The sequence below is a fragment of the Mya arenaria genome, chromosome 3 (genome assembly GCF_026914265.1).
Source record: "Mya arenaria isolate MELC-2E11 chromosome 3, ASM2691426v1".
NCBI lineage: Eukaryota > Metazoa > Mollusca > Bivalvia > Myida > Myidae > Mya > Mya arenaria.
Window position 1 is genome coordinate 6,709,488 of NC_069124.1, and position 72,089 is coordinate 6,781,576.

The 72,089-nt window shown below is 33.8% G+C and overlaps 2 protein-coding genes across 6 annotated transcripts; one reads left to right on the forward strand and one right to left on the reverse strand.

Moving 5' to 3' along the window:
• Positions 1 to 3,830: 3,830 nt before the first annotated feature.
• LOC128227917 (uncharacterized) lies at positions 3,831 to 22,651 on the reverse strand. Of its 4 annotated transcripts, none has more exons than XM_052938855.1 (18): positions 22,546 to 22,651; positions 17,940 to 18,035; positions 17,507 to 17,659; positions 16,760 to 16,996; positions 16,484 to 16,591; positions 14,632 to 15,712; positions 14,267 to 14,412; positions 13,887 to 14,028; positions 13,117 to 13,288; positions 12,235 to 12,308; positions 10,923 to 11,082; positions 10,119 to 10,217; positions 9,702 to 9,809; positions 9,349 to 9,522; positions 8,901 to 9,111; positions 7,979 to 8,236; positions 5,813 to 6,556; positions 3,831 to 5,603 (listed from the first exon to the last, which is right to left on the reverse strand). In XM_052938855.1, the coding sequence occupies exons 2-18, from the start codon at positions 17,974 to 17,976 to the stop codon at positions 5,332 to 5,334; spliced, it is 4,176 nt and encodes a 1,391-aa protein (XP_052794815.1). In that variant the 5' UTR covers positions 17,977 to 18,035; positions 22,546 to 22,651; the 3' UTR covers positions 3,831 to 5,331. The 4 variants fall into 4 exon arrangements, with proteins under 4 accessions (XP_052794815.1, XP_052794818.1, XP_052794817.1 ...); XM_052938858.1 differs by having other exon boundaries at positions 14,632 to 15,700; positions 22,546 to 22,650; XM_052938857.1 differs by lacking the exon at positions 22,546 to 22,651 and adding an exon at positions 22,424 to 22,471.
• Positions 22,652 to 32,246: 9,595 nt separating this feature from the next.
• LOC128228997 (uncharacterized) lies at positions 32,247 to 50,969 on the forward strand. 2 transcript variants are annotated; one of them, XM_052940615.1, is made up of 17 exons: positions 32,247 to 32,331; positions 32,499 to 32,651; positions 41,030 to 41,086; positions 41,839 to 41,958; positions 42,150 to 42,176; positions 42,383 to 42,409; positions 42,862 to 43,053; positions 43,217 to 43,375; positions 44,192 to 44,464; positions 45,158 to 45,439; positions 46,593 to 46,811; positions 46,924 to 47,103; positions 47,302 to 47,391; positions 48,953 to 49,157; positions 49,563 to 49,667; positions 49,795 to 49,887; positions 50,085 to 50,969. In XM_052940615.1, the coding sequence occupies exons 2-17, from the start codon at positions 32,509 to 32,511 to the stop codon at positions 50,421 to 50,423; spliced, it is 2,511 nt and encodes an 836-aa protein (XP_052796575.1). In that variant the 5' UTR covers positions 32,247 to 32,331; positions 32,499 to 32,508; the 3' UTR covers positions 50,424 to 50,969. The 2 variants fall into 2 exon arrangements, with proteins under 2 accessions (XP_052796575.1, XP_052796576.1); XM_052940616.1 differs by lacking the exon at positions 42,150 to 42,176.
• The last annotated feature ends 21,120 nt before the right edge of the window (positions 50,970 to 72,089 follow it).

Below are 72,089 nucleotides of genomic sequence, written 5' to 3' on the forward strand. Positions count from 1 at the left end.
AAACGCCCTGGCAAACACACACGCACATGTACACCCAAACACATTCACGTTCACACACGTGTTCATACAAATCCCTGTCACCCGCGCATACACAAACGTACTGGCACACTCACACGCACACATACACTCACACGCTCACACATACTCATGCATGCACACATAAACGCACTGGCACAAATGCACTTGCACACGCACGCACACACGGATACGCACCCACACACGCATGTACGCAGCCCCCCCCCCCCCCCCCCACACACACAGAGACACTTGCTGCACCAATTCCATTTTTTCTTATGTAATAAATGTTTGTGTATATAACTTCATTTGCAATGTTTTATGGAATACACGGTGTTAAACTTGAGATTGACTTGAAATACTAATGATTTTAGATTTAGCCATAATTAGGTAGAGCTGATCTATAGGGGGAGCGTTAGTTGATAAAGTACTGAAACATCAAATCATCTCTGATAAACTTACTACTTTTACATATTATATATCCGTGTCTTTTTGTTGAAGTCTATAATTGATCGTTTATGAAGACATTTAATTGGGGCCATTTCCACACCTTTATTTTAACAGTTTGGTATTTTTTTGTAATAGCAGTGTAACACAAAATTGGGTGTGAAATTTCGGATAGGAACAGCTAAAATGAAATATTAACTGCAGTTGCTATCATTTAGTACCGGTCTTTAACGATACAAGTCGAGTGTCATTAATGGTGCAATATATCATCACATTAGGAGAAAACGAAATTTTAAACTATCCCTGTTCTCATGTGCAAATGCTAAGTGTCAGCACCTGTGTGTTAACTTTTTTTATTCTTTCTACATTGATACTTTTAAGCAAGCAATTAAGATAAACGAATAATCCACAATAGAATAACTTATAAATGCAGTCGTTTTATTTCTACATTGGGCTATTGAGTAAAGCACATCAAACAAAATTTATATAAATAAGTTCCCAGTGAAAAGACGATTTATCTCACAAAAACATAAGCTAGTGATAAAGAAATTGTGAGAACATCAACACAATTTTGAACCTATCATTCAAATTTGTTCCCAACGGCCATTAAATAATACCAAACCCCACATGTTTAAATTCTAAAGGTCATTCATTGGACATATAAGTACACTTTAACAACTCCTTTTCAACACCTATTCTGAGGTACCGTCTGGTGATCTCGGCATATATCAGTTAATTGGTACCGACCCAGGTTACTGATAATGAGGTCCCGGCTGTGATTGTCCCGGCATATAGCAGTTATAAGTCCCGGCTTTTCCGATAATCGGTCCCAGGTCCCGGCAAATACAACTACCCATATTGACACGTCAATTTTCTGAAAATGAAAAACGCAATATAGAAAATAGCTTTCAGGGGATCTACCCGAAAATTAATGCATCATCTCTATTTGAAGCTCATATTGAAGTGTAACGTTTAAGTTAACATTCATATAAATCGATCAGCCAGTATGTTTGTTTGCGGTTTCCCGACCATCCCTAAAATTTAGCGTCCGACTCTATGTGAGTTTGCGTACATGTCTTAGATTTATAGCAGGGGCAGTACCAGAATTTGATGTTAGAGGGGGCGTAATTTAGGGGCATTACCTTTTGACTTGCACCCGTCCCTCAGAGCCGAAATAAATTTGGTAAAAAAGTATCATGAAGGGAGTTTGTGGGTGCTCCCCTAAGAAAATTTTAACAATTTGCAGTCCGAAATGGTACTTTTCTAAGGGGCGCCTCACCCCTGGATCCGCCAGTGTATAGGTTTTTTTACAAAAGCTCTTTATATTATGTTTTAATCAACACACCTTATTATTCATTTAAGCACGTACGAATCCATAAAAATGCATCAAATGAATGACCAATAAGGCACATCCATTTCCAATACAAAGGACAGTCTTGTTCATTTAACTATTGCATTTTGATAAGGCACATTCATTTCCAATACAAAACATCAGTCTTGTTCATGTAACTATTGAATTTTAATAAGACACTTCAATTTCCAATACAAAAAAACATTATTACATTATTATGTAACTATTGAATTTTCCATTCCCTCTTTATTTCATTTGCCACAGTACTTCACGCATAATTAATATTAAGGTTTTGTTCGAATGGATTGGAACATGGAAAATTCAATAGTTACATTAACAAGAATGTTGTTCGTATTGGAAATTTATGTGCCTTATTGGCCAGCTATCTGAGACAAAACTGAAATACTTATAACCGTATAATTTAATACCGTTTGTACAATATGATATCACTATAATATGTTTATGTATTCACAATTATTTAAATTTACGAAACGCGAAAGAAGAGCTTCGCGAAAAAGGCCAGCTGTAAATCTTCGGGTATCCATGAGTCTAAATCGAGCATCGTCCTCGAGAACTCCGAGCACTGGGTGGCAGAAAAAAAACACCAGTTTATAACGATGTCAAATGTAAAAACACGAATATCGCTCTCGATACAGCAAACAAGGAGTTGCTCCAGAACGTTCTCCTCCCACTCCAACGGAGGGAATCCACGACCAGGCAGTAAGAATACCCAGAGGAAAAGACTAGATTATTAAAACATTGTTTTTAACAAATGTGATGTTCATCATGTACAACAATTTATGTGTTGTGCAGTTGTCTCTTTGCGTATAAAAACAGCCACAGATAATATTAAAGACCCCATGTAAAGTAATATGCAGTGAAAAGCATATATACATATATGTAAATTTTAAAAAGAGTATGAAACAATGATGTCATTAAAACACTGCACAGTACATACACTCTCGCTGTATACAGAAAACATGTACGAGGAAGACATTCAGACTTAAACATCATAAAGTAAATCAATTAAATTAAACGCGCAATGTTAAGTAATGCACCCAGTTTGTGTTCATCTTTTTATAGATGTAAAAGGCATTTGCGTTAATTTGGCTATAATTGTTTATTAACAATAGTTTCTATATACACAGTAGGAACTATTTTTTTCATAAAACTGTATCAATGTTTAAGTCCGACAAACATATATAGCTTGTTTGCCGTTTCGTTTTTCCAATATCTGTACCGATTGTTGGTCAAGTAATATATTGAACCAAATTCATCCGACTGTGTTTTCTGACACCAAACTTGACATTAGGCGTAGACAACTTTAGGACAGCATGCAAAGTATATTGCTATTTATATTCAGTATTGCAATTCATACATATCAAAATTTGTTTTGTACTAACAACTATTATACATGTTTTAATTGTTGCGTCTATCATATTGTTAGACCAATTTGTTTAACTTTTGATAGAAATCTAGATACATAACGATACTCTAATGTAATGTTTATATCAAATTTGTCTATCTTGCTGCTGTTGAAGCGCCATTTGTGAATCGTTTGATATAACTCTAGATACACAATTCTTTATACACTTAGTTTACTTCATTCGAAGTTTATTTTTCCACTGTATACTAGGATTTAATAGAATGGTCCCTTAAGCAATTCTCACCTTCGCTTTTTTGTATTAATGCTACTCTATAGGTCCTAACCAAGTACATGTATATGGTTTAGAAATCTATCAAAGTACTTATTAACACGTCAGATAAGTAATGACGAAATGATTTGCATCATTTTTCATCGATCATTGATTTTAATACTACAACAATACAAAAAAAGGACACAAAGTAAAATAATATTTTACGTGTCCAAGGATTAAGAGATAGAAATAAAAGAGATAGATTTGTTCAATGACTCAATAATCAACGAGCCGACGTAGCATTTATTCAGGCGGCTCGTTTAATGAAAATATAACTAATACCATTGACAACGAGTTAAGGAGTTTGAATACTTGGTGACTTGCTTCTTATAGTTTATTCAAACAGAAATCGTATACGATCACCCAAGAGTGATTTAAAATGGAAAGAGAGAGATTCTTTATTCAAACAAACATGACAAATGATAAACTAAACATACAAATACAAATATAAAATAAAATGTTAAATGGACTTTGTTTAACAAACATATAGTCGGTAAGTAGAACAACTATAAATGATACATAAACTTAAACCGCGTGAATGAAACATACATGTGTAGTTTTATTATCTTATTTACCTTTCTTCTTCCTACGGGTACATATATGTTTTATACCTCTTTATTTTTTTGTTGACTCAATTCTTGTTTATATTTTGACATAATAAATATTGGTATGTCGTGACATTAAAACAAATACAACAGCAATAATAATCCTAATGCCTGACAACCATGGTTACGTGTAACGTTATTGAAATGTGCATATGCCGTTTGTAGAAGAAAGTAAAGGAAAAACAGTTCAAATACTTAAGGCACGTATACTTGTTATATACAAGCACGTTAATGTTTCAGTAAAGATTTCCCGTATCTGCATTTTATCAATAGTTTTTGACTATCTTAGGTGTTTGGCAACATGGTCAAATCATCATAGTTTCACATCTTTATTCCGGAACATCGACAGCACAATGCTGAAGTTTTTCCAGAGTACAACATGTTTTATTTCACACACATTGCAATTTGGATCAGTTATTGTAAAAATTGTGTACGGCTGTAGTTACCTACAGAATGATCGAACGTTGTAAAAACGATTTAAATAAAAAAAAATCGTAGTCTAAGCTTGGTTTTAAACAAAATGAAACATATATTTTTTTTAAAAAAAAGAAATGCTTTCTTCATAACATACTTTGTCAACTATGTTGTATAACACGAACACCATCTGCAAGATAGTGTTGAATATAATAAACAATATTTATGCAAAAAGCTACAGAAACAAGCTCAGTAGCAAAAAGTTAAAACATAAACCCGGTTTAGTGGCACTGGGCAGACGCCAAAATCAAAAAGGTAAATCTTATCAAAGTATGCATTAACTTGAGGAAACATATCAATAAAACAAACAATAAAAAACGTATAGGTAAACCCCAAGTACTTCTATGATAAGGGATCCCAACTCTATATATATTGCAAAATTACATTTGTTCTTATCCGAGCTGGACTTACTATTATATTTCATGCTTCGTTCAATTGATCAAATATTGACACAGTCTGATATTTTGGGTCAAACGGATCTTCGGTTTCCAGAAAAACAGCTTCAAACATGCCGTTATAAAATCATGAAAAAATATCCAGTTATAAGTGAAATACTTATGTTTACAGACATAATGACAGGTGGATTTTGTTTTATCAGTGATAAAAGACATCAAAACATGAAAACATGAACTACTTAATACATAATTTTAAGTCACATGTGAAAAACTCATGAAAATATTTACAAATTATTTCCATCTGAATTACAAATGTCAATTGATCACAAGAAACCGACCGCGAATGTTTATCTGCGTTCATACGTGATCAGATATTCAGGATAGCACTGCACACCTTCATACACCACGAATTCCCGGAATAATTTATTGTTGTCACCCACAACGGAATGAAAATTTGAGTCATGGATCTTGCAGTCATCTTTGTAGCACTGGGTGCACGGAGGCCGTTTGTACTTGTGCGGGTTTGGATCAGTGCATAGATAACTTTTTCCAAGAATTACCCGCATCAAAAACATTTTCTTTTCGTTTCCGGCTCCACCTGTCCGAGTCGATATATCATCTGAAAACAACAACAATCATGCTCAGATGTTCACCAAAAAGTATACTCCTACAGAGAGTCGATTCCTTGTTTTAATAAAACAATGGAAACAACAGAGACAACCACAGAAGCCCTAAATTAGTTTTAATTTGGAACTTTCATTCAAAGCAAATGCAAATTAAACTTGATGCATATTTAAATAAGGCAATAATATGCTAGATATTTCGTACCAGTGTATTGATCTGCTTTTGAGGACTTTTCGGCACCGTATATTCCCGAACCGAACATGGCTTTTCCACTGCCAAGACGAGGATCTAGGCCGGTGATGCAAATGGTTTGTATCGTGTCTGGTTTTGTTCCGTGAAACAAATACACTTCGTTTATCTCGGAATATGGTTCTTTTTCCATTGTTTGTGATAGGTAACTGCGCGTCGTTATTTCACCGGAACTCCTTGGTAGTTGTCCTACGGTCGGCCAGCAACCACGCTTCTCATTCAACAAGTTAAGAAATATTTCCTGCCTTTTATGAACATACTTGCGAAAAAGCTGAGGATTTTCTATTCTTTGTATGTTGGTTATCCACAGCTTGCTGTAACTTAAGCGTTCTAGTCCTTTGGCGTCTTGACCATGCCCAATCTTTGTTGAATCAAACGTTTTATTGACCATTTTCACAATTCTACTATATGTCGGGTCATGTGCATCGATTGCAATCTTATTGTAGTCTTTTCCGGTTGCACTAAAAATGCTTAAAATTTCCGAAAAAGGTGTGTTGCCTTTGTACAGTTTCCAGTAAATTGGTATGTTAACTTCCTCGTGTGCCATGGACTCTGCAAATTCAACAGTGCCTCTTTTCATATCTTTTCGAAGCGGGCGTTTTTTTGACTTTTCGGGATCATTTATTAACAGTTTCAGTACTTCTTTGAGAGCCTCAGAAACATGTTGCCTTTTCCCTTTAAGGATGTAGTGTTTGTTGCCTAGAAAACAAAAATGTAAACAAGAGATGTTTGTCAATGAATATGTCCTATTTATCGCAATGTTATCAGGGATACTTGGACAATTGAATTACATATGCATAAACCGAAATGCCAAATGATTTGACCTGATGACTTCAAATGAAAAAGGTATCAGCTAGTGGCCTCGCCCAATCTCCAATTTAAATTGAGGACCGTCGGTGCAGGCGTTGTGAGGTTACTACTCGGAATATATATTCACGGTCAAGATTATTATACCTTAACCTTTAGACATAATAGCGCCCAACATAAATAGGGGAAATCTTCTGGTCACACCCAACCCCTACGCCAAGCTCGAGCTCGGCCAGTGTAGGCATTGTAAAGTTAGCATTCGAATAAGATTTTTGCGGAAAATGTCACATGACCTTGACATGTGTATCAAATGATCCAAAATCAGTAGGGTTCATCGACTGGTCACATCCAACAACCATGTTAAGTTGAGGTCTATGCATTGTTTAATTATCTTTTGGAAAAGCTTTTCGCATTCAGAGTCACTATGTCTTTGACCTGATGACCTCAAGATCAATAAGGGTCATCTACTGGTCACACTCACAACATTCATGCTAAATTTGAGAGTCTTGTGTGAGAGCATTGATCTGTTATCACCCTGACAAGGTTTTCGCATTTAAGTTCACTGTGACTTTGACCTGATTACCGCAAAATAAAGAGGGTCATCTAATGTTCACGCTCAACCTTCATGTCGAGTTTGAAGACAATAAGTATGTGCATAGTCAAGTTATCGCTCGGACGAGCTTTTTGCGTTCAATACCACTGTGACCTTGAGCTTTGATAAGATTACCTCAAAATAACTAGGGTTCATCTACTGGTCCGGTCACGTCTCCATGTGAAGTTCGAGGAGGTCGAGGCATTGTTGAGTTATCAATAGTGAAAGCTTCAATGTATCAGTGACCTCGATCTTTGAGCCGATGATCTCAAAATCAATATCACGTCTTCATGTCAAGTTTTGGTAGGTCAAGGCACTGTTGAGTTATTACGAGGGCAAGTTCAAAGGTATCAGTGACCTTGTCATTTGAGTCGATGACCTCAAAATCAAAAGGGGTCATTGACTGGTCACGCCCAACTTCCAAGTCAGGTTATAGGACCAAAGGTCCAGGCATTGTTTGGTTATCACTGGGACAAGCTTTGGTCTACCAACCGACCGACATACCGACCGACATGTACAAAGCAGATTAGCTCCTCTTCCCCAAAGGGGAGGGGGCATAAAATAGCTTGAACCTATATGTATATCAACAGAAACTTGTTCATATATTTAAACTTGCGTTTAGCATATTTTGATAACTGCTTACAGCAGTGATCTTGAATTATGGCTTAAAACATTATACTACTGTTTTTTGGTGTTAATTTTAAATTTTGCAATTATACTACCTTTGATAGACCGGATGCTGTACTTGCTGATTATCTTCACGATGGAATCCTTCGTCTCTTTCGATATGTGTTCCACCGTGTCAAATTTCTCTTCAAACAGAAGTTCAGCCCTCATGGTTTTACTGATTTGTTGAATAGCCTTTATACATTCGTCCTTACTTTCCGCAAACACCGTGATGGTGATTCTATCTGTCTTGCTATAGTCTGGGATCCTTTTTGGTTTCGTCGGCTTTATCGAGTATTGCCTTCTGCGCCGTTCTAAAATTCAAGTAAAGTGTATATAAAATAGGGATATAATAAAGTAGGCTATTATTTGCTCGCAGTTGGTACTATGATGAAATTATATTGTTCTCGTTTGTCAAAAGAAACAGCTTTGCAACGGTTGTTGTACATTTCCTCTTTGAATAAATCTGGAAACCATCAAATATGATAACAACACAAAATAATAGAATAGTTTTTTTTTGCTATGCCACGACCTTTGACAAGTGTATCGTGTCGAATGACTGTATAGAACATACAAGCAAATAAGTTACACAAAAATACAACAACATTAAATATCACTTTTGATGGAAACTGGGATGTTATTTGCAGTCTTTAATACGAAATTGTTAACGTAGGTTATATGCAACTTTGTAACCTGCACCATTAGGCTATCATGAGCGCGAAACTTTAATTATGTGTCTGTTAAGGGCTCTTTCTAGTTTAAGATGACTTAAATTGATTTTTTAATTATTGTTTAAATAATACAATTAAAATAGTACATCTTCAAAGCATTTACCATTTCTTTTTTTATGAAAACCCGAATTATAAAGTGTTAAATCTGGAACTGACTTAGGTACTGTTAAACTGATATTTTTGTTAACTTGCTGAACCGTTTGAAATAAAATTCAATAGAGGAACTTATACGTGTACATTAACCAACCTGACTCGTGAGATCTTGCACGCGTACGTTCCTTCTGATCATTTGTAACTGTAGGTTGCCTAGATTTTAGAATAGGTTTACTCGGCTGTGGCGTCGAAATGGTTGGACTACTGATATGTCTTCTAGAACTTGGTGCCGATGACTGTATTTGCACAAGGGCGACTATCAATTCATCAAATGTACTTTTGTCGTATGCCATAACGATGACATTCTAGAATTAAATGAAATAAAACAGTTGACAAATTCCGTTACACATTCTTTTTAATGAATGAAGGTGTTTAACTGACATTAAGTTACAAAAAATGCATACAAGCTGAAGTATTTCAAACGTTAATTATGTTAAATATCGACAAAAAAACCCATTGACTTTATTTTATTTAAATTATATGAATTGCGCAAAAAAATGTTCAAAATATTCTGCAATTAGCCTCATGTTCGTTTAAATCACCTTTAGCGTGGTTCCTTGTTGAAAATGGTCACTCATAACTTGAAACATCTGTGAAGCAATAGATTGCATTGGATAGTTGTATAACCGACCGACGCCAAGTGGTGGCATAGCAAGCGATTGGTATTGTAAATGTTCACTTGAGTCCAAAATCAGCTGCATAACCTCGGAAACACACTGTCAATACAATACACATGATATAATAACGTTTCTAAACGAAGAACTAGGATAATTGAAAATCACGACAAAAATGATTTATCTTGCTTTCCGTTAATTCATTGAAAATCCGATTAATAATTGAACATCAAAACAATAGTATTAGCTTATTATAAGTTACGAAATATTAAATCAGTTACATTTTCACCACCGTTTCCTTTCTTTAGACCCACATGTAAAATAGTTTTACAAGCGAGGCCACAGCCTGATGTAGTTATCACTGATGTCTTCGTTGCTGAACTGAATTCCTTTTTAAAACAAAGAAAATAGGTAAAAATGATTAAGTAGAAAAAATACAGGACAAGGTTTTAAACATGCGCCACGAGATATATTGGGTGAATCAGCTTTTATCGAATACTCTTTATCCTCATCATCTTAATTTCTTAGAGTTATCATGGCGCAAAAGGTCACCCTTTACTAAAACTATTTAGCAAAAATCGTATTATCATATCTAGTTACAGCTACCTTGGCCTTGAAAAACCAAAACATTTCACCATATTAAGGTCACTGGATTCATAATTTCAAAACTACAAATCAAACACTACAAACAAACATACTAGTAGCAGCGATTGTCCGCATGCGTTTAGGAAAGCTTTGGACACAATACTCTCTGCGAGTTGCATACCTGGGGACAGAATGTTGACTAGCACATCAGCCTGTGGACAGAGTAAATAAGTTACTACATGCACCAGAAATATGAAGATTGCAATAAATTTAAGCCATCCTTTGGGATCGTAGATATAGTGATAAATGATAAAATAACGCTTAACCCAATTAATTCAATTATACTATTGGATTAACAAGTACAGTCTTAAACATAGATTACCCGTGCTCGGTCTAATATTTTGATCCAGAATAATCACTGGATACCAAGATACATAAGTAAGCTCTGCCTTTTTGAGTAGTGTGGTATATTTTGCCAGGAATATTACTTAACGAGGTAGTTTCATTGGTGACTAATGAATAACATAGGCTAAAGAAGTAACAGTGTGTTCTTGTTGGTTTTTAATAACAAAATCCCTGTATGACCCAATTCTTATTCTTCTTATTTAATTATAGAAGAATGTTTTCCCCTATCTCATTTATATGCATTTGATCGAGATTTAGTTAATTTCATCACTGTTTTAATGTTGAGTTAAGGGATTGATATACCGTGGTTTCCGACGATGATCCAGAATATACATGTAATAAAAGTACTACCTGCCATATTGGTCACACTCGTGTTTTGATATTCCGTTTTTAATGAACAACAAAGAATAAAATTATTTATATATAATATATATTCGATACTGTAGAATGCTTATTCCTTGTCAGTTTCTTTCAGAGTATATACGTTTATCCAACCAGAAATATGTACTTACATTTTCCTTAACGATTTCACCTTTTTTGATAACTACTTTTACGCCTGACAAGTTGACACTGTAAGGTCGAACGGTCGCTGATGTTTGAAAACTTTGCTGCAGGTTTCTTGGTCCAATGTCGAACTGTGTTAAATCTTCTAGGGCATTGGATCCGTATAACCTAATCAGTATAAAATATAGTTTAATAACGACAGCAAACCAACTGTTGACCCGAGAATGATCTAAATACAAGATAAAATCTTTGTTGATGTGCAATGTGTACAGATTTAAAAAAAAATCTCATATTTAACTAGAATTCAGCGATTCGGGAGCGCCCATCATTGTCGAACAATATTTTGAGATAATTTTTGACGTGTTTTAACAAATGCAACTCTTTCTTACAAGGGCTCAAAATGTAAAAGTAAATTACTTTAAGTGAATGATTGAATCCTTTTTTCGCATATTTGAGAAAAGCATGTATAAAGGAAAAAAATGTTTTTAGCTGTTATGCATTTTTCTAGTTCATTTGCGCAAACCAACCATTGCTTGGTTAAGGAATGTAATCGAATTACGGTTCTGACGGTGTGGCGTTGCTTACGAAAATAAACAAAGTGAATTTCGTGATTTTATTTCATTTGCCGAAACTCTGGAATAAATAACGCGATCATCTGGTTAATAAAAAACAAAAATTGAGCTATTATCCCCATAACCATTGTTATTCCATTTGCTAAGGATGTAGAAGAAAAACTGTGTATGATAGAGTAGCCACAGTTAATTGGATACATGTTTGTTAAACTTGTACCGCTATAAGAGCCAAAATTCCAGGCTGAGAAGTGTGATTTTGCTGTTAGTAAAACTTGTTTAAAAACGTCCTTAAATATTTTAACGCATTGTAGTGAAGAAGAAAAGTTAAAAAAATGAAAATATTAAGGACCAAGACTAATAGTTCATACTGCGACATGGCCGTTCATCAAACACAATCTAGCAAGTACGCCTACTCACTTTGAAATTAAGTAAAAAATCAAAATTAGCAAATTGAAAATCTTGACAAATGAAGGACAATTACTCATTAGACAAGAACTAATATCGAAGTAGAATTGTTGACCGAGCTAAGTCGAGATATGACGCCAATAAGTTGTAGCCATGTTTAGAAAAGATTGAAAAACAAAAGCAAAATTTTGAGACTGGAAATGAAAGTGTGACATAACGAAAGCCGACACGGCCGGTTTGCTTTCGACGACAACGCTTGCAACGCCTGACAATACTTTCTCTTTACCCAGGCAACATAAACATGTTTAATCACAGGTTTTCAAATTGGTCGTATTGTAGTTACCCATCTCCCGGAAGTAATTCACCCGAGGCCTCGAGAGACAGCTGCAAAGCTGCTTGCAATGCGACTTCTTCAGACTGGAACAAAGGCATTTAAAGCTAGAATAAAAGTGCAATACATGAAACAAAAGTTTTACGATTTCAAATACACAGCAAACAGTGATTAACGTGGTTTAGAATCAATTCATTCGTCCTATGAAAAAAATCAAGAGCTGTCAATGTAACGTGACAACTTCTACTAATTGAGCCATGTTAGACAGACAGCCATTATTAGAGCACTTTATATGTCTTTAAACATCCATCCCCCTCATGGTAACCAATCTATGATTCCAAATTAAGTGTCTGTGAGGTAATTCTTACCAACATTCATATAGGATTAATGACCGTCATGGGGTCATCTTCTGTTCATGACCAACCACCTAGTCAAGTTTTAGGACCCTTAGACCAAGCATATTCTAGTAACATATCCGACAAGCTTTTGAGCCACGTCTATGAGCTTTAACTATTAATAAAGAGGGGCAATGCTGGTCATGACCAACCTGTCAAGTTTGAGTTCCATGTTTACTGTAGCTATCTATTGGACGAGCGTCTTGTGTCCAAGATCACCGTGACTATGACCGTTGATTTACTTTACTCAAAATCAAGAGGATCATTTGCTACTCATGACTTACCTACCTGCAAACTTTGGCGACCGAGGGACCAAGAATATTCTTGTCATCACTCAATCAGCTGTTTGTGTTAAAGATCTCCAAGACTCAAAGAGTAATTAACCGGGCGGGGTTTTGGTCTACCAACCGACGGATCGACATGTGCAAAGCAATATACTACAACTATTCGAGAGGGAGGGGGGATAATTCTAACTTTTAATATAACGAAAGATAACTACCATATTCGGGGGTTGGAGTCTAGTCATGTTTTTTATGCCGATCCCTGGTCTTGCACAAGCAGCGGACAATTGTTCAATTTCTTGCAGATTCTCGGAATGATCGTCTATGCACCCAGAATCGCTGGAACTACTTTGATGCGACGAGAGAACAACCTCGGAATCTACTGACAACCTGTCAATGAAAAAGTCGAGCTTTGGGAGTATTTTTTCTAGAACATTTATAAAATTGCCCATACCTTATTCAGGTAAATATATTGATGACTGTTTACTATACATGTAATAAATGAATTATGTCCTGTCATTAAAAATTAACATTGTAACATTTATTTGTGGGTCTAGCAATATTCTTAGTTGATCAAATTAATCAAGAAGCAAGGCATGAAGTCAGGACGGTCCTTTGCGAATTCATTTCGACGTAAATGTTTGCCAGTTTAAACGACAAACCGATTATAGAAATTCTTAAATGTGCACAGTGATGCAATTCACAGACATATATATCATAACAATTTTTTACTTCAAACACAAATATATAAATGTTTTCTAGATGATTCTTAGGTAATGCATGCACTTGAAGTTAAATATACTTCTGGTTTTACGGTTACGCATGCGATAGAGGTTAATTTGACTTCGTGTATTACAGGAACGCATACACCAGAGGTTTAGTAGACTTATCATATAACGGAAACGGATACATCAGAAGTTAAGTAGCCTTTTCATATAACCTAATAGTAATACTCTTAAGGGTTTTGTCCTGAAACCTCGACACAAACCTTGATCGACCTTTTGTAGGCGGGATTACATCCCCGTCTTTCGAGACATCGAGCCAACAGTTGAATCTTTCTTCACAACTTTTAAGAAAATCGTGACCCGATCGTCCATTAAGACCCGCCATCAACAGCCAATTGTCGGCATCTGAAACAGTTTTCAACATTACGTTAACTGGTTCACAGTCCATGCATGAGTTCGTTATATGAACATCGTTAACTTTTATACCCGTATGTTAAAATGAAAGTGTAGAGTGCAATGTATGAAAACTAAAAGCACCTCTTTAATTCTATTTAAATAATTTCACTGCAATATTCCTTTCTAACAGACACAATCATACAGTTCTCACACTTTGTCTGTACGAAAACATTGCGAAAAAACTTACCGTCTGTGCAAACTCTCTTGAAATTAAATATTTCGCTCCCGATTTTATTGATCATTGATTTGACAAATTTCAAGTCATCATCTTCTCCCTCAATATGCACTACAAGCTTATAATCTGTACCATGCCCTTCTTCTGTCCACCTAATACTACTCTTCCAAAAATATAATATATAATATTGAGATATCTTATTTTCAATGACATTGGCAATATATCTTTAAAGAGAACTAATGATGACGATTTCTCTTCTGACTGTAATCTAAATGTTCTTCATGTGATAATAAATATTGCGCGGATAATGTGTTATTAATTTCACAGTTATTCGTCAATGGCTTACTTAAAAATATAAGAGTACATGCTTCACTTACCTAAATGCAGCCTCTATATTTTGCAAATAACATTTTTTGAAGCACCTTGCCTTTGCTCTTGAAAGTTCCACACGGCCGACTTTTTTCGGTTCAATGTTCTTGATTTCCTTTAATAGTGTCTTTGCTAAATGTTCTGCTTGTTTTTCACAGAAACTGCAAACGAAGATATTGGACGAAGTTAGATAAACTTTGGTTGTGTCGTTTACAGGAGTTAATTCAGTGACAGTCATTTGGAGAACATTCTTTTTAATGCCTTTCGGTAATGCAAGTTCTTTAACTTTTACGCAGTCATCAATAAAATCAAGCCCTATTTCTAGTTGATTTGCAATAAAGGCATGCATGACTATCTTATTTACGTTAATGTCCGTCTGTATTTCAAATGCAGCTGGTATCTTTGCACTCCGAAGCTTATTGTTCATTTCAACTTCGCATTCGACCGTGTTTAAAAACTGCGCTAATTCTGCTTGAATGATCTTTTCTTTGCAACTAACTCGACTGAGACATTCATACAGTTTTATTTCTACGGATTTTAGCTCTTCATCTGAAGTAGCGCAGAGTGTTACTTTTCCTGCCTTTTCTGTCATGGAACAATTGACAGTTTCACTGTTCATTTTATACCCGAAACGATTGATTATAAGTAATTTGATTTTATGCGGAGGAAGCGATATTTCAGAACGACAGTATTTCTTCTGACCCCATAAATCTCTTCTTTCACGTTGTTGTTCTTGGCTAAACTGTCGGCCTCTTGAACTTGCTTTAACTCGTCCGAGGTTCTCATTGCCCCTGCGACTTTCTGGGTCACTTGATGTCGGTTTGAACGTATTGATGTGTCTTTCCTGTCCGATATCAGTGTCGGTAAAGATCTGATTCCCTTCGTATGACTGCGAATGCTTCATCGGAAGAACCCGATCGACGTTTCTTGACTCTCGACTGCCAAACATGAATGGATGAACCCGCACAGGTATATCCGTTTCTCGACACGGCGGAGTTGAAATCACTGGTTTCCTTGTAACACGATCTGAAACAGGATCCGTTTCTCGACACGGCGGAGTTGAAATCACTTGTTTCACTGCAACACGATCTGATACAGGATTAATTACAAGAGCTGCCTTTTGAAAGAAACTTATCTTGTCTTTCATAGGCGATTGGCTTGTGCCACTAAAACTAGATGGTTTACTTAAGCTCGTTGGTCTCTTCTGTATAAGCGGGGGCAACGTTGGGTAGTCTGCTAAAAACGAGAGATGTTTGAATAACATGCATTCCCCCAGCCCTAATGGCAGCCAATGAGTCATTTTGCATTAAATGTCTGTGGAGTATGGTTTTGACAATTACCCCTTCCATATTTAAGGTTTGCTCAAAGGTCAATTGAAATGGTAGTCAATGCATTTATAATAACACGACGATGGTCAGTTTTATGGACTTTTCAAATATTTTAGTTATTAATCTTTTGTTTTTAAATACTTGATTACAAAGTTGACTACCACTGTTTAATAAAGTTTTCTTTTAGTGTTGATACATGGTCAAGCTCCCCACCAAGTTTGGAACAGTAGGTCAAAGCGTTCTCTTTACATTTATGGACAAGCTTGTTAAACTTGAGGTTTACTGTGACTTTATTTTTGAGAACCTTATGTTCAAGAGCTTTCCCAGCATTAATCGGTTAAAAACTGGTATACAAGCCGACCCACATAAAGCAATATACATTTGCTACTATAAAAGGGGTTGATAATAATTCTCACTGTTACAATTTTAAATGTAATGTAACAAATACCATTTGGAAAAGCAATCAGTATATGAAGTAAGGAAACACAACCATAATTTATTAAAAAGCTTCGTAAACGATTCTAAATCTTACCATTCTCAGTTCTGAGTAATTGGCGATTCAACGTTTCAAACCACGGCTCAACTGTAACTTTCACCCCTTTAATATTATGGCCACCATTTGACAATATAGATTTAATAGCTGAAATTAATACATCAAAATTACGTACATCGATGACATTTTATACGAGTCGACATCTAAATCCTTAATTCGGTCTTTAATTAATGCGTCCAGGGCATGAAACAATTAAAAAATAAAGCTTTTTTTACGATTGGGACGAAAACTAAAAGGTTCAATAAAAGCACTGACCCGATTGAATATTGATCTTAACAACGTAAATTCCTTTCGCTTTGTTTACAACATCAATAACACAGCCATCAAGTCCCCCAGATCGTTTGTTCTCGAAGTACAATTCTAAAAGCTCGTCTGTAACATCATGCGGAACATTATACACAATCACTCCGTTTGGCTGTCCCAAAGCTTGAATCGTAACCCGATTTTCACACAGTCGTTTTTCCTCTAGGCGCTTTTCCCAAGCGATTATATCTAAAACCAAAGTTCACAGGAAAATATTTAGCTTTTTATCAACATTTTCATAATTCAGGATCTATATAAAAATGCACGTGGTTTTGTGTTTCTTTTGTTATCGAGTGTTGTTAAATGATCAGTAATCTATTGACAGCGGTAATGACATGTTCAAAATGAGTAGAATATCGTTGTATGTAGTTTTGAGCAAACACAAACGTTTACTCAGTTGTATTTCACTAGCTACTTATACATAGTAATACACCTATTACAAGAACGTACACGTTTACACGTATAATTGGTAAATAAGAATTACGCATCATTCTTCATCATAACATATCTCATAGTCACAAGCTTACCAGTTTTTCTATGTTGCACAAAATCCAATAGAGGTACAGTTCGATAAATTCTTAGCAATATGGCTACGACATCACCACAATCATTCCTGAAGGAGCCCGGATAGATACCGTACAATATGTGATCCAAACCTTACACTTTATCAATTGTTGAAACCTCAGAAGCGTTGCAAACCTTGATCTGTGATATTTGTTTCAAACTGCACCACGGCTACGGATGGACAGTTTCGTTGCCGGTGTAATGACGTCACGTCCAGACCACATATCACCTCTACATAGTTCTTGATGTTGTCGTCTCCAGTGTCAAATGGAATATTCTGCAGGAAGACTGAAACAGTGTTTGTAGAGTAAGGTTTACCTTGACTTTCTCCCTTAAGGTTTGTATGTTTAATTTTCCTATTATTTATTATACTCATTGTCTAGTTCAATCCCCATTTAACATATATTACCTATCATAAAATATAATTGTTTAAAAGCAATCTCTATCAAAAACATAGATAGTGCATGCATTGTGATAAGCTTATATTTTAAAACAAAATTATAAATGAATACATAAGACGAATTAGAATGATGAAACTGTTGATAATAAATAAAATGTATTGACAAACCGTAAGGACTAGGCACTTTTGTCAATGAGGCTGACATTTGTAGATAATCCCTCAGGGCATATGGAGACACATCTGGAAACCTATGTACCAACGAAACTGAAACCAATAATTGGAATGTAATTGGAATGTAAATTTTAAATTGTTTCGTTAAAAATAATGTTTTTCTATCATTTTTTTATAAAGTAAGTGAGCTAGAATGCAATGAACTCTTAATGTTAATATTTTAGATAGACATAGTAAAGATTTATCATTGATGGTAAATCGATGAACATCACAAAAACTGATGAACATGAAATGTTCAAGCTGATAAAGATGGTAACTGAATTCTGCGAATACTTATTCCATCAATAAAGAATTCAATACAAACAAATAATTGACAACATAAATGCATTTACATAAACACCATTTTGTTACTTATTCATTATTTACTTCAACATCTTTAACGATAAATTGCAATCAACAGAACATTGCTTCAAATATATGACTTAACAAAGCAATGGCTAACAGTAACATGCATTTGGATTACCAATTAACCCCGAGCATTTTCCTGTTGATACTTTAAGGTGTGTTCCCACTTTCCCAACCGCTAATACTGTGCTAAAAAGTTACGTGTCGGATTTTGAGAAAGTTGTTCTTAAATGTCATAAAATAACACAAATATAGAACTGACTTTTATTTGTAATTCATAAAATGTCATATAATTAAAAATGCAAGAATATATGATATTCATAATAATTGATATTAAATTGTAAGTATATAATTACACAGCACACTATAGATATAATTATATTCTTTAATAACTCATTATAATAGTTTAAATAAATAGCACATGTTGAAATATTTATGAACTTAAAACATATATTAACTCATAATACAAAACTCGTATGCTACCTATTCACACACATTTACTTCAGCTTTACTAAATGGGAAGCAGCATCAATATATGTCACTATATCATATGGCCATTTTGCAGCTGGTGCTTAAGCCTGATGAGCCTTTACTCCAGCTTGCTCTTTCTGGACAATATATATCAGAGTATATACATAAGGGTGGCCGTGGTTATTTATTTTATGGTGCCAACTAATGACTAATCATGCATATTAAGTGTATATTGGTAAATTCGACAAGTGACCAAATCAATTTCTAAATGTTAGAATTTCATGAAATAATCAAACAATGTATTGATTTTTTTTCAAAAAACAAAAACAATTTATTCAATTCCAATATTAATACCAACTTTAAACATAGATAACCTTGAGGTTTTGCCAAATGAACATCATCGGTTGTTTTCAGAACAAGTATCAGAAGCGCATAGCTATATTTCAACATAAATGCTTAACTCACATGAGTTACAACATATTTTGTCTATTGTGTCTAATTTGGAACTCGCTTTCTACAGGCCCCAGTTTCGCGAAATATGTTTTATAATCTCAGATTCTGACTAAACTCATTTTATCGCTTTACAACCAAGAACGGTTGACAAAAGTATGTTTTCATGGGCCTACCATGGCTGATTTAAAGCATTTGGTCGTGCTCTAGAGGGCTGGTGGACATTGCAGTCACTAAAAAGTGCCTTCCAGGCCAAACATCAACAAAAATAAGCTTGGACGGCATTCAAAAAGACTAGCGGGCATGGATCCCCTTCAAATATTTTGGTTCAGCTAGATTGTCTGAGATAAAGTTTAGTGTGTCCGTGATTTTAGCAAGAACAGTACATACTTCATTAAACACACGTATATTGCACTAAATTAGTTTATGGTTAAATATCTTTCAAAAGGAAAGTTAACAAAGAAATCAGAATTGAGATATCAAAACCAGAAATAAACCAATGATTATTTGTATTCAATTCATAAATCAATTTGGTGCATTCTCATACTATTTCAGGCTTTAGAATACAAACACTTTTTATTGAGAGAGATCCAGCTTAAAATGTATTTGTTTTTATGATTTCTTTAAACATGAAGTAAGAGCACTTTTTTGAAAAACATTTCCCTATCTAAAAAAACGTAAAATTCATATAAGTGGTTACACACACTAAAACAGTACCAAAGTGTACATAGTGTACTTTCTAAATAAAAATTGCACCTAACCAATATCAAGAATCATCATTTATGAAGATATATTAACAAGAAGCATTTTATTTTATGTTTTGAATGCTAAGAACTTTACGGAAATACTATAAAATGCCTGAATCTGTAGTGAGTAACAGGGAGCTTAACCTTACCATAGATTACTTGGAAGTCAAAAAGACAATTTAGCTTTAATTATTAATTTTAATTAACACTGTTGTCAATAAAGTGCTGTCACAGGGCAAGACCAAAACCTACTGGAATGGGCAAAATATATTCTTGTGTATTTCTGTACAAGTATGACTTTTGCATAATAAACACTAAGAACATTCAACTGGTCAGATATACAAAGCTGAGACATGATAGTTATGGAAATCCACAGGACTTTGTATGACCTTTTCAATGTGACCTTGACCTTTCAGTTTGACCTTGACCTTATTGACATTGACCATTGGGGTGAAATACTGAATGCATGATTTAAAATTGATTTACCAGAACTACAGGAAAGTCAACTGGGGCATAGGCGGGGAGGGGGGACTACTGCGAGCTCGTTAATGACGTCACAACGTCTGAAATCAGAACATCTAAAAACATTTAATGGATCAGACGTATATTGGCATATATCAGAATTTGAACAAAATTAATAAAGAAGGATATAATTATGAATTAAAGATAATAATATATTGCTTTTTGTCATGTAGTATTTAGAGGACATATAAGAACTACACCCTCCCCCTCCAAAAAGTATTACCACCTTATCAAATAATGTATGACAAAATATTATTGCATAATTATAAAAGATAGACATTTTGACAGCTTTAACTCTAATAAAATGATTGTCATCCGCCCGCTTTTCAGATTGTGTCTGTTAAGGAATTACAATCACATTTGGTGCTAGCCGTGGTGGTGGAGGCTTGGTAATGCTGTCCAAAAACAGATCTGATGACGTAACTTTAGTTGTAAAAAATAATATCATAATTATGATATCGGAGACCTAAAAAATAATCAATAGTTCTAAATGATAAAAAATAATTGAACGAAGATCATGTTCTGAAACAGACTGTAGTCTTACGTATTTGTTATCATTTTTATGATTGACAATATAATTCGTGCAGATTCAACAACAAATTATACTGTTACAGAAATAAATCATAAATGATATTATAAACGATCTAAATATACGTTTCATTGTATTACAAAGAAGCTTTTATTTGCAAAATTCCATATATTCACACATTTTAAATAGTCTTTTTTGTCGTGTAAACTTTCAATTTCGTGTCTGGAAGCAGTCGGCTATTTCCGTAAACACTCGGAAAGTCGGACCATGCTTCCATTTGTCACACATTTTCATACATAACACGCGTAAATATATTATAAAATGCAACTGATATTAAGAAACAAACTACTCACGTTTTTGGGATGGAACATCATCTATAAGCCTTCATTAATAATATCTGTCATGTGTTCCCGTTCCGGATAGAAAAATCCGACCAGAGGGCACCTGCGTTGCCAGCTTCGGAGCGTGCCCGAGGTTCGGATTTTTCTATACGGAACGGACACACATGATAGATATTTATTCTAGCATACATTAAATTACATTTTTTTTGTGAACAAAATACATAAAAAAGCGCATTTTTGTACATATCACCAAAAAGCGCTTGCGATGATGTTTACTGACGTCATGACGCGCAGTAATTTGTATTCACTGCATACGTCAATAAGTTCCTTCGACATCACGTCTTTTAAAGGTTATTTTGTTTTTTAAATTTTATTTTAGTAAAGTTAATGTTAATGGAGCTCATATATTTAAATCTCAAAATTATGATTACATAAAGTGAATTATAAAAGAAATTGAAATTATTACGTCACAGCGCGTGACTCATCTGGCATGGGGGGATGCCAGACGGAGATTTCCAGCACGGCTGAATTCACCGGAAATGCCTATCCGATGTGCTAAAGTACTGCATCTCAATGTTTCATGGGTACGCATAATCTCGAGGAAGTATGGAAAACGCCAAAAGAGCCGATGTTCTTCCGATTGAATGTATCAACTATCCTTATTCGTGGGTTTTATTCACTCATGGCCAAACAAAGATTAGTTAAGACGCGAAGAAAATAGCAGGGAAACAACAAGATTTTCGTACATGATCTTCTGCATGAGCGAAATAAGTAAAAACGAATTGCTTCCCCTGTTGGTCCAGGATTTATCATCTGCGTAAGTGTACTTACTACCTCTAGTTTAAAACGTGAGATATGAGCGAGATAAATGGAACCATGTTTTTTCTATTTGTCAAAAAATGTACCAAACTACAGAAATTAAGATATCTACATCTGTTTTCATTTTATGGATCTGTCATATAATTACCGTCCGATATCTAATTTAACCAACTGAACAAGTAACAAATGCATACATACTTTATATGTTAGGCATTCCAGGTTTATATTGAGTTAGTTAATATTTATTTCAATTTGATATTATGATTGATATGGATATAAACTAATAAAACTCATATATATGATATAAGAATTCGACTTACTGTGTATTTCCCTACTTCCGATTTTCCGATTTATGCCGAGGGTACTTTCGTTTTCCAATGGCTATATGGAAGTATTCTTTTTTCAACTCCAAGAAAAAACTATTTATAGATATCACAATCAATTTTCAAAAAATGCTAATGCAAGATTTTCAAAAAATTGTTTTGGTAAAGTGCAAAACAGGTGAAGCTATAAAATCCCCAGACTTGGCCCATTTTCAAATTAAAATTACATACGCATGATACTATATATGTCTCTAGCCGGTTGTAGGCCAGGAACATGGGTGTGATCCCCCTCCTACTCCAAGCCTACCCCTAAAATGTCGAAGTAAACATTAAATATTTTTATTGGATAAAATGCACCAGAATGCACCATTTTAGATTCCAAACCTCCTGGTACATATAAGCAGTGTACTTTTTGCGGGATAGGTTACACGTTAAAAGTTGCAACCTATGGCGTGTTCCGTCCTAAGCAACCTATGTTTGTTAAAGATACAATCTTACTCCCAAATAAGATTTAACACAATTCATAATATTGTTTAAATATTCCAAAAAAGATGTCGAAAACAATGGTTCGTATGAAGGATACCAAGTCTATTTTGACAGAAATGAGCAAAACACGGTATTTCTACCTAATGAAAGTATAGTAGACCCAAGTAAAACTTTTAGCATTCACCAATCATTTAACATTTTTGCGCTTTCTGCTATTAAATACACGGTTACAAACTTGTTATCAGTAATTGATATTTTCCATAAATGCAATATTTAGTATGTAGTGAAAGGTTCATCAGTCAAAATATATGATTGTTGTACATGTATATGTATTGATTTTGAATAGGAGTGTCACTTTAAGTGGTTTATAATTCCTACATTGACAAAAGAAGTGGCTTGTAAATGTTTTTTGTTAAGAGTTTGATTCATGTATTGTCCAAGTGTCACAAGCCAGGCAGGACTCGTGTGTATAAAAGGGGAAACAATCACATAGCGTTGAATAAAAAGTGGGCATTGGTTATTCTAAATATAATTCATGTTACGGTAGAACAAATACTTGATTGAAATACAAATTCCGCAAAACGGATAAATTTCTGCCACTAACGTGCAATGGCAAAAATGTAACAATAAAACACATTTCAGAGATTATACTTTGATATGTCTTTTAATGAAAAGTGGCTCGTTTTTCCTTTAACACATACAATTGTTCATGACATAATTATTGGGCGGTTTAGAGAGCAGCTTCCAACTTGAAACAAAAGCATTATGATAAGACCTAAAAAATATGTCTGTTTCCTGTAACCCCACCGACCGCCGACCGCATTTTTTTATGCCCCAAAATTCAAAAAGTCAGATTTTTAGCGATCTCTGGCCTGTGATGACAACGAAAATTTAAATAATTTAGTAGTGTCCGAACTCGTCGCATAGTTACAAACGTTTCCGGTTTGACAAGTTAAAACAATGGCAAAAAGATTAATGGTTGTGACAATAAACTGCAGGGCTTTCAATTGACCCGAGCTCCCGGGTTTTGATGCATAAAAATCGTAAATGACCCGAAATTGACGCATCATACATTTGTAATATGCGCCAGTTTTGACCCGGGATATTTCGGTGTGAGAGTCGGTATCATCTGAAAGGAGCCCCAATGCATGATCTGAATGTTTGTTTAACCCGCAAGAGCAATCAACACCCAAAGTGACAAGTGATTATCGATCTGGAATCGGATCGGTAACCGTGTCAATTAGCAGCACTCAAACTCAATGACGTAATATTAACTCCGTCCATTATGCAAATTAACGGATACCTTACGCTTTTCTGCTAAGTGCGATGGTTTTGAAAAACAACAATGCTAAGATATATTGTGTTCATTTATTTTAAGTTGTTTTATTATATCTCTGGTTAATTAAAAAACAATCTTATAAGTTTTTAATGAGTTAACAGAAAAATAATCATTTTTCGTACCACATGGTCTAAAAAGCGCGGGAAACAGGTGCACGCTTACTTCCTGTCAATTTTAATGAAAGTGAAAGGAGAACTGCGTAGATTGTTGTCAGTGTTATAGTTAAGTTCTATAACAAAACAGTATTGTATGGTTATGGTTATGCCATTTATGAAAAATACAATGTTGCAATATTGGCAATAGGAACGTTGAATGTTTTTGTTTACTTTCGGAAAAAAAGATTAACGTGAAAGTGAAACTGAAAGTTAACGTAAGAAAGATGTCGTTGCAACTAAACAATCGCTGGTGCATATTGGAATTTGACTAGGATGCATTGGGTTACATAACGAAGATGCATTAACTATATAATATGTTCGTCAGAGTCAGAACATATTTTTCCAAGTTTTGACTCTGGGAATTTTTTAACCACCGAAGTCCAGTCAAGTCCAAAAAAGGAAATAAGACAAGGTATTCTATTAAAAGTTATATTGATTATTTTTCATCGTGCTTAAAATGTATTTGTTTTTATGATTTCTTTAAAAAATGAGGTAAGGGATTTTTTTTCTCTGTCTTAAAAAACGTTAAATCAACATAAGTTGTTACACACACTAAAACAGTACCAAAGTATACCTAGTGTACTTTCTAAATAATAATTGCCCGTAACCATTACAAAGAATCATCATTTATGAAGATTTATTAACAAGAAACATTTTGTGTTATTTATTTAATGCTAAGAACTTTACGGAAATACTATAAAATGCCTGAATTTGTAGTGAGTAACAGGGGGCTTAAACATAACCATAGATGCCTTGGAAGTCAAAAAAGAAAATTTAGCTTGAATAAATAATTTAAATTGACGCTGTTGTCAACAAAGTGCTGTCACATGTCTTTGCTCAACCTGAGAGACTTTCACAGGGCAAGACCAAAAAACTACTGGAATGGGCAAAATATATTCTTGAGCATTTCTGTACAAGCATGTCTTTTGCACAACACGATGAACATTCAACTGTTAAGATATATAAAGCTGAGACATGATAGTTATGAAAATCCACAGGAATTTATATGGCCTTTTCTATGTGACCTTGACCTTTCAGTTTGACCTTGACTTTATTGACACTGACCATTGGGGTGAAATACTGAATGCATATTAACTGATGATGTTTTTAATGAATTTCATTTTGTTACAGCTGAGACAAGAGAAATGAACTGTTTAACAGATAAACAATGATATAAATATGCCACTCTGTGGTGGCAAAACAATTATAAAACATTATCTAAACTGATTAAAAAATTATTTACAATACAGATAATACAGAAAAGTCAACAGGGGCATATGCGGGGAGGGGGGGGGGGGGGTGACTACTGCGTGTTCGTTGATGACGTCTGAAATCAGAACATCTAAAAGCATTTAATGAATCAGACATATATCGGCATTTATCAAACTTTGAACAGAATTAATAAAGAAGGATATTATTATGAATTAAAGAAAATAATAAATTGCTTTTTGTCATGTAGTATTTAGAGGAAATATTAAAACTACACCCTCCCCCTTATCAAATAATGTATGACAAAATATTATTGTAAGTATAAATGATAGACATTTTGACAGCTTTTACTCTAATAAAACCGATTGTCATCTGCCCGCTTTTTTCAGATTGTGTCTGTTAAGGATTACAATCTCATTTGGTGCTAGTCTTGGTGGTGGAGCCTTGGTAATGCTGTCCAAAAACAGATCTGATGACGTAACTTAAGCTGTAAAAATAATATCATAATTATGATATCGGATACCTAAAAAATAATCAATAGTTCTAAATGATAAAAAATAATTTAACGAAGGTCATGTTCTGAAACAGACTGTAGTCTTACGTATTTGTTATCATTTTTATGATTGACAATATAATTCGTGCAGATTCAACAACAAATTATACTGTGACAGAAATAAATCATCGATGATATCATAAGTGATCTATACGTTTCATTGTATAACAAAGAAGCTTTTATTTGCAAAATTCCATGTATTCACACTTTTTAAATAGTCTTTTTTGTCGTGTAAACTTTCAATTTCGTGTCTGGAAGCAGTTGGCTATTCCGTAAACACTCGGAAAGTCGGACCATGCTTCCATTTGTCACACATTTTCATACATAACACGTGTAAATATATTATAAAATGCAACTGATATTGATAGAACTGATGTTAAGAAACAAACTTCTCACATTTTTGGGATGGAACATCATCTATAAGCCTTCATTACTGCATCTCAATGTTTCATGGGTACACAGGAAGTATGGAAAACGCCAAAAGAGCCGATGTTCTTCCGATTGAATGTATCAACTATCCTTATTCGTGGGTTTTATTCACTCATGGCCAAACAAAGATTAGTTAAGACGCGAAGAAAATAGCAGGGAAACAACAAGATTTTCGTACATGATCTTCTGCATGAGCGAAATAAGTAAAAACGAATTGCTTCCCCTGTTGGTCCAGGATTTATCATCTGCGTAAGTGTACTTACTACCTCTAGTTTAAAACGTGAGATATGAGCGAGATAAATGGAACCATGTTTTTTCTATTTGTCAAAAAATGTACCAAACTACAGAAATTAAGATATCTACATCTGTTTTCATTTTATGGATCTGTCATATAATTACCGTCCGATATCTAATTTAACCAACTGAACAAGTAACAAATGCATACATACTTTATATGTTAGGCATTCCAGGTTTATATTGAGTTAGTTAATATTTATTTCAATTTGATATTATGATTGATATGGATATAAACTAATAAAACTCATATATATGAGATAAGAATTCGACTTACTGTGTATTTCCCTACTTCCGATTTTCCGATTTATGCCGAGGGTACTTTCGTTTTCCAATGGCTATACGGCAGTATTCTTTTTTTTCAACTCCAAGAAAAAGACTATTTATAGATATCACAATCAATTTTCAAAAAATGCTAATGCAAGATTTTCAAAAAATTGTTTTGGTAAAGTGCAAAACAGGTGAAGCTATAAAATCCCCAGACTTGGCCCATTTTCAAATTAAAATTATATACGCATGATACTGTACATGTTTCTAGCGGGTTGTAGGCCAGGAACATGGGTGTGATCCCCCTCCTACTCCAAGCCTACCCCTAAAATGTCGAAGTAAACACTAAATATTTTTATTAGATAGAATGCACCAGAATGCACCATTTTAGATTCCAAACCTCCTTGTACACATAAGCAGTGTACTTTTTGCGGGATAGGTTACACGTTAAAAGTTGCAACCTATGGCGTGTTCCGTCCTAAGCAACTTATGTGTGTTAAAGATACCATCTTACTCCCAAATAAGATTGAACACAATTCATAATATTGTTTAAATATTCCAAAAAAGATGTCGAAAACAATGGTTCGCATGAAGGATACCAAGTCTATTTTGACAGAAATGGGCAAAACACGGTATTTCTACCTAATGAAAGTATAGTAGACCCAAGTAAAACTTTTAGCATTCACCAATCATTTAACATTTTTGCGCTTTCTGCTATTAAATACACGGTTACAAACTTGTTATCAGTAATTGATATTTTCCATAAATGCAATATTTAGTATGTAGTGAAAGGTTCATCAGTCAAAATATATGATTGTTGTACATGTATATGTATTGATTTTGAATAGGAGTGTCACTTTAAGTGGTTTATAATTCCTACATTGACAAAAGAAGTGGCTTATAAATGTTTTTTGTTAAGAGTTTGATTCATGTATTGTCCAAGTGTCACAAGCCAGGCAGGACTCGTGTGTATAAAAGGGGAAACAATCACATAGCGTTGAATAAAAAGTGGGCATTGGTTATTCTAAATATAATTCATGTTACGGTAGAACAAATACTTGATTGAAATACAAATTCCGCAAAACGGATAAATTTCTGCCACTAACGTGCAATGGCAAAAATGTAACAATAAAACACATTTCAGAGATTATACTTTGATATGTCTTTTAATGAAAAGTGGCTCGTTTTTCCTTTAACACATACAATTGTTCATGACATAATTATTGGGCGGTTTAGAGAGCAGCTTCCAACTTGAAACAAAAGCATTATGATAAGACCTAAAACATATGTCTGTTTCCTGTAACCCCACCGACCGCCGACCGCATTTTTTTATGCCCCAAAATTCAAAAAGTCAGATTTTTAGCGATCTCTGGCCTGTGATGACAACGAAAATTTAAATAATTTAGTAGTGTCCGAACTCGTTGCATAGTTACAAACGTTTCCGGTTTGACAAGTTAAAATAATGGCAAAAAGATTAATGGTTGTGACAATAAACTGCAGGGCTTTCAATTGACCCGAGCTCCCGGGTTTTGACGCATAACAATCGTAAATGACCCGAAATTGACGAATCATACATTTGTAATATGCGCCAGTTTTGACCCGGGATATTTCGGTGTGAGAGTCGGTATCATCTGAAAGGAGCCGCAATGCATGATCTGAATGTTTGTTTAACCCGCAAGAGCAATTAACACCCAAAGTGACAAGTGATTATCGATCTGGAATCGGATCGGTAACCGTGTCAATTAGCAGCACTCAAACTCAATGACGTAATATTAACTCCGTCCATTATGCAAATTAACGGATACCTTACGCTTTTCTGCTAAGTGCGATGGTTTTGAAAAACAACAATGCTAAGATATATTGTGTTCATTTATTTTAAGTTGTTTTATTATACCTCTGGTTAATTAAAAAAAACAATCTTATTAGTTTTTAATGAGTTAACAGAAAAATAATCATTTTTCGTACTACATGGTCTAAAAAGCGCGGGAAACAGGTGCACGCTTACTTCCTGTCAATTTTAATGAAAGTGAAAGGAGAACTGCGTACATCGTTGTCAGTGTTATAGTTAGGTTCTATAACAAAACAGTTTTGTATGGTTATGGTTATGCCATTTATGAAAAATACAATGTTGCAATATTGGCAATAGGAACGTTGAATGTTTTTGTTTACTTTCGGAAAAAAAGATTAACGTGAAAGTGAAACTGAAAGTTAACGTAAGAAAGATGTCGTTGCAACTAAACAATCGCTGGTGCATATTGGAATTTGACGAGGATGCATTGGGTTACCTAACGAAGATGCATTAACTATATAATATGTTCGTCAGAGTCAGAACATATTTTTCCAAGTTTTGACTCTGGGAATTTTTTAACCACCGAAGTCCAGTCAAGTCCAGAAAAGGAAATAAGACAAGGTATTTTATTAAAAGTTATATTGATTATTTTTCATCGTGCTTAAAATGTATTTGTTTTTATGATTTCTTTAAAAAATGAGGTTAGGGATTTTTTTCTCTGTCTTAAAAAACGTTAAATCAACATAAGTTGTTACACACACTAAAACAGTACCAAAGTGTACCTAGTGTACTTTCTAAATAATAATTGCCCGTAACCATTACAAAGAATCATCATTTATGAAGATTTATTAACAAGAAACATTTTGTGTTATTTATTTAATGCTAAGAACTTTACGGAAATACTAAAAAATGCCTGAATTTGTAGTGGGTAACAGGGGGCTATAACTATATGTTATATGTATATATAACTAAGCAACTTATGTTTGTTAAAGATGCAATCTTACTCCCAAATAAGATTTAACTCAATTCATAATATTGTTTAAATATTCCAAAAAAAGATGTCGAAAACAATGGTTCGTATGAAGGATACCAAGTCTATTTTGACAGAAATGAGCAAAACACGGTATTTCTACCTAATGAAAGTATAGTAGACCCCAGTAACACTTTTAGCATTCACCAATCATTTAACATTTTTGCGCTTTCTGCTATTAAATACACGGTTACAAACTTGTTATCAGTAATTGATATTTTCCATAAATGCAATATTTAGTATGTAGTGAAAGGTTCATCAGTCAAAATATATGATTGTTGTACATGTATATGTATTGATTTTGAATAGGAGTGTCACTTTAAGTGGTTTATAATTCCTACATTGACAAAAGAAGTGGCTTATAAATGTTTTTTGTTAAGAGTTTGATTCATGTATTGTCCAAGTGTCACAAGCCAGGCAGAACTCGTGTGTATAAATGGGGAAACAATCACATAGCGTTGAATAAAAAGTGGGCATTTGTTATGCTAAATATAATTCATGTTACGGTAGAACAAATACTTGATTGAAATACAAATTCCGCATAAAAGGATAAATTGCTGCCACTAACGTGCAATGGCAAAAATGTAACAACAAAACTCATTTAAGAGATTATACTTTGATATGTTTTTTTTAATGAAAAGTTGCTCGTTTTTCCTTTAACACAATTGTTCATGACATAATTATTGGGCGGTTTAGAGAGCAGCTTCCAACTTGAAACAAATGCATTATGATATAAAGCATGGTAATTGCAGAATTTAAATAAAAAAGAAAGAAGGGATTGTCAAAAAGAATCCAGTAATGATAATCACACCAAGTGTGGCTCTATAATGTTCTGAACTGTGAATGATTAGTTGAATACTAACATCTACGTCTTGCGCCCTAAAAGTATTTACGTCCAAACAACATTTTATAATTTAATTTATGTAGAACGAAACATTAGTTGTCAAAATTATATTTTGTCAACTCAGAAGGCAGCATTTCTCAAATTTTCCAATACATTTATTTCAGTAAATCAGCAGTGAGCCGTTTTTGATTTTAATCAGGTGAAGCGGTAGATATAAACTGTCGCTTTCCCAGTAAATGGAAAGTTTACATAATATATTCTGTAGACCACTAAAATACCTAAACAAAATTGATAATGCTACCCTGTCGAATCAAACCATTTATTTTTTAAGTACATACTAACGATCTTTAGCCACAATAAAGGTATATTTTACACTGATATATGATACATTTGCAGTTTTTTGTTCCACAATCATTATTCAATACATCGACACATTTACTATAAGTACTTAACCATTAGAGCAACCAGCGTTAATTAAGCGTTATCTCGTTTTATTGCTGATCATGTTTAAAGCTGCACTCTCACAGATTGAAAGTTTTGACTTTTTTTTTTTGTCTTAGAGCGGGCCAATCTTGCAAAAATCCATGGAAAGCAGTTATATAAGACTGCTGACAAAAATCAGATCGCAGATTTTTATATTTAAGTTAAAAAAATATGTTTAATGCATTTTTCTTAAACGGTCAGTAAACGGTTTAAGCCATAAAACATTTATTTCCGAACGGAAATATGAATATCTGCGATCTGATATTTTGTCAGCAATCTTATATCACTGGTTTGCAGATATTTACTCAAATATTTGCTCTTTCCAAGACAAAAAATAAAAAAAGTTGTAAAAATGGTGTATCTGTGAGAGTGCAGCTTTAAAAGACATTTCAAAAGTCGGGTGCATTCAGTTTATAAATAACAAAAGTAATGTACGTTTATCAAAATTAAACTAGAACATGAACTGTTTGCCTTTATAAATTTGGTTTAAGGTATGGTACTTGAATATATCGGTCGTATCTTAAACATATGTATTGATCCAATATTAAACATTAAAGTGTGGGTTACAAGTTTTTAATAATGTGCGATTCGAGGCTCTTAAGCATAGCGGCGATTTTACAAACTATATAACGATGAAGGCAATAAATAAACTATTGATAGGTTATTAGAAGCCCACCATTAATTGATTAAAACAGATGATGATGATTAAATAAATAAATGTTGATGTATATCTCTTTGAAGTAAACCTTAATGAACTATTTTAAAGAAGGAAACCAACCTTTAATGTGATATTTGAAATTAACTTCCTGTTTGTAGATTAATAAGAATGAACTCGTATGCCTTTAAAGAAAAAAAGGAAAAGGCTTAGGCGGAAGCGAATTATTCTGGTTGACATTTCAGAACAGGTAAACTATTTTCTATATTGAATATATTACTAGCTATTTTATTAAGGCACAGCAGAGAAATGTATGTATCAATATATAAATTGTTGTCGTTGAGTTGTTACAGTTTGAATTATGTATGCTAGCTATAGTGTGTTCAACTTTAAAACTAAGACCAATGTCATATCCAGGAGGAGGATAATGAGTACTCCTAGAGGGTCTGGTGGTAGGAACACCACAAACAGAGGGCGCGGTGGTGGCGTTAACACTACTGGCGGGCATGGTGGCGGCGCAAACACTCATGGAGGGCGTGGTGTTGGTGTTCAAAGTGGCGGCCAACAACGGTAAGGGTTTAATAGGTTTAGTTTATGTTTTCTTATGGTTTATGATTTGAAATGCAGTGGAAACTACGTCGTAAGCCCGACAGCGAGGTTAAACGTTGTATTTATTTAAATGTACAATAAAAAAGGAAAAAGTGGCATATTATTAGAAAATTAAAATATCAAAAAACTAACAAGTTTCGACAAAAAATATGTACGGAATGCCGTTAGGGCCATCGCCTGTGAATGTGTTAATCTGAAACGCGTTACTCGATAGAACGATTATATAAACGCGAAATCACGAAACTACGATAACGAACTGGCGACAGTACGATGATGAAAACACGACAGTACGATAACGAAAACGCGATAATACTATGAACCATCATCATCATCATCATGTTCATTATCATTATAAACAACAACAACTACTACGCGTCATGATCTCGTTATCAGCTTTGACGTCATCGTCTCATCGTATTGAGTATTATTGTCGTCGTTGCATTATTGTTATTAAAGTTGTCATCATCTTAGTCGTGGTTGCCGCATTATCATTATTAGAATAATCAACATTGTCGTCGTAATCGCATCATCGTCATTAGCATCATCACCCTCTTCATCATTATCAGCAGCAACAGCAGCAGCAGAAGCAGCAGCAGCAGCAGCAGAAGCAGCAGCAGCAGCAGCATTATAATCTCATTAGCATCATCATCAGCAGCAGCAACAGTAGCAGCAGCATCAGCAGCATCATCATCATCATTATCTTACACGTTTGCACTTAATTTACAGAGCATTTATGGTACCCGTACTATAAATGTTCCTGAATATAAACTGTATAAGCTCGGTATCTTATTTGATGTCATTGAGAGCATGTTTCTAAAGGTGAAATCTAGAGTAAAGTTACTAAATGATACTGCTGGCAGTTACTGGTAAAATATTTGAACGTTTACTTGGTGTACGACAGAGGAAATGTCATAGCCCGTTTTTTTAGTCTCCTTATACCTTAATGATTTAGAAGTTATTTCTTCATTGTTGAAATTATGTTTGTTAATGTATGCAGATGACATTGTAATGTTTGTAAAGATATGTAGCTTAACTTGAATATTTTACATGAATATTGTATGAAAATAAGTAAGCCACCGTAGAAAAAGGTAAGACTTAAATTGTTATTTTCAGAAAAGGTGGTCGAGTACCTGAAAATTTACATTTTTCTATTGCAACTCTGAAATTGATATTGTATCAAAATATTGTTATCCTGGAGTAGTCATGAGGTCAGGTGGTTCATGGATAGAATGTCAAAAAACTATCGGGGAAAGCTCTAAAAGCTGTTTACAAGCTTAAAAGATATTTGTTTAAATGTACGAATATATCTGTTGATCATGATCTTGAATTATTTGACAAGTTGGTTAAATCTGTATTGTCCTATAGTTGTGAAGTGTCGGGCTTTTCGCAAGCCAGCGCTATTAAACGGATTCAGTTAACGGTTTTGTAAAATCCTGATGTGCATGCAAATAACGACGCAGAATTACTTTATATCTGGATAGTTAGGTAGAACTGATATGTACTCGCATCGACTTACTTCCGTAGTTAAATACTGGCTAAAAATATTACAATGTGCAGATAGAAAATATACGAGAGTTATGTACAATGTATTACAGCAAGATTTTGAAAACAATCGTTGATGTATCAACTGTGTATCTATGTTACGAAATATGCTATATAATTTCGGTTTTAATGATGGATGGTTAGCACAAGGAGTTGCTAACATTAATAAATGTGTAAGTGTTTTCAAACAATGTGTTAAATACACCCTTATTCAAAGCTGGTACAGTAGAATAGAAAGTTCAACTAGGACCTCCTTTTACAAGATGTTTACAAACTTAGTAATTACCTGAACTTTAACACAAGTTTCAAGTTTATTCAGTAAACTCATGTCATACATGCATGACAAAATGAGAATTGCAATGAACATATTGTACAGTTACACATAAAGAGGCTTTGAAAAATGAACTTCAATCATAATATAATAATTAACATCATGGTATAAAGAGGAGTACATTATATTCTATAATTAACTTTATTTAATGATACATTTCATAAATTTACACAACTTTGAAAACATAATACATTATGGGTTTAATTTCATAACACGTTTAAATGACAATATATTCGGAGTTCTAAAATTACAGTTCTCAATGAAACGTCGCCTTTCGTTAGTGAAATAATTACACTCTAACAAATAATGAAAATCATCACCAATACGATTTGAATCACAAAGGTGGCAATTTCTGTCATTTATATTTATATTCCTCCAACTACCTACTTCAATAGGAAAATGATTGTTTCTTGTTCTAAATCATAGTTCAATTATTTTGGCGGTGTTTTAACAAGATAGTTTTCAAATTCAAAACGTTCTTTAAACAATCTATAATTTACACATTTACTTGAAGAGTTTACAGTAGTGTACCATTCGTTTAAAAACAAATCAGACAATTTCTGCTTAACACTCTTTTGTAACCATTTTTTTGGGGGGAAATTCGTGACTTTGCCAAACATTAATAAGACCACATTTGATGAAGATATTCTTAACATGTTTAATCCATTTAAAGTCATTAGCTCTAACATTGGCAGAATACAGGAATTTACTCAATGTGACGTTGTATACTGAGATTGAGAGTTTATGACATGATGGAACGATCAAGTTGGACCAGTAATTGACCATACGTGAATCTATATCTATTTGTAAAGGCTTAACATCCGTTTCACCATATATCATACATGTTGGCGTACTACTTTAAACATTTAATATTTATTTTAGAAATTTCAATTGAACCTTTTCGAGTATGTAATTGTTGCCAAAACCCCAACATTCAAAACCGTATAGTGATATAGTTTTAATAATTGTGTTGTACAAATCTATTTGTAAATCAATAGATAAGAAGTTATTTCTTCATTGTTGAAATTATGTTTGTTAATGTATGCAGATGACATTGTAATGTTTGTAAAGATATGTAGCTTAACTTGAATATTTTACATGAATATTGTATGAAAATAAGTAAGCCACCGTAGAAAAAGGTAAGACTTAAATTGTTATTTTCAGAAAAGGTGGTCGAGTACCTGAAAATTTACATTTTTCTATTGCAACTCTGAAATTGATATTGTATCAAAATATTGTTATCCTGGAGTAGTCATGAGGTCAGGTGGTTCATGGGTAGAATGTCAAAAAACTATCGGGGAAAGCTCTAAAAGCTGTTTACAAGCTTAAAAGATATTTGTTTAAATGTACGAATTTATCTGTTGATCATGATCTTGAATTATTTGACAAGTTGGTTAAATCTGTATTGTCCTATAGTTGTGAAGTGTCGGGCTTTTCGCAAGCCAGCGCTATTAAACGGATTCAGTTTACGGTTTTGTAAAATCCTGATGTGCATGCAAATAACGACGCAGAATTACTTTATATCTGGATAGTTAGGTAGAACTGATATGTACTCGCATCGACTTACTTCCGTAGTTAAATACTGGCTAAAAATATTACAATGTGCAGATAGAAAATATACGAGAGTTATGTACAATGTATTACAGCAAGATTTTGAAAACAATCGTTGATGTATCAACTGTGTATCTATGTTACGAAATATGCTATATAATTTCGGTTATAATGATGGATGGTTAGCACAAGGAGTTGCTAACATTAATAAATGTGTAAGTGTTTTCAAACAATGTGTTAAATACACCCTTATTCAAAGCTGGTACAGTAGAATAGAAAGTTCAACTAGGACCTCCTTTTACAAGATGTTTACAAACTTAGTAATTACCTGAACTTTAACACAAGTTTCAAGTTTATTCAGTAAACTCATGTCATACATGCATGACAAAATGAGAATTGCAATGAACATATTGTACAGTTACACATAAAGAGGCTTTGAAAAATGAACTTCAATCATAATATAATAATTAACATCATGGTATAAAGAGGAGTACATTATATTCTATAATTAACTTTATTTAATGATACATTTCATAAATTTACACAACTTTGAAAACATAATACATTATGGGTTTAATTTCATAACACGTTTAAATGACAATATATTCGGAGTTCTAAAATTACAGTTATCAATGAAACGTCGCCTTTCGTTAGTGAAATAATTACACTCTAACAAATAATGAAAATCATCACCAATACGATTTGAATCACAAAGGTGGCAATTTCTGTCATTTATATTTATATTCCTCCAACTACCTACTTCAATAGGAAAATGATTGTTTCTTGTTCTAAATCATAGTTCAATAATTTTGGCGGTGTTTTAACAAGATAGTTTTCAAATTCAAAACGTTCTTTAAACAATCTATAATTTACACATTTACTTGAAGAGTTTACAGTAGTGTACCATTCGTTTAAAAACAAATCAGACAATTTCTGCTTAACACTCTTTTGTAACCATTTTTTTGGGGGGAAATTCGTGACTTTGCCAAACATTAATAAGACCACATTTGATGAAGATATTCTTAACATGTTTAATCCATTTAAAGTCATTAGCTCTAACATTGGCAGAATACAGGAATTTACTCAATGTGACGTTGTATACTGAGATTGAGAGTTTATGACATGATGGAACGATCAAGTTGGACCAGTAATTGACCATACGTGAATCTATATCTATTTGTAAAGGCTTAACATCCGTTTCACCATATATCATACATGTTGGCGTACTACTTTAAACATTTAATATTTATTTTAGAAATTTCAATTGAACCTTTTCGAGTATGTAATTGTTGCCAAAACCCCAACATTCAAAACCGTATAGTGATATAGTTTTAATAATTGTGTTGTACAAATCTATTTGTAAATCAATAGATAAACATAAATATTTTGACTTTTTAAGCAAACAGAACATTGCCGTTGTTGCCTGTTTTGAAATATAGTCCTTTGTTTTACAAAACGAGCCACTTTTAGTAAAAATAACTCCTAAATATTTATATTCCGTAACAACATCTATTGTATCATTACATAAAGAAAACGTATGGTGGTTTAGTCTACCTCTAGAGAAAATGGCAACCTTAGTTTTTGAGGTATTAACAGTTAAATTCCACTGTAAACAATAGTTCTCATACAGGTTTAGTGCATTCTGTAAATCTATAGCAGATTCAGACAATAGAACAGTATCGTCCGCATAAAGCAGTACAAATAACTTTAAAACATCAATTAATCTGTAATCATGTTCATGTTTGTTAATAACAATTCCATTTACAACCAAGCTACTTAGAAAATATTGATGCAAATCATTTACAAAGAATGAAAACAGTAAAGGAGATACACTTTCTCCTTGCCGGACCCCAACACAACAAGGGAAATAGTCCGACTTTGTTCCATTCACCTTAACACAGCTTTTTGCTTGTTCGTACATGTTTCTAACAACATTTAAAAAGTTTCCTTGTATCTTATGTCCATGTAGTTTAAACCATAGCATGTTTCTATTAATGGAATCAAAGGCAGCTTTTAAGTCAATAAAGGCACAGAACAATTTCTTGCGAGATGTGTACATGTGTTCTATAAGCATATTCAAAACAAACATGTTATCGACTGTTGAATGTGCTGGTCTAAAACCAGTTTGAAATTCGCTTAACATATCGTACTTTTCAATGAATTTTAATAGTCTATTATTTAAAACTGTAGTAAATAGCTTACCAAAGCAACTAAGCAGTGTAATTGGGCGATAATTAGCGGGATCACACATATCACCCTTATTTTTATACACTGGGTTAATAACACCAATTGTCCAATTTTCGGGTATAGTTGCAGTTTTAAAGACAATATTAAATAGCTTAAGATACACAATCTTCATAATATCAAAGGAATATTTCAGGTATTCATTTATTATTTTATCATCGCCAGATGCCTTGTTATGTTTTAAATTTTTAACATCACTTTCAATTTCTTCAAGCGTTATTTCGCTATCAAGCATGTGTATATCTACATCTGCTTTAATATCAAACGTATTTGTATCCGTAGTGATATCAGCATGATTTTCAGTTATATCGCGTTGGCGTTTTTAAAATGATCAAACATTACATTTAGTGAAAAATGTTAATGTGAAGACATATAGAATTGCCCTCACACGATTGTTAGTGTCATCGCATAGACTAAATATTAAAATAGGAAGGTGGTCTAACATTCCGCGAAATGAAAGACTATGTAGTATATGTAATAAATTAGAAGATGAATATCATTTTTTTTTTGAATGCAAAATATATGATGAATTACGGGTAAAATATAAAAGAAGTATTATAGATTAAGACCGAGCATGTTTAAATGTACTGATATGTTACAGTCTAATAATGTCTCTATGCTTAGAAATATTGCTGTTTATCATATAGCGCCTTTGAATGACGGCGGCAAACTACTACTGTTACAATTAGAAAACTGTAAACTATTTATTATATATATATATATATATATATATATATATATATATATATATATATATATATATATATATATATATATATATATATATATATATATATATATGCATAAGTACATGAGACAGCAGACACAGCGACTGGAACTGAAATTAAAAAGAGTCACAAATATTTGCATTCAAACAAAACTTTGTAAAAGATTTTGTTTTATACCAAAATGATAATATTTACAATATAATTTCTTCTGTTACTGGTTAATAACATTTAATCAAAACTGGTAATTTAATGATTAATAATATCATAAACTTTTAAAAATATTCATTAAATATAAAGTCATTTATTTTTGACTACCATATCCTTAAATTCCTTTAATCCGATAATCAGTTAATAACTTATCTAATTATCCATCGTGTACTTGTATCTACTGTCTCTATTATTTACACATGACACTTATTGTTTGTTGTGGTTTGAATAATTTTTTCTTTTTTCTTTTTTTTATGTAAATATCCTGAATGTAAGCACACAATGTAACACAAAGAAATACTTACGAAAAGAAGGTCGAAGATAACTGATTGTTAACCAGAAATTTATATGAGTATATAAAGAATTTATATAGTAGTAGTAGTAGTAGTAGTAGTAGTAGTAGTAGTAGTAGTAGTAGAAGTTGTTGTAGAAGTAGTAGTAGTAGTAGTAGTAGTAGTGGTAGTGGTAGTGGTAGTGGTAGTGGTAGTAGTGGTAGTAGTAGTAGTAGTAGTAGTAGTAGTAGTAGTAGTAGTAGTAGTAGTAGTAGTAGTAGTAGTAGTAGTAGTAGTAGTAGTAGTAGTAGTAATAGTAGTAGTTTTTCCACCTGAAGAATTTTCAAATCGTTTCTTAAACGCATTTATGTTTATCATTATCATTACGTTTGTCGCATAATTGTATGCGCATGCGCAACGGATGGCGATACTACGATGGTGAAAACACGACAGTACGCTGATGAAAACACGACAGTACGATGATGAACACGCAATAGTACGATGATAAAAACTCAATAGTACGATGATGAAAACGCGACAGTACGATGACGAACACGCGACAGTACGATGATGAAAACACGACAGTACGATGATGATAATAAAACAGTACATGATGAAAACTCGACAGTACGATGATGAAAACACGACAGTACGATGATGAAAAATAATACAGTACATGGTGAAAATGCGACAGTACGATTTTACGATAACGAAAACGCGAGATCACGATAAAACGATGGTGTAAACGCGACAATACAATGGTGAAAACACGATAGTAAATCGCATTTTCATCATCGTACTGTCGTATTATCGCGTTTTCGTTAGCGTACTCTCTCGTTTTCATAATCGTACTGTCGTGATTTCGCATTTCGCGTTTCAGATCAACAAATTTACAGGCGATGGCCCTAACGGCATTCCGTTATAAAGCGCATATGGTTTTTTGTAATGTTGAGTGATTATCAAAGCGGTAATTGCCGTATCGGAAACTGCTTATCCCCTACCCAACGTCATTTCGGGTAAGGGGCACAACTCTTCTGCGCCAAGTTATCGATTAACTGAACGGTTGTTTTTAATAACTTGACTAGCTGGAACCATGCCCTATATGTTCCTACATTTTAAGACAACTGAACACTACTGCAAAGTAATACTTTGTATTGAAGACATTGTATATTCTATTCCGCACGTAAACAATTAAATAGCTTGTGGAAAATACATATTGGAACCATCTTATGAACGACCGTACGACAGAAATAGTTAGCTCGAATGTCACATACTAAATTGGAAAGTTAACATGCACATTTAACTATAATATGTCTAGACTGCTTTTTAAAGGTTTTAGTTTCGGAAAAGGTACTTTTACAATTCGAAAAAAAATATAATTAACCATAGACTAGACAAGAGCACAGCAGAATGCTTTTATGGTTATTTATGAAAGGAAATTAGTTGTTCGCATTTATGCTCCAGAAAGTCTCCAGTAGACGTTCGAGTAAAACCCGCGGAAAGTACAGATAAGAAGAAAAGGTAATTGTTTTTCAACTTTTCACAGTACACATATAAATTACAAGTTGTTAATAAGAACCCATGCGAAAATGGAGGCATATAGTTTTGCAAATCCCGTGTCTGTTGGGCGTTCAGCCCTTGTAACTTTATGACGGTTTAACATAGCACAATGGAACTTCAGTGATAGGTAGATTTTGGCGTAAACATGACGCATATCCTTTTGAGGTTCAATAGTTCAAAGTTCAAAATCAACAATGTCATTAATGTTTTGTCTTAGCAATGATTGGATAAAAGCATTAAACGTTATTGGAAGGTTGCCGTGACCAAATATGACCTCTATATATCTGAAGCCAGAAGCTAAAGGCCATGGTCGCATTCCACACAGTGCCAAGGCTGGAGCAATAACTAGCTGACCATTTGACCATGAAACGTTACTAATAGGTTGAACTTGACAATTAACCGTAATTGTTTTCTATATCAGTAGACCGAAGAATTGACCACAGCAAATGCTGTTTTGACAATATTGTCCGTCCAATAGCCACTTGCCCTAGGACTATGGAACATCCCTGGTAGGTTGTTATTTAATGGCTAGGTTTAACGCCAACATCACGTTCATTTCAAATAAGTTTCAAATGCACTTTAGCCAATGTTTTTGACAAAGTGGTGTTCAGGAGGCATATTGCTATATGTTTTGTAAACTAACACGGTGAAATGTTAATAGTTATTGTCTTGCTATTATTACCGTAGCTGTAGTTAGTCCCCTTGTATTTCAGTGAGGGTTTGAACTTAACAAATCTGTACACGTTTCTGAAAGGAAGACTCGAACACTATAAGCTATCGAGCAAGGCACAATGCACAAGCATCATGAATGTCATCGAGATCATGGCCGAACAGTAAGTTTGGTTATGCATATCATGATGTGCATGATCTTAATTATATGGATATTTCAGATACAATAAAGATAAAATAATCCAACTGCTCTTTTAATTTTCATTTCCATATTAATAATTTAAGAGAAATAATGATAAAGGATACTGTTAAAGCATTTATCAATTTAAGTGCTATAAAGATTTTATATTTTCAGGTTAGTATCATTTTTGGAAGAAAAGCTGTAAGTTTGGAATTATGACGGCCTTTATAATAAGTAATGTTTAATAAATTTCCATGGTATAAAAACACGATGTAATAGTATCGTTAAGATTAGTTATTAACACCTTTTAACAGTGCTGATTAAAACTTGCCATCAGCATATATGTATACGTTTGCTGTTGGCTAGAGAGTTGAGTTAACTTGTCAAATTTATAATTTAATTCACAGAAAAACAGAAAGATCAGCAGAAGAAAGGTAATTATGTTAATTCAACAGGTGAAATATTTTATAAGTTATCAAAAGCAAAAACGGGCAATGCCTTTTCTTAGTCACTTTCAATGCGATATATTCACAGGAGGTTTTGGGTCAATACGGTTGTTATTTTTAGTACTTGATAAACCAGCTTTAAATATGTGAAATTTAATTGACTATACTATTCAACTTTTTTCATTTCAAAGATTTAAGTGTTTACTATATTTCACATTCCAGACACTGTCGCCTTTATATTATATATATTAATTAAAATTGAGTAACAAAACCACTCCTTTTTCATACTGTATCCAATGATATGCTTACACATGTAAGACATGCTTTCGGTAAATAAATGATAAAAAACACACAAAAATCATTCCCGACCTCTATCCGACGGATTGTCAATTGAATGTCAATCTTTTAAATTACAAATTCTGATGTATGAAACATTTAAGAAACGTCATTTACGAGACATGGATGAAGCAAATCGAACAGTTTGCAAAAGACGAGAAGGCGAAAGATTGCACTCTTACTCTGGGGGAAAAAACGGCAACCCTTGACCAACGAGCCAAAAAACATGAAAAGATACTAAAGCTTTGTGCAACAAAGATAAAGTTTGAAAGGGAAATATATGCCAGAATGGACAGGTGCGTGAAATATTCTATTTACATACTTAGTGTATTGCACATATTGAATACAATACGAATATTCACGTTGAATGTAATGTTCGTCACTAACATAACTTTTATATATAATTCATAACGATATGATGACTTATTTAATGATCTATTTTAAATAATTCCTTAACAGTGTTCAACAAGAGTTATTAAAACTGCAACACATCTTGAATCCATCCTATTCTTGTGAAAAATCGGAAGGAGAAACAGCGCAAAAGTCTATTAGCGATAACTCACAAGGGAATAAGATTGAAGAAACAATACAAGATTTGAAGAATGAAATGTCAAACCAGTATGTATACGTTTATGTTTTTATGTATCAAATTCCTCCAGCTGCAGTGCACAAGTTGTTAGAATGACCACATCATAAATTGTTTAAAAACTTTTTTTTTTTTTCTTTTCTTTTTTTTTTGGGGGGGGGGGGTATGGTTCAATAATTAGCAAGCATATTTTGGTTGCAACATGTTTGATTGTTATAAGAAGTTAGAGAAATGTTACGAATTAGGATATTATCATATTTATAATCAAAAGGCATTTGCATTTTTTGCGAAATCTCTTTATACAAATGAATATGGTTTTTTGTGTCAACACTACCAAATTAACAATGACTTGTAGCTTTGTGGTATTGCAGCTATTTTTCTGAAAGAAATTTGATTTTTTTTGTTATCAGAAAACAGATTTAATCCACATTTTCATTATTTTATTGAATAAATTTAAATTATATTATCAGAAAAAATCACAGTAGATTGTTAATTAGGAAGTCTGAGGCATTTTGATACATAATCATATTTATAATGTCACCAGACTTTTCCGGAAAAAATACAAATACGTTTTATCCAAAATCTGACAAAATCGTCTTTCATTGAATTTGGTCAACACCTTATTACCCCAAAACATGTTGCAAAGGATGTATGTTTTGCTGCTAAAAACGGTTTCCAAAAACAGATTTCATAAAAAGAATTGAATTTGATTTTTTATATAAAATATGTTTTATTTCCCTTAGTTATTGTCATAAAAGGTTAATACAATACCGTTTTGAATAAAGAGTTAGTCTCGTTGTCAACTTCATTTCAAAATTAAATTGTATTTTAATGAATGCCCTTTTCAGTCAGCAACTGTACCAGCGCAAGTGTAAAGACCTGTGTCAAACACTGGAAGGTATATTGAATTCAAATAAGGATCCTGTAAAGGCAAATGGAGATCAACCCAAAGACCCCCCACAAAACGTAGGTCCCAAAGGTACTGAACGTCGAGGAACTACTGGAAAAGGAAACGCGCCAACTGATATTGCAAAACCCATTGAGAAGCCAACGGAAACAATGGAAGATGTTGAAAAGCTCGTAAAGAACGTGCAGCAACAGATGGAAAAAAGAGAACGAGAGTAAGTAAATACAGGTCGCTGTTTTTGATTACATAATTCCTTTTATATCATTTCTTCAGTTCAAAATAAACTTTAGTGATACATCTGTCATGGTTGTACGTTTATTACGAAGTGGAAAGTTTTAAATATTTCCCTTTTATGCTCTTTATCGTTGTGCAACTTGTAAATGTTATATACATCCATTGTTTATGTACGATATAAGGGCCCTTGCTTTTGTGAAAACGGTGGATAGTGGAGGCATCTGTGTCCTATGAACACATTTCCCTTCATTTCATTATATTAAAGATCAAAAATGTTTATTGAACGCATAGAAGAAATAAAGAAGGGCATTTTAGAGATGCATCAAATGCATATCTTTTTGAATATCTATCTTATTTAAAAATATGTCATTAGGAAACCACAAGACATTGTTGACCGGGAAGTATGGGGCATGTTGACACATTGTCAGTTTTATTTTGTCAACATACTTTTCCAAAAAGAAGGAAGCAAATGCTTGATGATCCAAAATCTGATTGACTCATATTTCAGTTTTGATAATTATTTTTAATTAAAACAGTTACTTTTTTATGAAATATGTTATATTGCTTTAAATGTTAACACAGGTAAATACAGTAAAGTTTAGAATTAAAGGGTAAGGCTCGTTGTCAACATCATTTTAAATTTATTTTGTATTCTAATGAATTCCTTTCTTAGTCAGCAACTGTACCAACGCAAGTGTAACGACATGTGTTTAACACTGGAAGGTATATTGAATTCCAATAAAGATCCTGTTAAGGCAAATGGATATCAACCCAAAGAACCCCCACAAAACGTGGGTCCCAAAGGTACTGAAGGACGAGGAACTAAACACACTACTGGAAAAGGAAACGCGCCAACTGATATTGCAAAACCTACTGAGAAGCCAAAGGAAACAATAGAAGATGTTGAAAAGCTCATAAAGAACGTGCAGCAACAGATGGAAGAAAGAGAACGAGAGTAAGTATGTACAACTACAATTGAAGTATGTTGTTGTTTTCGACTTTTTTTTATAACATTTGCAAGTCACTCTTTTTAATTTAGAAATAATATGCATGTTTGAATTGTAACTGCATGTATCTGTACAGACTCGCAATGCGGTTAACATCATTTTAAAGGCCCCTGGTGATATAAGACAAGGTTATGTTAATGTCCCCGAAAGGTGGCATATATAAATCGCACTACCCGTCTGTACGCCTATGCTTCCGTATGTCCGTCTCAGCTATAACTTTACTATTATTAACGGCAATTCAATCAGACTTCACCAGATTGAACAAGCACCATAATAAATGATGTCGAATTAAAATCCGTTCTCCTCTCTTAAAGGTTAAGGTCACACTTGGAGGTCAATAAAGTAAAAATGGATTTCATAGTAAAGCCTCAGCCATAACGTTGTTATTAGTGATGCGAATTCAATCAAATTTCACATATCATGCTACATATTTATGATTGTTTAGCAATGGTTCGGTCATAACTTTTTATTTCTCCATTGCAAGGCGTGTCACTGATAACATTTGGTCAGGTCGAAGTTTGAGATTTATGATGTGGATTTCTTAGCAAGTTCTTTAGTTGTATGTAGGCCATAAAATTGCATCGTATAATGGGAATTCAGTCAGTCTTCACAGATTTACATGATTATTTACCAGCATTTGATGCATCGAGACATTTGTTTTTGGCTGGGCCAGAGTTATGTCTATTGACATTATTCGAATAAATAATTTAGATTACGGAATTTAGCGTAACACTTATGTAGGAGCGTGCTTGAGTTAGTGTTAGTGTAAACTTAACAAAGACGTAAGGCTATAATTATGGTCTTCATGTGCAATTGTGAACTTTGCGTCAAGGTCATTGTTACTAAAAATAGAAAAAGGGTTTATATCTTTTTATCAGTACAAAATAAATTAAAGTGATAAATTTGATATGTATATCCGTATATTTCGAGGTTGAAACTTTGGTATTGCCTTTTTATGCTCCAAATCGTTGTGTAACTAGTATACTTTAAGTAAAAACTTTGTCAATGAACGGAATAGTGTCCCTTGCTTTTGTTACAACTGTGGAAAGATGGGGAATCTATTTCCTATGATTACATTTCAATGTTTTATTTATATTACAGATCAAAAATATTTATTGAACTCGTAGAAGAAATAAAGAAGGATATTTCAGAAATGCATGACTATTTTTGGCCTCGTTTATCGACACCGACGTCGAATAGTGACACAAACGCTTTGGCTAAAAGTAAAAAGGAAAATAAAAATGTTGAAAGTGATACAGAGAGCTCGACCAATGAAAATATGACACATGTTCTCAAGGTTGTGAAAGAGATGACAGCAAGGTAGTGCACTCTGTTTGATCTGATCCATGCATTTCTACTTGATATGAACTTGTTTAATATTTATTGACTTCTCTGTCTTCCATTCTGCTAACAATTATTTTAATAATTTCAGGTTGAAGGGGATTCCAGCACTTGTGAAAAATTTGAAACTTGAATGTGTGCGTATGTGCGATGACTTAAAAGAGCCTCTTCCGGAAAACATAGACATTCGTCCAAACGAAGAAGAGCCGGTTATGTTTCTAGAAATTAAGAATAAAATCGACAGAGCACGTCAGGCTGTAGCTGAAATTCTGTGTGTTCACGGTTTCTTTTGATAATGTTATCAAAACATACCTTATGTATTATCATTACAGTTTGCACAGCGAGTGCCCTATATTAAATATCAAAACTCAATATATATACTAGTTCATGAATTGGCAACAATTGAAGTGATTCTTACTATTAAGTTAGTTCTACACTACAATCTAAATAATCTTATTTGAATTGATAGGAATGGTCGTGCTGAAACAGAACTCGCGATCTCTCAGCTAAAAGAGAAGAATGGGCAATTAGATGGCGATGTGAAAGAGCTGACATTAAGGCAAGTTGGCAAATTATTGTTTCGCCAGCGAAGTATGGCTGACACGGTGATCACTTTGTCTTGCGTCGTCGTTGCCCGCTTTTTCAATTGTACAGATACCTTGTACGCAAATACGTCATGGTCGTCAGATTACCACTATTGTTGTTTGTGATAGTAGGTCAAAGGACAAGGCCGTGGTGACTTATACTATAAATAAGTTCAGTAAATTGTGAATGATTTGTATAATGCTCAAGTTTTGTATGCACATTGATAGTGGTCCGTATATTACTGCAATGGATTTTGATTTTTGTATGGCAAAGCACCAGGTCGTAGTGAATTTGATCGAACAATGGTTGACAATTCTAGAAATATGGTTATTTGTCATGACTAGTGTATTTTCCCTATAGCTTTAGACGGCACCAGATCAAAGGTTTAGCGCATATAAGCAAGTCGAAAAAGATTTAATTATACAGTCTTTAAACTCGATAGAAATATTTGCCATGACCAGATTGTGACTCAATTTGGCTTAAAGGCCAGATGGACAAGAGTCAATGTTATCGATAAAGTTATTCAGAAATCCGTTTGGCGTGATATATAAGAAACATTTGATCCTAGCATCCACAAACTTATTAAAATTGTTCATTGTTTTCAGTAGTCACACTCTAATAGTTTTAGGGTCACTAGTTTAAAAATGACTATGGTGTGCCCAATATTTGTATAAACGGTATCCGCTTAATCTGTACTATCCAAAATAGGAATGCTGCTTTTAAACAGAAGATTCACCCTATTGATTTGGAAATAGACTGGTCAAAGCTGAAGGTCGTAGTAACCCATTAAAATATATTTTCAACTCTTACACATAGGGATACTTGCTATAACATTGGTGTATAAGTGTGATCATAAAACTTATAAAGCTTGGTTGACTCGTAATCCTTAGTCTAGATAAAACTGGAATTAGGTTTTATTATATACCCATCATAAATCCACACGCAATACATATCGCAAAATAAGGTAATCCGTATTCCACCCCAGTGCAATACGCCACTCTTGTGACGTCACGTCATAACAAGTATCGTTGCGCGATGTTAAAATGACGTCATAAAACAAAATAGGGCGTCGTTAAAATGACATTTATCATGAAAACATGTGGCTTTATAGTATATTAGGGTTATTAGTACTGCGTTTTGATCCGGATGTCGTATTCGCATGATTTTTTGCAGATTTTGATTTCACTCGGCTTCCGCCTCGTGAAATCCGAATCTGCAAAAATCCACTCGAGGCGAATACAGCCTCCCGGATCAAAACGCAGTACGAATAACCCTATTATACTTTAGCTTTTTTTGTTTAACATCATGTTTGTAAGATTTCGTACAAGATTCTGTAATCAAGAAACATAACCATCTATGTGTAGAGTATGATTATGTCAATATAAAAGTGTTAAAATATACACAATCATATTTACAAAAATATCATTTTTCTATTTCCGCTTTAATCTCGTTTACTTGTTCTTTTTGTGGCTGAATTGCGAATAAAAAAGTACAATTTACAGGTTAAGACTTTACTTAAAAACTTTTATCGATAGATTATCAAAGTATGCAGGGGCAAGACTTCGCGACAACAACCCCAACATAACTGATCTAAGCGACCCTAATCGACCGACAAAACTTGGAGAAGAGTTTTCAAAACTGTACGATGATGAATGGACGGACGCTTTTGATGAAATGTCGAAAAACGATAAAAAACTATCGGACACTCAAGCAATATCACGGTTAATAGAAGTATTTGAGGTGAGTTATCAATACAGTGCTTATCAACTCGTGTTAGTTATCAACTGTATATGGTATTATATAAGTACGGCATTATTCTTCAGTTTGAAACAGTACAAACATTTAGTTTATATCGCATAAAAGTATCTTAAATAATTTAATAATTACACATTTTGAAATGCTCTCGAAAGTACTTATGTCTTAGTGCATATAAGTTGCATACATTATACTACGAGTAAATTGATAACAAGGTTTTGGTGAAGCATAATGTTTCGAATCTGTATTGCATTACCAACAAACGCTCAACGTTACACTTAAAATTGGAACAATATTACAAACCTGATAATAATCCTTTTTAAAGCCGAAAGGTAAGGGCCAAAACGATACTGGCATGTGTGTTAAAAATATCATCGATTTTATTTTTAGGAAACCTTCAGATTCTGTAATGAAAGCTCAGATAAGCAGCTTGCATCTTTGCAGTCGTTGTTATTGAAACCAGCCACTTTTGCAACCAAAGACAGTTGCAAGGAGGTAGGGATCGATATAGATTTGTTTTGAATTACATTGATTTTAAACATCGCTTAACTATTCAACAGTTACAAATATGCTCAAATGAAAAACATGTAAACTTTACCATACCTCATATTGCATTTTCTAGAATGAAGAGCTTAGCCTACAGCCTGTAAGCTCAACATTGTTACACGATTTGAGAAAGAGCACTGCTGAAATTTCGGCCGAAGATGTTTTGCAGGTAACAAACAAGCGCTAACGCATGTTTATATTAATACATTCTTTGAATTTGGAAAAAATTCTTAGCAAACCTATTAATTTTTATATACAGCCGTAAGGGAACTTTGTTATGCAAAACACGGATCTGTTAAATCGACAATAATATAATTACCATTATATTAAGAAAGAAATTGTGACCTTCACCAATTTTGATTTAAGGCATATATAGAGCAACATAGCGAACCCGAGGAAGAACAAACGCCAGGGAAGACACCAAACCCAAAAAGAAAGACGGAAGACATTGCAGGGCATGGTGACTCTATGTCATGTGTGGATAAGTACACACATAAATGCTTGCAGTTATCGTGGTTAGCAAGTGTCCAGACACCTCCAATTTACGTAGATTTTACAGTTGAGAAGAAATCGAAATTTGATAAAAACTTGTTCAGGGAGTATACTGCAACTGGGAATAAGATAGAATACGTTGTATGGCCGGCGGTTTACCTTCATCAAAACGGAGGATTATTGGTTAAAGGCGTTGCACAGGGAACACTTTAGATAATTATTTTGGGTGAAATGAAAGCAGAATATAACACGCGTTTTGGGATATTGTCTGGTGTTAGTGTGTCCATGTGACGTCACGATGTGTTACGCAATCTGCTAATTATTTCCAGTTTAAACATTTTGACTACGTCGTTATGATTTATCAAGGTATTGTGCAACAGGACGGCACATCTACCTCTTGCAATCGTCCTTATTTGAAGGTGTAAATTAGAGCAACTATCTGCACAAGTACTTGGTAATAGCGAGCGCTGTATAGTTCTGTGTCATAGAATGTCAGAATCAAGATGTGTTTGTACATGTTTATATATCTTGTAATCCGTCAAAAACTTATTCTAGCTTCATAATAAGTATACCCAGCTTAGGTCGTTGTTACACATATATCAACGTTAATAATCTACTCAGAATATTAAACATTGTGAGTGAATTTAAATAAATTATTAATTGTGTCTAAAAGGCGCTCAGTATAGGTTGATGCTTATTTCTTTAAGATTTTATAAAAAAGAGAGTAACATATCAAAGGACTCATATATATATATATATATATATATATATATATATATATATATATATATATATATATATATATATATATATATATATATATGTACAGAAAACCATATGCATTTTAGTTTTGATCGTGCAAGTAAAATGATTTTAATATGATAATGCATTCAAGCAAACAAATGAAAATGTTGCATCAGCCTATATTGTACGCCTTTAACTGTTGTCTTCATAAGAAAAAAATGGAATGTTCTCGTAATATGATAAGTCATATCAATTTGTCATCTTTGATCGTTGTTTAACATATAATGTTTACTGTCCTGTCCTAAAGATTATAAAACAAAATGCATTTATCACAATAATAATCATTCATCAACACCGAAATTATATTCTAAAATTCTCGGCCAAAGCCCGTTCGGCGAGTGCTTAGATTTTTGGATTTTTTTTTGTGTGTGTGTGTGCATGCGTGCGTGCGTGCGTGCGTGCGTGTGTGTTCCAGTGTATAAAACTATCACACACCCATTTTAGGTCCATCCCGGAAAACCATGCTTTTCATCATGTGCAATCTCATTTGAAATTGTTCAGTAACTCTCGATCTTTTGTGAAATGGCATGATGCTCCTTTTAAGGTTCCTAACCAGTTTAGTGTGGATCGTTTTTTTTATGAAAATTTATGTTTTTACTGTATAAAATACAGTTATAAAGTAAGCACCTACACGATGTGTATATTTCAATCCATTATGCCCTTTAAAGTTACTTTTACAAACTTTTTTAAAATTTCAGAAAGGTTGCAAATGTAAAACCTATCACAGGTAAAGTGTATTTGCAAAAAAATAATGAAAATAATGTATCGTAAGTTCTTAATATCAATTGTAAATTATGTGCATCGGTGTCAATCCATAATGAGGCCAATATAGAGCGGTTGCAGAACTAAAAACGAGATCTTGATGTCTGTTCTTTTTTTTGGCATTTTTCGTTTGGCAGTTCCTTTAGATGTTAACCCAGCTTTCACATATTTACAGGTATATAGCACTACTAAACACCAAGCCAGTCTCAAGCCTGCTAGTATGAGGGGTCTCTAGGTACATGTATTTGCAAAATAAACCTTTTTTGAATGCCAGTGTTTGTTTTGTGTATTTGGCTAAATAATACAACAGGGCCTTGACCTTGAAGATTTCTGCACATAAGCTACATGTAGATGTGGTAAACATTAAGGAGTTTATAATGGATTGGACATGCGATAGAGGGTAGGCAGATTCACAAAACAATTAGGCCCTGATTTCTTGAAACTTCTTAAGCTTAACAGGGTTAAATTACTTATTTCAATCAGAAAATAACAAACTTCTATTTAAAACTCTAAATTTTATTTATGAATTGAAAATAAGTGTATCTCATCTATTACAATAATAATTTCCCTTAAAAGTGTAAGATATCTTACAGAAATAAATATTTATCCCTACTTGTCTGTGTTGTATCATAGCTATTTCCTTATTGGGTCTACATTTTTAACAACATAGTTAAAATGTTATTTAATGAAACAATATCCATCAAAACATGCCAGATATTAAAGTCATACTAATTAAGATTTCACTCAATATACTTTGAGAACACCATCCACCTCTGCTCATCAAACTTGAACTAGAACATGTTATGACTAGATAAATTGTGTTGACTTGACACCTTATAACATATAACAGTATAAACTGAATGCCATTTTTGACTAGTGTGACCATTGCAGTATTACACACTTAATAAAATTATCTACAACTACATCAATTGCATAATTCCAATCAAAACGAATATAACTGACTCTGTAACCTCATGAAGCGCCCAAGTCACACTTTCACAACAGTTGCCTATATTACAGGCTTCAAGCACACATATGGACTGACAAATGTATGTTGTAGTCACTTCCTTTTTTCACTTTCAATGCATTCCTGGTCTTCACTGGTTTTCCATGCTCAAGACAGGTCTGGCAAATTTGACGAACTATGCCCAACTCCTCTATCACGAGTTCGAGGTTTTCGTTTTCAGCCAGCTCTGTGTCCCCACATTGGAAGCAAACATCGTCAAACTGCATCGTTTTTCCTTGAAATGTTTGATGTTGACATAAAAAAGCAGGCAGTATCACCATATTATACATATATTAATAATTAACAATAAAAAGGCTAAGCATATAAACATGTTTGAATATAACTGGTCTGCTTGCCGGATACAGACAGTCCTGTCATAAGTTTGATACATTTCCACAATTGCTTCTTTCTGCTCTGCTTACTTCTGTATTTGCTAGGACTAATATATCTTGCAACATATTAAAAAATAATATGAACTAAGGCGTTGCCTCTACGGGCTTGAAGTGTTATTGCCGGACACTTTAAGTTTACTTAATGACTAAGTGAAACATACTAGGAGTAAAAGGGTAACGTTTTTTTGTATATGTTAATAAAACTTTTTAAATAACAAGCAGTTCTGTTGCTGTTAGCAATTTATTTAGTGTATACGTAACAATCTTCAATAATAGTGTATACATTATATATAATGCTTGACTTTATATTTTATATGAAGTTTAGAGTTATTCTTTTTAATTAACTTAAATAAAGCAACTATGCATTTGAGATCAAGTACACAAACGCATTTGAGGAATATGTTACAAACAGAAAATAAATAAAAACAAGAGCTGTCACACAGACAACGCGCTCGACTATTCCGCCGCTTTTCGGTGTATGGACTGAAAAGTTTTGGCCAAACATGCATTGTTATATTAGATTTCAATGCAATACATGATGTGCTATCAAAACGCTTGATAGAGTTACCTCCTCCTCTGTACAGGTTGGGGGGCGGGGGCATGATGGTGAATAAGCGTGCAAAGTTTCAAAGCCAGATGTCAATGGACTTTGAAAATAGTTCAGGTGGTACGCAAACTTACACGTTAATTCTAAGTAAAAAAGGGCATAATTCTGTCAAAATGCTCAATACAGTGACCTCCCCCTGTGTACAGGTTGGGGGCATGATGGTGAACAAGCGTGCGAAGTTTCAAAACAGTATGTCAATGGACTTTGAAAATATTTCAGGTGGTACGCAAACTTTAACATAAGTGGTAATGCTGACGCTGACACTCCGGTGACCAGCTAGCTCTCCTTATTCTTCGAATAGTCAAGCTAAAAATGATCACATATCAATAATGTTGCACTGAAGTATATTACAAGCAGGGGTAATTATAATTTTAACTAGAATTGAATAGGCAAAAATGTAAGTAAATATGATGGTAAAACATGGCAAAACATTTAATCAATTACTAATAATTATGATTGTATATGAACACTATGTAGCCAAGCAGCTCTGGCAAATTGTCTGCAAACTATCTCGGTGAGAACACAGACTATATTCTTATTTGTTTGTTACAAAAACATACACCCCACCCCCGCCAAAAAAAGTTACAAAATTTTAATTATAAACAAATGTGTTGTTTAGATTTTAAGGGCAAATACAATTCTGCTTTAAACCCTCACATAATGTTTAACCCACAGGGTGATCTAAAAAGAAATGATAAATTGTAATTACAATCAATATTCAACAGAGCTGAAAATATATTCTAAATTTAGCACCTATATAAAATATACAATAAAAGTAAACAAGTCAGTGATATTGTTGGAACACACCCAAATAAGAACTTAGTGAAAAACTGTCAGCTGAGCTCACTAAGCACTAAGCACTAAGCACTATTTCATATATTTTTTATATTTGTTGAGTGTACCAGCCAATAGAGCAAGACCAAATTTCAATTCCAAATCCATTTATATATGAAAACAATTGAAACAATTATATATACAGAATGATATCATGAGGCTATTAGACTATTCACATATGTCAATATGCACAAATTAAGGCTACAGTTATCTACTATTAATTTATATAGATTTATCTGAAGAAAAAAATGCTTGCAATATGTGCAGTGTCAAATTATGTTGATAAAATTCAGTGTTCTCAAAAGCACAATCAATGTTTTCTGTACTGACAGCTGGATCTTAAATGTTTAACACACACACACATATATATATATATATATATATATATATATATATATATATATATATATATATATATATATATATATATATATCAGTTCAACAACATACAGTGATCTTGGATTCATTGACAGTTAAAACATCATAATTACTATACACCAAACTGATTTCTTCTTGAAAAAATCATGAATAAAAGAAACCGAACAAACCAGCAAAAACTGAAAGTATCTGGTTTTAAATGCTAAATATGGCACAAAATTATCAGAACAGAGTTTTGCAATTGTCTATACGTTGCTCAATTATTACATATTTGCTGTAAATGTCACATTTTGTATTATTTACACACAAACAAGTTTGACAGGGTTGACTAACATCTGCATTCTCTTGAAATATGAGATTCTGTGCTGCATCCAGTTTCAAATTGTTTGACCACTTCAGGTTGCTGGCACATCAGAATCTGCAAATAACATAAATGCAATGTTTTTAACAGAATAAAAGTACTAACTACTACTGTGAAGGTAAACCAGTTAACAATCATTTGAGGCATACACAATTCTTTATGTAGTTATAAATTTGATATAGTCACATATGGTGATAATTAAAGAAGTCCAACTTCAACACAAATTATTTTTTTATGAAACAACGTTTCGGCCATTCGGCCTTCATCCGGTTGTATGTATATAATGAACAGGAAATGACGTCAACATCAAATGACGTCAACGTTGATAACGTTGATATAGTCACATAATGATTGTCAGAGTGTAATTTGACGGATTCAAAGAACAAGACAAAATAGATGAAATATATTATGTTTGAATATTTTGCAATGAGTATTAAGCAACTCCAAGGTAATTGACTACAAAGAAGCATTTTGGAGGAGTCAGAAATGCACTTGCTTAGAATCTCTTCTTACTTGAAGACATTTTCCATTCTATGGAGGTGGTATGGAATTCCAGACAGAACTATCTTGAACAGGATTTTTTGTCCATAAAGGTCCTCTCCAGCTTCAGCAAGCAGGTGGCTATAAAAAAAGAACCAATACATTTGTGCTTTTACAGAATGTTGAAATGTATTAAGAAGTATTGAGGGATAAGTCAAAATTCTGAAATTTATAAAAAGCAAACAAAATAGATTCACAAAATTGACAAACACGCAGAGGTTTTTGTTTCATTAGAAAATGATATAATCTCATGGCCGTGACCGGAAATAACCAGCAAGAAACAATGTTATTTAGGAATGAAACAAACCGAAAAGATAAACTTAAAAGATTCAAACCCGCTACTGTTTGGATACATTTTCATAAAGTGATTGTGAAATACTAATAAATTACCGCATGATGTCTACTCCAATTTAAGTTCGGCTGGCTGGTCTGTCATCATCCCCATCTCCAACCTGTTGCAAACAATAACAAATTAATAAAAAATTATTAAGGAATTGGATTACTAAAAAATGTCCACTATATAAGGACATTCACTAAAGGCTTTGTTTTGGGTTGGTGAAGCTGGCATTAATGCACCAGTAAATTGTAACCACGCCCCCCCCCCCCCCAGGTCCGAGGAATAGCAGGGACTTTGACTTCCTGTCAAGCCAACCCCGGCTAAAATCTCCGCCCTGCGGGGACGAACAAATGGCAAATCCCTGCCAAATGCCCCCGTACCCCAGGGACTCTTGGTAGGCCCACTCCCCGCTATATTTTGCGCAAAGACAAAACCACCGCATTCATCCGGCACTGTGCAGTCAACTATTTGGAAAGCAAGCCTATAAATGACAACTTTATATTATGGACTATTGTCATTGTAATTTGCTAAAATAGTGTAATGATTCATGTACACTGAACTCCTTCTCATTGTGCTGTACCATATAAAGTTTTATCACATTCCATCCGGTAGATTTCAAGTTATGCTCCGGACAAGAAAAAAGTAACAAAGCGCAATAACTCAGTAATTGGCTGGAATATATTTGCGGTTCCCATACACTGCTCTTCCTATCATTATGATCTAACACTGTATGAAGTTTTATTAAATTCCATCCAATAGTTTTCAAGTTATACTCCGGACAAGAAAAAGTAACCAAGGGCAGTAACTCTGTCATTAGCTGAAATAGAATTGAGGTTCCTGTACACTGCACTTCCTCTCATTATGATATATCACTGTATGAAGCTTTATTAAATTCCATCCAATAGTTTTCAAGTTATGCTCGGGACAAGAAAAAAGTATTAAAGGCCATAACTCAGTAATTAGCTAAAATAGAGTTATGGTTCTTGTGCACTTCACTTCCTCTCATTGTGCTTTAACATTGTATGAAGTTTCAATAAATTCCATACAGTAGTTTGCAAGTTAATTGACAGCAAAAAAAAACAAATAAAGGGCAATAACTCAATAATTAGCTAAAGCAGAGTTATGGGGGCTGTGGTTACAATTGACTGGTGCATTATATTGATACTATTGTTCCGGGTGTTGAAAGTTATATTCACAGATTTCCTAAACAAAGACGAAGTTTACAGATGCAACCTCACATTAGACAGTTTAGACATTATTTAGTTTTTGTATTAGATGAAATAATCAGCTTATTTTTGTATCATTACAAAAACAGATCTCAAGTGTATGAAAATGTCCCTTGAATTATATTTTTCCTAAAACATTATTAAGAAACAGGGCTTTTTCTGCCCAATTTGGGAAAAAGACCCTAGACGTTTTGGATAATTTTGCGTCGTGAAAATGCTGAAATTGGGAAATTTAACTGTTAAAAGGAAAAGCTGTCTTAAGTCTCCTGCGAATAAGGAAATGATTTTATATTAGTTTAACTGCCTTTAATAGAACCAAAATGGCTGAAATATCAATCCTTGGGTGTAAATATCTATTGCAATAAATCAATCATGAGAGATAATATTTCATACAGATATATCTGAATGTGATGAAAATCAATGATTTCCGAGTACAATTATCAAAAAAACTTTACATCACATAATTTATAAGGATGTTGAAAATGAACCAGTACATTTTAAAAGACTTTCTAAAAAAATGATTTTTTTTTATACTCTTGATTGGGATTTTTTTCTGAAGATTGGGAAAAACTGCAATCAGATCTTTTATAAGCAATCTTTAATCATTGGTTTGCAGATATTGACACAGAAATTTGCTCTTTCCAAGGCAAAAAATATAAAATGTAAAAACGGTAAATCTGTGAGAGTGCAGCTTTAAATTCAATCACTGAGAAATGAAAATACATGACATGAATAGGATCATAGCTCCACCTGCTAAATTGTCATTATTTATTGTCAGAATTTGAATTTATCCATTAAAGTACAATTGGGACAGAAAAATGTACGACAATTGCAGGGCTGGAACCCGGGACCCCTTTGCTAACAGGGCGGGTCCTTCACCAACTGAGCTACTAAGATGCATTCACATTTTCTGACAATCTAAATAAGGAGGATGGTACCATGACATAACCTATGTGCGATAACTTATAGAAAGAATAAATATTGAATTTGTTTTGTTTCAGTGTAAAATCCTGATGTACATGAATTTCACTGAGTGAGAATCAAAATATATATTTTAAGAGTAACGAACTGAAATATTTTGCGATCCATCACAAACATAGTAATTTAATTTTAGACCCTAAAAGTGTATAAAATGGCATTCAATTATAATTATTGGCGTAGGGCAACAAATTATCATTTGTTTACAAAGGTTACATTATTTTGGTAATAAAGTTGTTCAAATAGTGTCCAAGCCCTCTTAGCACTGACATTCAATATTTATTTGAGAGCTGGCTGAAATTTCAAACAGTAAAAAATTATCAATATGTTTGAAACAGTAAAAGATTGTTTTTATTGTTTATTAATGTCAATCAATCACCACAAAGCATATATAATAAAAATGTTTTGAATTTTGCTATGCCTATGCTTTACTATATTAGAGCTGCCATTGGTAAATGTCTTGTTAATTTTACATGAACAATATCGCTTTTTAAGTAATTCATAAAGATTGTGTTTGAAGAAAAAATTGAGAAGAAAATATTTCTCGACCATATTCTATCTCAAGTCGAAACAGCTGTTAGGAAGAGTAAATTGCACACTGCACGAAGAAAAGTCACTGATCTACATGAAAGGTTAAAAACTTCTGAAAAATATTGCAAAAACCGCCACTGTTTTTGTGCTGAACTGATGACGCCGCATTTTCGGATTATATGCAGGAGAAAAAGGGTATTATTAACATTGCTTGTCGGGAGGGGAAACCCCTGTTTGTCTTTAAAGTATCTATCATGTGTTTCCGGTACGGATAGAGAAATCCGACCCGAGGGCCGATAATGAGGCTTGCCGAGTTACCGGTCATGCAGCGTGCCCGAGGGTCGGATTTTTCGATCCGGACCGGAAAACATGATTGATATTTTTTCTTGCATACCTAAAATTATGAATTGAATAACAATTGACGTAGAAAACGCACTTTTGTACATTTCACCAAAAAGCGCGTGCGACTTTGTGTACTGACGTCATAAAGCGCAGTAGTTTTAAATCACTATCGACGTCAAATAGTTCCTTTTAAAATCGCGCTTTTACGATTATTTATTTTCAATTTTAATTAAAAGTATTGTATAATTATATTTGTGATTGCGCTTTATTGAAATTGCATAATATACTTTTCATAAACCATACAATAAAAGAAATAAGAAGTGGCGCGCGACTCATCTTACATGGGGGGTGTTAGATGGGTTTTTCCAGCACTGGTCACATGACCGGAAACACACGTCCGGTATGCAAGGAAAAACTGTTTTGCATGCATAAACATGCCTTCAGCTGAATAATTTTTAAAAGAGGTTAACATAAAAAATTCTGTGCGGAAATATGTGCCAGTTTAAGCGAGACATGTCAATACATTTCATCTCGCCTAAAGGTATCCTTCTGAAAACCTTGGTAAAAAAATCACTGGTAAGACGCTGTAGCTATAGTGCTATCATGTAATTCTGCCAAATAGAAACGCTGCCTTTTATGCTGAGACCTCCCCCGGGCTCATAATCTATAATACTCACATTATAATGCTTGTTGAAACCAGGTCAAACATGCCAAATTTGATGGTTGTCGGGGGGGGGACCCCTCCCGAACCCTCCCCTGAAAGACAAATTATCAATTACTAAACATTTGATTTCATTATTTGTGCTGAAGTGGTTTTCTGTAATTACATTCATACATCTTTATCGCTTAAAGTATTCGCGAGTCATCTGCCCAACTCTGCCATGACAAAAATATTAATTCAATAAACATTTTTTTTATTTTTAAACTGGGTCATTATTCATGTGACAATATATTATGCTGAAATAGATGAAGTGTGTTTGGGTAAGGACAAGCCGCCCAGTTAGTTCTGAGTTGGTATATAGAGTTCCGTCGGCGGTGGTGTGTTTAATCCCCTCACTGGGCATAATTACGCTCAGGTTACCCACAATCGTGACAGCAGTAAAAGAGCAGGAGTGCCTTCATGTCGGCCTAAATGGTTAAAGGGACTGTGTCAAAGATTAGCACCAAAACAGTTTTTTTTCTGTAACGAATCTCTGGACAATTATCTAATAGAATGTGTTACGCTTTGATATCATAATTGTAAAAAAAAGTACCAAAATGAAAAAAGGGTGTGGGAGACCGGTTTCGAACCGGGGCCGCCAAAATTGAAGTCTAGTGTCTTACTCACTGAGCTTACTCTAATCGCCGTAATCGGGTGACATAATTAAGCTATACACCTACCTCGGTAATATCACGTGATAACACCGACTAGCCAATCACGCATAAGGAATGAATTCTACCTTGTAGACATACCCAGAACTTAAATAAATTGTAAACTATGTGGTACTTCAGCAAGTAAGTTTCAATGCACTGTACACATTGATGCTGAATTTATGATATTTTTCGATAATTTTCTTTTTTTCTCGCTATTTTATCATCTGTGAGACAGCCCCTTTAATGGGTTGACGAGTCTAGCCTGTGTGACCAGCTGCCCGTTTAACTCAGTTGGCAAGAGCGCCGAGCTAGTGTTCCTGCGGTCGTGTGTCTGAGCCCCACATCAGGCACACTTTTCTTCTCAGGTTTACCATAATCATGCACAATGATTTTTAATGAAGATTGAAGGACCAAAAATCTAAATATTGAAAAAATCAACTTTTATGTAGTTTTGAGGTTCAATATTTAACATGCATGACTTATATATCCGATGAAACATAAAAGCTGTAATTAGGAGTTGAACAATTTTTCTGAAAGAATATTTTATTAGATTTCTTTTCAAAAAGCATTTACGCTTATGTCATTATGGTGTCCAAACAGCAACGTATGAAAGATTGAAATTACAATAACAAGTATAATTCTTAGTTCAACTCACCGTGAAAGCAACGTTAAATCCGTGTAATTGCATCATGATATTGATATATGCAAATCATTGTTTACATCAACTGTCGTAAAATGCGCATAAATACATTTATCTTAATTATTTAGATATTCGGTTTAGACGGTATTTTTTAAGATGTGGGGTTAATAAACAATTGTTATGACAAACCCTGTTCGTTTTGTATTATTATTGAAGAGTTATGAAATATAATTTCCGGTCAAAAGAAGTACTCTTTAGACGTGTATTCATAATATGTGTTCTCCACTTCTTTTATGGAAGTGCCGAAGGTAGATTGTACATGTACCTCGGGTATTTCCGTATTGATTTTCATTGGTTAACGGAGGTCAAACCCCGCCCTAAACATGTACAATTTGCTTGCCGGCATGCACGTGCTTTATATGAACAATGTATGACGAGCTTTTCTGGTTCTCATTTTCACGGTTCAGTGGTGCCCAATTTTTTTAATCCCTATCACTCCGGCAAATAAGAAGTAGTCCCTTGCATACACATACAAACCGTAAGAGGGCTTGTACAGGGCTTCAATCCCGTATTACCTGCATAATATGCAGCATCCATCAAAGAATTACAATTGATTTTCTCCTTAACGATGCTTGTATTATGGTAGACACCAGCGTGGAATAATGGATTTCCGCATGCATACACAAGTTCTTCCAGTACCCGCATTACCGACCTATTTTCGGCAGAGGAAAGCTTTTTGGCCTTGTAAACCACACGCTGCTTGCCACACTCTCTGCAATTAGGAAGTTGTTTTCTCTTTGGCTCGGATTGGAAAAGTTAGCATTATAATTATGTCATAAACATGTATAATAAAATTAGAAATATGTCAACATAAATGACAAAAGAATAAACAAGTATCCCTGAATGCTCAATGTTGTAGCTACGCACCAGGTGCACTTTTTCTTACAATGTTTACTTCATTGCAAACTGATAATTTGGCACTCTTTGTCAAATAAACCTGTCCATATACCAACGTGTCATACATTAAATAGGGATGAATCATATAGCTGCGAGACATTAGCCCGATTTATAGTAGTGGCATCTCAACGACAGCGTGGTGAAAATATGTTAATTCTGGACTATTCTTCAACATAACTAATAACAATTTTATATTTGTATCTTCTTAATTCTGGATTTTTTTGTTTAAAACTGATATCATGTTGATGCATACCCAAATATAAATTCTTTCAATACCCAGAATTCGGTGATGATCGCAGTTTCCGCGTCATCATCAGCTGCCCGATCTACTTGGACATCATTGTCAGCTAGAAAATCTGCTACGAATTGCGATTATGTTATCTGCAGATCGATTAATTTGATACAAGTTTCTTCCCTGTGATTTAAAACAGGTTTTGAACGAAAAGAAATGATACTGCCGCCATGTTGCAGACAGATAAAAAAGTCGTTAGAGTGATCTCCCTTGACGAGCGAAAACACGTCCTAACAACTCGGCCTTTTCCGGCAAGCTCGGAGGAAGCCGAGTGAGGTCCGAATGCTTCACGACAAAGGGAAATAATTGCTTCGGGGAAAACTTAAGTGACGATTTTTTCTCGTTTGCTCCTAATTTACAAGGTCGGCGGATGAATTGAAAATAAAACATATCATGATCTTTTTTATTTTTATTTCATTTTCACAGAAATTAGCGTCGGCGGGTTTGTAAATCATTTAATTAAAAAATGATGGCCTTAGCTCGTCTACAACTTTAATTGACATATATTCATGCATAAATCTGGTAATAGATGCCAACAGTTCATTTCACCCTATCATCGCATCGCAATTGTTACCTGTTCTCCTTTTTATCTGCTATTAAAATCAACGACAAGTCAGTATTCATTTGCATCTAAATGGAACACATCAGTGGCAACTTCTTGACAAGGCTCTTTTGGAATTTCATGGGTTGTATTGGGTTCTTTCTGAATTGAATTTGTGCGTGACACACACATTTCACAGTTCAGAACGTAGTCAATTATTAGTTTGCTCTTGCCTGGCCAAAATATCACCTTTGTTCACTGTAGGCTTTGTCAGTGCACATAAAACCTACATGTAATTGCTCAATTATATGCTGTCTGATTGACATGGGAATTATCAAGTTTGACCTCTGAAAATAAGGACATCAGCAACTGATAGATCTTTCCGGTGAGTGTAGAAGTCACGCACCAGTGTTTGGCAATCTGATCTAGAATACGTCCATCCTTGAACTATAATCCGTTTTTAATTATAAAAGACACCCCTTTTTGCCAGTGTGGTGAAAGCTGGGCGCGCAGCACTTCTGCCTCTCTTGTCCTCTTCACCACGACATTCGGCTCCATCTGTCTTCAGGCTCTTGACTACTCCTACGTTTTGAATCAAATAATATTTATGTATAAGATGACCGTTAGATATATTTACAACTACGTTGATCATGTAAAACTTGTTCGGAACTGTAACTACCCTATGGTGCTGATCTTTTCCCTATATATCCTTTGTTCGAAAATTTTCTTCAACTTTGGCCTTTATGTTCATCTATCGACCTGAATAGTATTGTCAGTTATGAGCACGTTGTGTTCCGACACGTTTTACGAATATTTGGTCAAATAGCAATTGTTAATAAGCAAACTTAACTCGAGCTTAAAATTGCATCAAATGTTAATGTATATGGACTGCAGTCAATAAGATTTAAGATTAATTGATTTTGATATTGGTTATACTATAGTCGAAATCATTTGGCGTGTGTATGGTACTTAATTATTTGGATCATGCTACCATACACTTTGATATAAAAAAGTACTATTTTTGGTCAACTGATTGTTTGATTGCCAACTGGCCATCGGTCAATTTGGAATCATTTAGAAGCATGCTTTCATGATTCGTGCATATATTCTATATCCAGCATTTACTTATATATTTTATGTATTGCAGATCAGACAACCTTTTGAAAAAATAGTAGGATTCGCTAATGATGAAAAATGTTCACAATGGAAACTTCAAGAGAAACCACATGAAGAACACGGTTCACCTAAATCAAACAAATGTCAGGAGTAATTGCTAAAATCGAGAAGTCTGTGAAACCAAAATAAAGTATTTTAGGAAAGAGAAGAAAACATGAAGAAATAGAATAACACAGTAAAATGACAAGAACGACACAATGAAAGAGCAAAATCTGGTTGCGAAATGACATTGGATAAAGGGGATGCAATGGATAGCATCATCGAATCGCTTGATAACAGTATCTGTAAGGAAAAGGAGTATGGTTGTACTTTTAGCATTACTTGTCTATGTATTTATTACAATGCTTAACAATGCAAAACTGATAAATGATTGTCATCGTCAGTTTATATGTTCGGGTAACAATATAGTTATATAATAGTTTTGAAGTGACTTCATTGTGTTAAATATTAGATACTATGAAGATGACCCATATGGTACACTTGTCAACTACAATAATCGTTTAGGAAGTTTTGATTTCAATGTTTAAAAGGAAGTGTCAATATTAAAAATACAATCAATTTGCATTGTTATTACTGTACTAAACGTCGAAAACAAGATTCACAATTTAAAGAGTAAAGAGGATCGTGGTGAATTTCAATGAGGAAGACAAGACGACACGGGATGACCCTTTTGAACTCATAAAGAAAACGATTAATATACAGTGAAATTGAAAAAGTGCACTAATATTTACATTATGTGCAAATATTTAAGGACCTAACATATTGGTTTACATTTGTTTATTTAAAATCGATTGTGAAGATAGCTGAAATCTGATATGAATCGCCTGTATCCTGGGCAGAAACCAGCACTGTGTCCATTGTCTATGAGGATATACGTCTTGATGTATTTACCCACAACGGTTACCATTAGTGTAAGAAGCGGACACGTATATCACTTGACCACTCTCATAGTCATAGTGTTCAATGAAAATAATATCTTATTATACATATTCATTGACGAGCTATTTGTTTGATAGTTATATAGTATGGTATCGTTTGAACGTCTTTATTCATCTGTTTGATATATAAATAAATGATATTTCAGATATTCAGGTATTTCTTAAAACAAACGTCATTAAGGATCTTTATGAGCTCACAAGCAACGCTGGTTAGGTTAATATTGATAATACTGTTAGTTTATGCGTGTAATAATGTGTTAATGTTTATACATACACCGGTATAATTAAGTAATATCAAATGAGTTATAACATAACAATACCAATGATCCTTTTCTAAAAAAATTCAACATTGTATTGTCAATTTACATCAAAGTAAATGTTACTTTTTGTTTATATATTTTCTTTTTAGAACTCTCAGTAATTTTGAATATACGGTACGTGACCTCATGCACAGCACACACGAACTGCATTTAGCGATGACTGGTGAAGATGTCGGTCACAAAACAAATGCAGCTGTTTCCTGCAACTATATTACTTTTTATTACATATTTATGTATGTCTTATGAACTTTTATCAATCAGTAATATACTTAACCCGTTATCAAGTTTTCTTTTAAGTTTTGTTTCAAGCTATTAGTAAGTATTTAGTTTGTATAACACATATATGTTTGCTTTTGCAAATCAATCGAATTAACACGTGTTTAATTTTATGGTAAAGAAATTACTCTTCTTTGACATAGTTATAAGAGTAATCAATAAAATATCAAAAGCGAACTAATTAAACAAAACTTTGTACAATCTTATATGACCTTTGTTGCTATAATTAGTTTCGCAGAGTAGTGTCAATGATTTTTTTATTTTCCGTCGATCTGCTTGAATAAAATGCTTCGATTAAGGAAATATCGTAATCTTAAAATTGCACATACTAAGGTATGCTGCTAGATATATCATTTAGGAACTTTTGCACAAACAAAGAATAAGGTACTTCTAGCAAAAATCCTTTAAAATTACTGACATAATGTGGCCTCGCTTGAGAACAGGGGGACGTATGACAGGGACTCACGTATCTCCATAAGGTCTAAACCGACGGTATGTTGGTGTTTGCGTCTAAATATGCGTTAACATGTGTCGTAGCAGGTCCCCCATGGTTGGGACGGGCAATTTGTAGCGATGTACTGAGCGCTGATCACTTGATCTTAATCACAATTTCAATGTCCGACAAACTGTCGCGGAAAGATGGTATGTGACATTGAAACAGCGACGTTGAATACCATACAAAATGAGATGTTGAATCTGCGCCTGGTATATGCGGATTGACACGCGAGGGAAAGATATTTTGAAGAAGTGTCGGAAATGAGATATCTGCTTTCTAATAAAAGAGAAAAGAATCACCAAGGATGGGATCAAATCAGCTTTTTGTACACATATAAATTTAGCTTAGACCCCTAAAGTTGACTTAATTCCTATTTGAGAGGAAATCCGGATCATACTTTACATTATTATTATTATTATTATTATTATTATTATTATTATTATTATTATTTATTTTTTTCTTTTTATTTATGTTTATCATAATATATGCAGTTGATTACGCGCCATGTGTCAGTGTTGGTTGATAAACTAAAAAATATGACGCTTTATGAGCGCAACGTCATTGACGTTACTGGACTGCGCCGGTCGGGTTCAACCATATATCGTAATATGATGGTAATTTATTGAAAATTCTATATTTTGCTCTGAAAATTGCAGGAATTATATAGGATATGTTATATGTATTGAATGTGAAGTTTCTACACTCTATGTGAAATGATATTCGAATTATTAAAAAAGTCCACGTAATTCTGGATCAACCCTCGTATGTCTTGAAATTTTTAACATAAACTAACTGATGAGATCATTATTCTACATGCATTTTATAATAAAACAATACTGTCATACTACATATAAATTGCATTAACATACGATAAACGCTTCCCTTTCACTCTGGTATGCCTCACTTGAAGTATTGAGTAAACTTTAACAATAATGTTTCCGGCAATAACACTTCACCGAAGCAGCGCCATAGTCATACTATATGTACTGTTTATGACGCGCTTTGGAAAGTGGCACATATTCCTGTGTCAGAAGGACGAACCGTTTTCGGATCAATTGTTACCCACCCGCGGTTATAAGCTATAAAAAGCGAATCCTCGCTCCAGGGTGCGTGTCGTCCAGCTTCTTTATGACAATGTCAATAAGATAACATTGGTATATAAGCTTTTCTTTCGGTAAATAGTCCTGACAAGCATCCTGTGAATCCTGGCTGGAAACGTATACTTTAAGATGCACTCTTACTCCCAAATAAAAGGTTCCACAATTAAAACACTTTACAGAAAATGATGAGTAAATATAGAAAATTATGGTTCTTATGCAGGAAACAGTGTTAAATTTGAAAGAAAAGTGCAAAAAACACCGTATTTCGACCTTATGAGACAATAGTAGATCTTTTTAAAACCAACCAGTCATTTTATATTTGTGCGTTTTAAGCTATTTAATACACTTTTACACTCTTAACATCAGTTATAAATAGTTTTCAAAAATGCAGTTGTTAGAGGTTTGTCACTAAAAATGTGGTTTATATAGTGTACATATTGATACGAGAGTCACTTTCAGGAGAACCTGTGAAGGATGACCTCAGCTCAGTCATGTTGCCATAAACAAAAGTATCTAAAAGGTATCGAAATGATTTTAAGAATAGATAAACGCGTGTGAAAGTGTGTTGAAATGTATTGGACTTTACTCACTGAACTTGTAATTGTTTCTATGTTCTAATGTAAAGCAAATAGAATGATACATTTTTCTCCCACCTCAGATAAGTAGATTCAATAATTTAACCATGCTAGAAATTCTTATCTTGCCCACGGGCGAAGATAAAATGCCCGTATGGAACTCTTTTTATTGGTCGCCACATTGTAATTACCTCCCTTGTTGAAGACTGTCGTCTGAAGCATCACGGAAACCTTGTCCTGTGGCAAAAGTTAGAACGCTAATTAATTATTTCTCGCTTCAAATGTCACCATAAAACAGTTTTCCCGCACCTTTCAAAAAATAATGCATCACTCTCCTTAGAACTATTTAAAGACCGATTTGACTATTATCATTATCCGAATCACTGCATGCATATACATGACAACCACGAATTATCGCATATCCATACGCAATTATGTTCACTAAGCACAAAAGAGTTCCAGCTAAAAATATGTTTTTGTTTAACTGAGGTGGGAGAAAGGCATCTACCATAGCCGCTCGTGTATCATAGGTTCATCCCGACCCTCGCGCAGTGTGTTTTGCGGAAACCTCGTTCCCGCAAAACACCCTACGCTCGGGTCGGAATGAACCTATTTTACCCTCTCGGCCACGGAAGTTACTTATAATCTACGTTTATGACAATTGGGTTGAAAACAAATCTTATCTAAAGACACTTAAGCGTGCTTTATATTGTAAAGAAGATACCTAACCTGAGTAATGCTCAAATACTGAGTTTGTACGTAATATAAAATATAAGGACGTACTTTCGTTTTAGAATAGATACATGTTAAACAGAAAGTTAACAATAAGGAAGTGTCGATACCAATAGTTATAATGGATACCAAAGCAACAAAATGCTTGATGACTCTAATATATGGAGGGTTTTCAATTCTTTTATATTTCAATTTTGCGTTCAGATATTCCATACCAACACTGCTTTTGATGGTTTTCCCTCTAATTGTGTATCTTTCCGAAAACAGGACACAACAGGATTTTTCATTTACTCTGTTTTTGCAATTTGTTATTTTATTTTGTGTATATGTCGTCGTGGTTTCTTCGACATGGATTTTCTGCACTTGTTATGAATGCTGTACATTTACATGGATGACGAGCAACTTGTCTGGTAAATCAATAAATATAAGTAGAAATCCTCTTCAAGTAACCAAAATGTACAAACATGAGTAAATAGTGAAAAAAATACACGTATTTTATGCAAGGTTTGTCGTATGCAATGAACCAAAAACTGTATAGGCAACATCTTGTAATTGGACCAACAGTCAAACATTTAAGAGGACATGTAGAGACACCCCCCAAAAAGGCTCTTGTGTTCTCGTTTCACGGGTTGCCGGGCACCGGAAAGAATTTTGTTAGCTCCATGATTGCTGAGCATATGTACGCAAAGGAATGTCAAGTCAGTATGTGCATTACTTCTCGGCAACGAAGGACTTTATTCATGAGGGAAAACTGGAAGAATATCAAGTAAATGTAATTGGACAAAATAGAATTGTAATAATAAAAATATTAATAATAATAATAAAGCACGATGATTTCGTGAATCCGAATGACAGAAAAACCTGCCAAACCTGTTTTTCAAATTCAATTTCAATATATTGCCAACGTGTTTATTACAATAAACTACTTAATATACATTATATAGCAATGATTCAATGAACGTTATGCATTTCATAGTACATCATAAAACAACGTATAGTAGCAGCCGTGCAGGCATGTCCTCAGTCCCTCTTCATTTTCGATGAGATGGACAAGATGCCAAGCGGAATCATGGATGTTGTGAAACCGTACCTTGAGTTTAACCAACCTGTCGATGGAACCGATTACAGGCACTCAGTGTTTCTATTTTTAAGGTAAGGTAACTTGGGCATGTTGCATGTTGTCCATTTAATTAGGAACTATGGTGCCCTTTTATGTTAGTTAAGTCCAACTAGGTATGAACCATCAAAGGGCAGTAACGTCCATTATAACGAATTTCTTTGTGATTAGGTGTAGCGGTTAGAGCACGGATCTTACAAAAGTGGGTAATATTATCAAGGTTGAGTTTGAGTCTTTACAGCAGCCAGTTGTTTTACAGTGGTTATATATGTTTTTAAACTACTTAATATACACAAGCAAATTATTCATATCACATTATATAAATTGTATATTAAAATGTATATACTAATGTAGACAACTGTGCGTAATGCATTTTTACAGAAAGGTCAAATAGTATTAGGATTACATGTTTTTCAATTATTTCACAGAATAATTTACTGTGAAATATAGAGGAACTCTCGCAAAGCGTGTTACAAGTAAAGGAATTATGTCATCTTAAAGAATTATTTCTCGTGATTATTTTACTTTCACTGTTTCTTTATTCCGATATTGCATACTCTAAGCAAGTTATTATGCACTGCATTTAAGGTTTGTTTTGATATTAACAAGAACAACATATCTCCCGTTTAATTGATCTGTCTATTGTCAATTGATATTTATAGAAATGAAGTGATGATTCGGTTAAAATTTTACCAATAAAGTACAACATGGCCGTACAACAATCGCAATTACTCTGTTGGAAACGTTCAAACGGACTGAATGCGTATGGGTTCCGCACATTTTAAAAAGACTACTGTTTTTAAAAAACAAAATAGTGCATTGCAAAGTGCATTGCTGGTAAGAGTGTTGAACCCCAAAAGTGCGCTTTCTATCTCGCCTGACTGTCAACTAGTTCAAATCAATTAAAATCATCATTAAAAAACAACACTAATTATTAAACGGGCTTGAAGTCCAGCGTGGCTTAGGTAAAGTTTTTCTACGGTTTATATGTGAATGGGACTACTTTCAATAATTTCCGGTATGATGGCTCTGTTTTTGTTTTGTTCAGCTAATGGGTACCAGAAAAGCTTTTCATTCATTCATTCATTCATTCATTCATTCATTCATTCATTCATTCATTCATTCATTCATTCATTCATTCATTCATTCATTCATTCATTCATTCATTCATTCATTCATTCATTCATTCATTCATTCATTCATTCATTTGATCGTTCATTCATTCATTTGATCGTTCGGTCGGTCGGTCGGTCGGTCGTTCTTTCATTTGTTCTATCGTTCGTTCGTTTGTTCGGTCTGTCGGTCGTTCGCTCGCTCGTTCGTTCATTCATTCTTTCATTTTTTATATAAGTTAAGTGTAGAAACGGAAACCTTTTGTGGCATAAAACTTAATTTGATAGTTTACAGTGTAAATATTTGAAAAAAAAACCCATAGCCTGTGGATGTCAGTTAGTTTGTTGTTTGAAACCGAACAAAGACGTGACCTTAAGGATATGTAATTCCACTCCATTTTGACAGCCGGCCAATATTCAAAATTATGTTTTCTTGTGATGACATCTTGTGTTTAGCATTGTTGTAGAACTGTTGTAAAGATTCAATCCAGACTAGTGTCTATATTATGCATATACTAAAATCAACTTTGGCCTCAGGCCAGTAATACAAATAGTATCTGAGAAAAATGTTATATTAAAATTTCACGAAAGGAGATTCCAACTTTCCTTTAGGTACCGCCTTGGAACGCTCAGTAAAATGTAAATTTACTGGAGGTTTAAACCAGTTTGTGTGCACAACCTCAAGTTTATCCCAAAAATAAGCCCATTTGCCTAAAATTCGAACAAGTTTAAATATTAAGTGCAATAATAGGTAATATAAAGGTATTTATGATAATAAATCGTAGGATAAAAAATGTAAATAAGAAATCATGTCATATATCAAATATGATAATATTAAATTAATAAAAATTCATGCATTTTATAAGAATTGTATTTTTTAGCTTTGATGGTCTTCGAACGGTAATTCAAGAAAAAAATCAGAATGGCAAATGTCTCTGGCAATAACAATATTACTGTTAAAATATTTTGATTGATTTGAAATATATTATTAATAGTTTTGACCGTTTGCCTGGTATTTACAGCAATATGGGAGGTAATTAAATAACAAATGCCCTGCTCGATCATATCCAAAATGGTAAAGAGCGATATACCTTGAAATTCCAGGATTTAGAGGAAACTTTGCGTCTTCCGAGTTACAACCTTGAAAGTAGGTATA

Coding starts and splice junctions, on each gene's coding strand:
- LOC128227917 (XM_052938855.1), bottom strand. CDS start 17,976: ATGTCAGCCTCATTGACAAAAGTGCCTAGTCCTTACG. Junction 14,413..14,631: donor AATATAGAGGCTGCATTTAG/GTAAGTGAAGCA, acceptor TTGGAAGAGTAG/TATTAGGTGGACAGAAGAAG. Junction 10,218..10,922: donor GTGAAATCGTTAAGGAAAAT/GTAAGTACATAT, acceptor CTCTGTCCACAG/GCTGATGTGCTAGTCAACAT.
- LOC128228997 (XM_052940615.1), top strand. CDS start 32,509: ATGAGTACTCCTAGAGGGTCTGGTGGTAGGAACACCACAAACAGAGGG. Junction 45,440..46,592: donor ATGGAAGAAAGAGAACGAGA/GTAAGTATGTAC, acceptor TTTATATTACAG/ATCAAAAATATTTATTGAAC. Junction 49,888..50,084: donor CGGCCGAAGATGTTTTGCAG/GTAACAAACAAG, acceptor TTTTGATTTAAG/GCATATATAGAGCAACATAG.